The sequence below is a fragment of the Ruditapes philippinarum genome, unplaced genomic scaffold (assembly GCF_026571515.1).
Source record: "Ruditapes philippinarum isolate M1 unplaced genomic scaffold, ASM2657151v2 ctg453_1_1_1_1, whole genome shotgun sequence".
NCBI lineage: Eukaryota > Metazoa > Mollusca > Bivalvia > Venerida > Veneridae > Ruditapes > Ruditapes philippinarum.
In genome coordinates this window covers 76826-148914 of record NW_026862789.1, presented here as the reverse complement: position 1 = coordinate 148914, position 72089 = coordinate 76826, and positions in this window count along the sequence as shown.

Genomic DNA, 72089 nt, shown 5'->3' with positions numbered 1-72089 from the left:
ACATGTATTTGGTGCCTTGTTACGTCGAATAAGGTATATTTTGTAAGGGTGTAATGGTTATTATTTAGCTTAAAAACATATAACCTTAACTTGAATTATTTGAACATCTTGCCGAGATCGTCTTGCTTTATGAGACGCGATGAATCAGATATCAATGTTCTAAGCTTATATAACTGGATTCTTTTTCAACATATAATTCAAGCTTCCTTGGCTTATGGTTATTGATAATCTACTAATGTTATTTGTTACTGTTTCCTTGATTTCATTTTCTTGGAAATTTTATCATTTCCATAATCAATTTGTGATGAGTTTGTTGAATATCATTATTTACTAAAGATATGAACTTTTGAATCACCATCAGAGTTATTATTATTAAAAAAAAGTTTGAAATTCACAGATGACAGTGCCTTTAAAATAAAATACCTGCGTGCAACTGTCAGATATCAAGCTAGTTGAAAAGTTGCTGCAAGTTGTCATTAATTAAATTAAATGTTGTTGCTGAAATGTATATATTTAAATGTTTTAAACAAAACTATATATAGGTTCGCCATTTTATAAGGCACTGTCAGAGTACATGAAAATTAATACAAATTTAAAAGATCCAAATGATTCGTGTGGTATAACAACTTATAGTTTGCATTATTTGCAATTCGTTTTAAGCAAAATGTGAAAAAATGGTAAATATTTCGACGCTTGTAAATAAAATCGCGTTAAGAATCCCTCAAAAATAACCAATTATCAATTAAAATTATGATTATATTTCAAATAAAGCTTTGCATATTTGTTTGTTTGCTTGTTATTTCTTTGTTTCGAGTGTCCAAGATAATCACATCTTTAAACATGTTTACCTCAGTGGGCAATCTTGTGGCGTCATTATAATTGGCGATGGATACCATAGCTGAAACGAAATAAAATAGTAAGAATGACATTGCTCTATGTTGCTTGAGTTTAATTGGTAAATTGACATAATCCAATATTTTATTATATTGCTTATTATATAACAAAAAAGAATTATGTACACATTCCTTATTTGTTTCAATCTTATTTTTTCATCATATACATTTGTATTGGAATTGTGTTTAAAAGTTCCAAGTTTAACATCTCGATACTTTTCACATTGATAATAACACATATCACGTGCTTCTATTGTGATAGTTCTAAAATAGCGAAAACCCAAACACTGCAAAATTAAAATGTTACAGGGTCGGTTTGATTGAGCCTGTTTATATATTTCTTAGCCACTTTTATTGCGCAATCTCGTTATATATTATTTCATACATGATCGTTAGCCTTACGCCAACACACTGTCTGACTTATTTTATTTGGTGATTATTTTGAATTGGTTGTGTGAGAGTCTGATGTATCTCACTGGATTTGTATGACACTTATATAAAAATAAGAAACAATGGCATTTGTCACCATTTTTCATACGTCATTTCCCTCTAAATGTTAAGATTATTTGATCAGGAATAAAATCAATTTTGCAACACATCCAACATATTTGATTGATGCTTGATCAAGAAATATTTGTTATAAAATCAATCAGTAAACAGTTGAATTACCTTCATGTTTTGGCTATCAAAAACAAATACAAAGATATTTGTTTCCGACGTATTGTCCCGAGATCTATATTATCAAAATGTATAAAACATAGAGCAGATAATTTGATAATACAATACAATTGTACAATATGATGTTTTTGAAGTGAAATACTCCATTGAAGTAGTACACACTTTTTCTAAATTAAAAATTTCTGTTTAAGATCACCTTGAATATAATGCAAAATCCTCATATTCTTTGAGAGTATAATTCATTCACGTTAGAGATCTTTAATCTATATATTAAATCACTGATTAAGAAAACGTCTTTTTTGAAAATAACATGTTTTACCAGTCAGGCTTCTGACAAAGAAAAGTCATGCATGCGAGTCATGTTTCAATTACTACTGGAGCTGCAAGAGCAATTTTTTCGTAATGCATAATAGCTTGAGTATCTTTATTAGTATAATTATGTTTTCCTTGAATCATAGTTATTTTATCCATGTGTGTCTTTAAAGGAATAGGAATGGATTGATTGATGTCTGTCTAATATAAATAGTCATCATTTAAAAAGTGGAACCATGACAGTTTTCCTATTGACATCAACCCTATAAGAGAGAAATTCGTGTTTTAAGACACTATTTTTTACTTGAGAAATAAGTTCATGGGCGCCGCCATTTTGGCGTTCTGTCATTCTCGCGAGAATGACGAGACCGAGATTGTGACGTGTAATACCCACTTCCGGTATAGATGTACACGCTGGTACAACTGAAATATATCTTGATGAATAACTTATTAATTTTATTGCGTACATTATATATTATTTATGAAAACATCATATGGAACTGAATTGCTTTAATTAATTAATTGAAGACGCCGCGACATTAATTATTATTTCTCCGATATTCAAGCTTGCTGATGATCCCACCACATGATTTAAGCAATGACTGCTTAATTTTCAAAGATAAACCATAAATTTAATTTGGGTACTATGAGAAACTTCTTCAAATTGACGATATATCCTTTTATTTTGTACTTAATTTTCGCCAGACAAGCTGTCCAAATAGGGTACATCGCCGGTCATGTATCCTTTTTCCAGGTAAAATATCAACTAAATCCAATATATATCTACATACCAAATTCCTTTCCCCGACAGATACGCATTTCTACTACCGTAAATTTAATCCAATAAAACAAAAAATCATAAATCTACTTAATATTTAAAATGATTATTGGTAACTGCAAAAAATGTGTTGCTATTTTATGACGTGCTGTAATTTACTACAGTATAATTTGACAGGTGTGGATTACCTAATTCCCCCTAAGGTCATTCAGTTCATGAAGCGTAAAAAATAGATGTCTATTTCGTCATTAGAATATTTGACAAGGGTGATTAACCAATCAGGGCAACATTGTGCATGATCAAAAGGTCTGTCGGCACAGAGGCATACAAGGAGCAATAAAAATCGTCAGTACACAGTGTGACAGGAGCATTTGGTGCAAGAACAATTAAAATGGACAATGCGCAGTAATAGAGATAAGTAGTAAGAACCAGCAATTGTGTGAATAAATTATGCAAATTAGACTTTTGAGCAGCCAATAAAAATGATTTGCCTGCAGTTAATATTAGGCTACGATTACGATGCGCAGCATCATACGTTGAAAGACATGTTAACAATTTACTTTTCAAAAAAGTTGCTTATATTTTTGAAATGTGTACATCAATTATAACATATGTTCACACCTTTAAATTTGAAAGTCAGAATCAAACCGCAAAAATTTAATTATATGTACTATTAAGAACACGTTTTAGTAGGGTTTTTATAATGGAAGTGGCTAGCGTACGGGCCCGTACGGCTAGCCAAAAGTTTTAGCCGTACGTGAGTCACGTACGACTAGCAAGGACACGCTGTATTGGCTAGCCGTACGGCACTTTTCAAAATTTTATGGAAGTCGAAAATGCATATGTTATTTTATGACTTTAAGCGAGGATTTTAACCAAGAAACAGCATTAAATGTCTTTGGATGTTAACTTTTTAGAGATTAATCGCCTTGATCGCTATATATATCGATCTTTGTCATCGCAAGATGTCGAGAAAAAAAAATAGCCTTTGCTTGCATTTACACCAATTGAAATAGTTTACAAAATTTTGATAATAATCCTTTTTTGTTTCATTACGTTTAATTTTCGACACCTTTTATATGAAAAAAAAAACAACAAACACTGAAAATGATTGTTGTTAGGCTCTTGATAATTGCGACAATTACCGACGGTACTGTATAGAAGTTTGTCCATCAAGGAAAGTTTGCATGTTCCGTGAAAGGCATTCTAAAATTCTATTGTCAGGCCCTGGATAGGTTTTAATCAAGGCTAATTAATTGATTGACTGTGCTTTTATGTTCGATATTTATCTACTGTTTCGAAAATTATATAATTATTTTTGCATTTCACCGTTTTTTTTTCATTTAATGTTCTTTTTATTTATTATTCCACTCCGATCATTTTTTATTCGATCCATGTGCTTAAAATTAACAAAAATGATTTAATAATTCATACAAATAAAACAACAAATGATAAGCATGAAAATCAACAATTTTATAACGTTTGACTTCCATATAATTTTGAAAAGTGCCGTACGGCTAGACAATACGTACAGTGCGTCCTGGCTAGTCGTTCGTGACTCACGTACGGCTAGAACTTTTGGCTAGCCGTACGTTTCTTTATTTTTCATATTTTTTTTTTTTTTATATTGTTACGTATTTTGAACCATAAAAAATCTCCTCTACACCTCCTGCGAAAATTAAATTGTCTGGTTATTAATTAATATTTCCTTACGATTCAACTAGATTTATCATGAATCTAAAGATGTGGGGAAATGACATCACGCGCACCTGTTTTTATACGGCCAATACACAAACATGGCCGCGCTTACTGATTTGTAGAAATCGGTGATTTAGCGATTTAAATTTTGTTATCATTCGTTTAATATTATTATTTGGCGGCAGAAAATTTGCAGACTTATTATTTATAGTATTCTTTTTTCTGAAATCAAGTTTTTATTCTAACCTTGTCTTTCCCTTTAATGACATTGTATATTATGCATATCACGAACTGGCGAAGAAACAAGTTAGTTATGTTGTTGAACAGTATATAAACGAAAGCTGTCCAAAGAAATCGGGGAGTGTCTAGATACTGAAAAATATATAAAAAATACAAGCTGCGACGTTATGGTCAGCTGTGCACTGCATACATTTAGAAGAGCTGAATTAAATTCTAACTGGACAAATGTCCGTTTGTCTGCACCGTTGTCGAAATTAAAGGGGAAGCCTTACGACACAAAAATTACATTACGTTGTAATAGCAGTACTTGTTTTATACTGTGACAAGACAGGTACTCTTCAGTCATTGTCGTTATGTTCCGCGAGTCCGAAAACTTGTGTCTTATTTATAAATATATACAATTTTGCTCGTAATGGTTTATCAAAATGCTTTGGACATTAATTAATAATATCCGGATTAAACGATATATAAACTATTGATAAGCAAATGACCAACGATAAAACATCAAATTCGAGAATTTACGTAGTATATAAGACATTAAAGGCATCAGACCCGTTACCAAATCTAACCAAAATAAAACAGCACATGCATGACCTTAAATTACTATTTACATGTACAATGCGGCTATCTAAGTTTTTGAAACCAAAAATATGTCCGCACAGCACTATTCAAATCATCAAAGAAAAATACAAAACTTTAAAAGATAAATTTCTTCATAAGGAACTTGTTTCCTAGTTTCTTATAGTCAATAAATGGATATATTAAAAAATCATATGTTTTAATACAGTTCCATTTCGGTAAACTACAAACAGTTGCACAGTCCATTTTTGTATACGGAGATAAGAAAACGTTGTCTTTCCATTTGAAGAAAATGTAAATGAAAATGTTTTGCAAGAAAGCCAAAAATTTAAAATTGGTCATGAAGTGTAAAGCTGATGTATGTGAATGTTTTAATGTTGTATTTTTATTGACGACCCGCAGAAAGAGTCGTGTCATTCCGCAGTACCATGTGTCTTATTAAAAAGCATATAAGATTAAGTTGCTTTGCAGCCAAATAAAACTAATATCAAACCTATTTTTCTGCGTCATTCCGAAACAAAACTGATAGGCAGTCCGTCTTGCTTAGTTTTAGTCTAAAGTAGCAAACTTTTGTATTTTTTTTTTATTTGATACCTTTCAATCCATACTGTACATAGGATCGGCACGTTTGAATGATGTACGAAGTTGCTTATCTTTGTGTTAGTTTCTGCAACACGTTTAATGAAGAAAATATACAGGAACCTAACAAAACTTAAAACACGGTTGAAAAAGGGTATGACAAATCTTTATTCCACCAACTAAGCTAACAAATTTTGCAATACATGGAGCACCACGAAAATAAATAAACCAATTGCTTTTATCTTTTGTTTTTCGTTTTACAAAATTGACGTCATATGCATTAAATACAAACATAGCGTTAATGCGCGTTAGCAGAAGTGTTACACTATATGCGCGTCAATGAATTGAATCTTTTTAACTGCAAACCATATACATGTATTTTTGAATATAACGTCTTAAAATATTATATTTGTGTAGATTCATATTTAATTCATTGACCCCATTGAACAAAACAATAGTAAAAGATAATGGCAATTTATTTTCATTCACTTCCTTCAATAAATAAAGTATTATTATACATTATTTCACTATCCCTTATCCATTTGTCTTTTACTGCTGTGAGTTCGAATCCCACCAGGGACTGTGAAGGAAGCTATTTAGACAGCTTAAGAAACGTCGGTGGTTCTACTCATATGCTTGCCATATTACATTTTCTGTGTCTGTGCTACATATAACCGAACAACGGACACAAACAATCAAACACACAATAACCTCCATAAATTTGCAATGTTACCTTCTAGAAAAATTTAAATGTTTAATGTTCTAATAAAAATACAGAATAGTATACAGGTGTATACTTAGTTAATAATGCATTTCGTATAGGCACAAAAAGATGACATTTATTTCATGAGAATATTGATTCGAGTGTTAGTATATAAATGAACAAACGGTCCGTAACTTTAGGATAATTGTGCAACTCATTGTTTTTATTGTTATTGAAATGATGCATCAAAACTTTGTACAAATTAAGTATTGTTGTTTGTACAAATGAAGTATAAATTCTTTTATAGTAATTTTATATGTTTATATGTAATTTATCTTTCAAATCATGACGTTTATAACATTCAATATCTTTAGAACATAATTCACTTCATCCCTCGTTCAAGCGTCGTTATTTCAAGCGTCGTTATTTACTTACATCAGAATTTTGTCATCGGATTTCGACCTTCAGCAACACTAACATTTGGTTGTCAAGCAACTGAATGAATAATCTCCCCTGCTAGCCAAGTATAAAGAGATTGTCGAACCATTTGCCAGTTATGTCATTGATTTGTCAAGTCAAATCCATTTTAGTTAGAAGCAAAAACTGTATAGGAAACCAGATGTTCTGCTTGTCTTAACAAAGCAAAAGCAATAAATTAAGTGAAATTGTAAACAATACTATAAACGACGGTTTCATTGTTGTTTCCTTTTAAATCCAAACGAACGAAAAATAAACAAACTTTTCTACTAAGCACTTAGTATCGATACTAAGGATATACGCGACTTATTAAGCCAATATTGTCATGTTCCATGTTAATATAATTCACCTATTCTCCATGTTGAAAAGAAATATAACAAGATATGTCATTCCTTTGTGATTATTGGCAAGATATTGGAAGGCAAAAACATTCGAAATAAATAAGCTAATCTCACACAACCTAATGAATCATTTGGACAGGGGATGATTGAAAAAATAAATTCTAAATTCTATCAGATAAGCTGTGAATAAGTAGTTTAAACTTCCAAGACCATGATACATTATTTCATTTAACATTTACATGTTAAAAAGTGATAACAAAAACAATATTGCCATTGTTAAGCAAAGATTTTTTGGAACATGTCGTCATAAATTATGTTAAACATAATACGTAAAAAGTTGCTTATTCTGCTTATCAGAAGCATACATATACAGAGTTATCCTGAGACATTTTTATTAAGCCAAACATAGATGAATAATTCGACACCAGCTCTTGGTTTAATATACCATTAGTAATTTTACTTGGAAGCATTGCACAAAATAATATCTACTTATGATGCCATTAACAAATATGAATAATTTAATCTTTACAAATCATCTCCTTTGATTTCTTTATTTCTTTATTCTGACATGACAAGTTTGCTTCCCGATGCAAGAATAATGATGCAGTACATCTTAACTTTTCATTATATTTATTGAATATTACTTAGAAACAGCATCTAAAAACTGACAGAGTTGCATGCTTTATCCGTGTTGTTTAATAAATGTGCGATAAAAATTGATTTTAAAGTGATACTTATGACGACAAACTCATTTGAATATTATCTGTCACCTATGTTTTTGCCTACAGAACAAACATTACACTTTAAGAGTGCATACTTTCCTGAATGAAATCTATGTAACGAATTACTTGTGTACTGAATGAAGTTAAATTAATTCTTTAGAGGAAGTCCTACAATTATGAGATTTTAAGGCAATTAGTTTTTCGTACGAGAAGAATTACTAAGCTAATATAACTTTAATGCTTTTTAACCAGATAAAGAGAAAAACAAACGCTAAAAATACTAATCCATTTAAAATATCCTTGTGAAGTAGAACCGCCGATTCATGTTCAAATTTATCCCTATGACTTTGTTTGAATATATTTGTAACGAACACATGACCTGTGTTTTTCTTTTTTGAAGAACAAAGAGTCTTACAAAATTTTTTATTGGGGTTTTGTGAGACCAAACATAGAACTAAAGGGGAAACAACATTTTCCCTTTTTAAATTTTTTCGGGGTTTTTAATTTAAATCCAAAATTTGGATGAAAAATGATTGTAAAGTATCTGTTTGCTGTAGTTGTTTTGTTAAACCTTTATTAAGTAAATATATGTATATATGCCTATACAACATAACCCTTTTCTGCAATAAAATCAAAACAATCATGTACATGCATACATAATCAAATCGTTTTAAGCGTTCAATAAGCTTTTGTTTTGAGTATGTTGAAACATTAAAAATCAACACAGTAAATTGGATAAAAATGAAAATCATAAAGGTAGCCTATTAAGGTGAATAATTGAACATGTAACAGGCCAGATCCGACACATTTTTTCATGTACAGCAATAGTAAATGAAAGTAATCGTCAAAGTCGCATAACACTGACCGACCAAACATTTTGAAATTCAAGGTATTGCCTGTTAAACGAATCCTAATTACATGTGCATTTATATATGTTATATCTAATATAATAAATAACGTAACATAAATTGAAAGTGAAATAGATATATTTCTTGGCAGCAACGTATTTAGTTTTTGAACCAGACACAAATCCTGGAAAAGAGGAATAGTCGTGTTTGTTCTTCAATTAAACATGTAAGCAATTTATCTCTTACTATAAATGAGTAAAATGTCTAGATTTGTCTTCTTAAGTGAGCTTAATATGTTCCGATTGAACTGAAATACACTCTACTTGTCAGTCTTTTAGACAAAGCAAACCCATCACGGCGGAAAATGAATGTGTATTAGATTTTTATTGTTCTGTTCCCATTCGTAGTTAAATTGTACCAATGGGTTTTATATTCATTTCTGGAATTCTTGTAAATTACATTTAGGTGACAAATTCTAAATTTCGTTTTCAGTTATATCTTATATACAAATATGTATCGGTGTTGACGTACTACATTGATTTTATAATATAACACTGACGATGTCGTATTTACAAAAGTATTTATTGCACATCGCACACTACATCTTTTGTAATGAAAATCAAGAAAGGATATCCTGATGTTTTAAACTGAAATTTGCCATCTGCAAAATAAAATCAAAATGTCTTTTGTGATAAAAAGTACAAATGTTTTATCATAGATGAAAATTTTATTCAGAAGTGCTATTTACAATTATAAAGACGATAAAACTGAAATGAAAATGTTTAAATGTTTTGTTTGTTTGTTTCAAGAAGGAGTATGTCAAAGAAATACCACATAAAAAACAACAAACGTAGAAAGAATTGATGTTTGATATCCTTCTTTGTACAAGGTGCACGCCACTCGTGCAAATACTTTTTTTAAAGCTCACTCGATGAAATCAAATTTCATCTTAAAAAAATACAAACAAATATCCTGTTGGTATTAACAAAAAGGAAAATAAGGTTTGATATATTGTATAATTTTGTCTTTATCACTGCTGGTATTTCAATAATTTCGTCATTCTTAAAACCAAGTTGACCATATATTTATCTTTAATGGAAAATTAAAATATTTACATTTTGAAACAGTAATAAAGGTGAAAGACATTCATGCAATAAATAGAACAAATTGTTGGACTATAATCAATTTCATAGATTACATTTCTTTTTTGACACTTCAACAAACAATTTCAGAAACTTCAATAACTTTACGAGACAGCATAGGAATGTTTCCCGTATATCAAATATATTGAATAAGATAAAACTTGAAATCCCTCGAGCCTCGACTTTTAAATTCTATGACAAGGCATTAAGCTTTTATGTAACATTCTTGAATATATCTAAATCCCGTGAAAGATAATTTAGCAACATATCAGCATATTTCATTTCATTGAGGAACGAAGCATATTCTTGAAAATTTGATGAAATATGACAAATGAATATCGTGAACAACTAAGAGCATTTACATATTAGCTGATTGTTAACGATTTTCCTTAATAAAAATGTCGATTAAGTTGTTGATGATTTGTTTCGGATAACGGATCATGTATCTCGCACTTACCAACAATATCATTGTATAATTATTTCGTTGTTTGTTATAACATCTGATAATAAATACAACGTAAGTATTGTTTATATAACAGACCATTCATTATAGACCAAATCACGACAAAGAGCGTTATTACCTTCCTAAATATTTCGTATGTGTTACTAGATGTACTCGTACATTACCTGTATATTTTTTTTGACTCATTTTTTATTTAGCTTTCAGTAATACGACGATTGTCGCCATTATTCAAATGTCATTATTTATGTTATTTTTTCTATTATTTATCACCATAACCAAGTCAAAACGGAAGAGCTGTTATTCAGTGAATATTGATTTTAAAGCTTCAGTCGTATGCACAAACTACGTTGCTTTGTTTGTAAACACATAAAAAAAGAGCAACTCATTTACGATAACATAACTCTTCAAAATCATGTTTATATGTCTATTAGATCATAATCTAATTAAAGAAAAGGTAAGCTAGAGCTGGAATATGCTTTTGCAACAGTTTAGGACTCGAAATTATGATACCTATTTTTTTGTATTTTGTAAGTGAGCTTTACGTGCTTTTTCAAATAACTCTTAATATCTCAAGGGTAGGACAATCAAACTCATAAATAATAATGGATCGATATCCATTGACTTTGACAATTTATCTGGAGACTGTTCTTACTTTAAAGCATTTGATATTAGGTTGTTAAATGTTATAATAAAAATGATTTTTGTAACTTATTCTCATTCATATATTTTTTTTTATTTATTACCTTTCAGCTGTTCCTTATAATAATGTATGCATCAATATTACTTTTGTTTTCTTTCACAGTTTCAAAAATTCAAATGCGGAAAAAATTGTTTAATATCAAATAAATGTTTATTTTTCGACTTGTCAATATTATTGTGCTGTAAAATCATTCACATCATATATAATAGACATTATCTGTCCATCTTTTATCATCCATGTCGCATAAAGAAAATTATTTTAAAACTTTATAGTTATTTCTTGAACATTTTAGTTTAAGAAATTCCATAACAGTTTAAGATATATTAGTAGTCCCGCACAGTGCATTTCAAAATGTGTTCTATCTCGTAATTTATATACTAATTATAATCCCTTATCGTAAGATAATAATCAATGTTTATATCCATTCTAAACTTTTAACATCCATAATTTAAAGTGTGTAGCTAGTAATATATATAAGATACCAAATCAAATTTATATTGATTGTATAGCATAAAAAGATAGATGAAATTTCTTCAAAACATCCACTAAAATGCACTTATATTTCACTAATCTAAATAAATAATTCTGAAAGTCCGGGTGAGGAGTTGTGCAACATGAAATGTTTTAATGGACATGATGTATATCTTAACTCAGGACAATAATGTACATATGGGGCTGGGAATCAGCGTAAGTCTAGTCCTGGTAGAATATACGATTATCTTCTAATAGAATTTAATTTGAATATATATTACTTCCTCCATTCAAGAAATGTTTTAAATACTGCCCGATTTTTTAATTCATTCACAAGTAATTCAAAAAGACATTTACATGATTGAGAACAATGTTTCATTTCAGTTTGATTTTTAAAATGCAAACTATTATTTTACTTAGTGAAACTTTGTTAACAACTAACTGGGCATAAACAAACAGCCCAAAAACGAATCGCTACTTAAACGAATACGTCTATGTTTTCTTCTTTTCCTGTTATTAATTTACATAAACAAATAAGAAACTGAACACAGTTATTTGTGGGAAAAGGAATGTATATAAAACATGTTTTCGCAATTTTTGAAATAGGCCACGTCGAGCAGTTGATGCGAAACCTTCGAGATGCATATAGCAAAGCTGTGTGTTCTCGATTATTTGATACTCAATTTTGCAACACGTTTCTTTTTTTTGATACACTTCGAAACAATCGAAAAAAGTTAATGACATAATCGAATGGATTTTGGCTACTATGATTGAAGTCGAAAAATAACTGTCTTTATTAGTTATAGATAGATAGATAGATAGATTTCGGCAAAGGAAGCATATACATAGTTGACAATATCACATAGGATAAAATAATGAGCATTATTAAATACTATATCACACACGAGTTAAACTATGACATGCTCACCAAAACCAAGGATAACACAAAAAAGGGCAAAAAAGCTCTTATTTCCATTCTGGTCCTTTGTATTGGCGGCATGACATAGAGAGGCAAACCTAAATATAATCATGTTTAAAAATACTAATAAATCATAAAAATGTATATCACAGTCAAATCTTGAGTTAATGATACTCCTGTTTACAGCTAGGATTTAAAACACATTACTAAAATTGTAATAAGATAAATGGCAGACAATTTAAAATCCTGAGCCGAAATATGTAAAAACATGTTTAAATTTTTTTTAAATACTGTTCATAAGATGACTTTTGATGGCAACCTTAAAACTTTGTAACCTGTTGATCTCCGTTAACTTAACAGGTAAATCATTCCATAATTTAATACCAGAGAAAGCAAAGGATTTAGAACTCTGGCCTTTGACCTTAGGTAGACAATATCCACCCTTTTGACTAAGTCTTGTCCTATAATTATGAATGGAATCTTGTGAAATAAAGTGTTCAGACATGTACTCCGGAGGTAAGCCATTTTTTTTATCTTAAAAACATGACACAACATTATCTGTTCAACTCTTTTGTGGACCGGTAACCAATTAAGGGACTTAAAGTGGGATGGGTCAATGTGGGCTCTGGAGTCCAAGTCAAGTACAAATCTCATTATTTTGTTTTGACAAGTTTGTAACTTATTTTTTAAAGACTGTGACAAGCTATTATACCAAACAGAGCATGCGTAATCATAGTGACACTGAATAAGAGACATAACCAGAAGTTTCTTGGTATGCTGAGTAAGAAACTCTTTCTTGAAAGAGATTTTAACCGAGAGTTGGCCTTCTTAAGAACAGACTCGGCCATGGCGCAAAAAGACAGATTTAGGTCTATAGTAATCCCAAGATACTTGATAGATGAAGTTGATTCAATGGATGTACCAGAACAGGTTTTATGCAGGTTAGATTGTGACCTAAGCTTTTGCCTGGACCCAAATAAAATTGACTCGGTTTTACCCAAGTGCAATGACAACTTATTGTCCACTAACCATTGGCTGACCAATTCCATATCATCTGTCAATGCCTTTTCAACAACAGATAAACTATTACCAGATACAAGGATACCAGAATCATCAGCATACAAAAGCAATTTATTTTTGACCACAGCTGACATATCATTTACATAAATTAAAAAGAGAAGGGGTCCAAGGATTGAGCCCTGAGGAACACCACATGTTATTTTGGAATTGGAAGAATAAGTACCAGTTTTCTCAGTAGGTCCCAATAGGAATCGTTTGCACTAGCTAAACAATTTGTATGCTTAATATAAAATGAATTAAATATCTGTCATTTCCTTCAAAGAAAAGATGAACAATAGATATTTACAGAAAAATCTAACATTATATTTGAAATGACACTATAACATTGTTATCGGTACCTTGTTACGTATATCAGGCTAATATTTAGCTTACAATTATATTACATTACCCTGAATCATTAGATCACCGTGCATGTCATACCGTCTTGAGTTTAAGTTATCGTAAATATATATAGTATCCTTCATCTCTATTTTCTACTAAAGCTACATTAATCAAATTGAATGTTTATGATGCACTAATAAGCGTTTTATCTATCTCATACCAATAAATTAATTTTTAAGACACCGATATATCTGATTAGGTTACACTTGATCGTGTCCCGTCTTGTAAAATTATAACAAAGAAGAAAACATTTATGTAAGATTATAAAACATATCATAATTCAGTAATAGGAAAGTTACCATGATTGGGATCTCTTCATTCAAGAATTTATAGTGACTGAACAGGTAAAAGTCAAAATAGTTTACATTTTGCCATAATGCCTTTCATTTTTTTAGTTTACTTCGCAACGATGAATAAATTGCCGTAGTATTAATCGGAAGTTACGTGTAAGTACAATTATTTCAATTATAAATAACAGTGGGCAGTCTTTATGCAGATTTATATCCTAAACATTTTCCAATATCATATGTTTGTCAATCTACTTTCACAACGGTTAATCTTTTGAAATATGTAGCCAATTCATTTCATCTTGACAAAGAAAAACTAAGAACAATGTCACTTTATCAAAGTAACGCAATAATAATGTATGAACGAAATGACGCTTATTGTTATCAGAGAAAGCTTGCATTTCAGGGATAGCAGTGCCTATATAATAAAAGTTGATGAATCAAAACACATGGTAATAGATGCGTATAACTGTCAAATATCTAGCTAGTTGAAAAGATGCTGCATGTTGTCATTTACCAATGCTGTTGCTGAAGAGTATATGTTTGTAAACAATTTGAAAAAACACCATTTGTGATAAGACAGTTATAGATTAGTAAAAAGTACATGAAAATAATTCATTATTAACTGAAGAGACAAATGTTTCGAAAAATATTTTTTTGAAATTATTAGCAATTTGTTTTTAGCTAAATGTAATTACTGAAAAAAGGTACTGACGCTTTTAACTAAAATTGTGTTAAGAAAAGCAAAAAAAAACTTTTTAATTTAAATTCTTATTATAGTTCTAATTAAGCTCGGCATTTTTGTTTGTTTATTTCTTTGTTTTAAGGGTCCCAGATGATCATATCTTTAACATTTGAACCTCAGTGGAATCATTTTAATCTGTTGACATTTTGTATTAAAAATTTCAATTTTGTTGAGTCAGGGAAGCATAGCTGAAGCAAAATGAAAAAGGAAATACTTTGACAGGCATTGCTGGAATTCAATTGACAAACAAAAGTTAATATCAAATATTTAATTATGCTTATACTATTAACAACATAATAATGATGTACACATTAACCATTTGTTTCAAACTCTTTTTACTTTTCATATACAGTACATTTGTATCAGAATTGAGTTTAAATGTTCCAAAACAACTGAAACATCTCGATACTTACTTCATTATTCAGAGCACTTATCACGTGATTGTAATGTGAAAGTTTTAAGCCATTTATTTATATTGCACAGCCTCGTTATCGTTATACATTATTTCATACCTGATTCTTAGCCTTACGCCAACACCCCGCCTGACTTATATTATTTGGTGATTATACTATAGTGGTAGTGTGTGTCTCTCTGATGTATAATCTTTATTGTATTTATATGACAATGATACAAAATTAAGAAACAATTGCATTCGTCACCATAATTCATTAGCATTTAATTTTTTTTTCGGTACACCAACAAAATATAGGTCTTACGGCGCCAAAACAGAAAAAGATGATTTTGGGTGTTACGAACTTTGCAAACAAAACAACACCAGGGGTTAAAACCACCTCACTTGCTGGAGCTAAGAGATCCATAGACTCCAGTTATTCGAACCCATTAAGTCGCCTCTTATGAACATACGGGAATAAATAGTTTCTACAATTCTGACGCATCAAACCTTAAGGGCAACCAATGGCCACAAGCGGGAATTCATTTGTAATCACATTATTGTAAAAACTCATTTACCCTTATCTTGAATTACTGTTTCGACTATCTGACTGATCAGGAATACAACAATTTTGCAACACACCCAACATTCAAAGAATTTGTCCAGTGCTAACATTAATGGCGTCAACAGTTTTTAGTTACTTAATAAAGAAATATTTGTTATGAGATCAATTAAACATCAGATGATTGCTTCATTATAGTCTGATAAAAGCAAAAACAAAGCAGTATGTTTCCGAGATCGACATTATTAAAATATATAAAAACATACAGCATATAATTTGATGATACAATACAATTATTCAATGTGGTTGTTTTGTTGTAAAATGCCCTTATGATTAAAACAGAATCCATTGACGTAGTACTCACTTAAACTATATTAAATATTTTTTTGTTTGAGATCACATAAAATATAAATGAACATCCTCATATTCTTTGAGAGAAGAGAGACCTTTAATCTCTTTATTAAATCACTAATTAAAAAAACTACTTTTTAGATAATATGTTTGACCAGTCAAGTTTATGAAAAAAATTGCCATGCATGCGAGTCATGTTTCAATTTCTTCTTGAGCTTCAAGAACAAATCTTTAGTAATGCATAAAGCTTAAGTATCTTTAGTAGCTATATTTATCATAAATTAATCATAATTATTTCATACATGTGTGTCTTCAATCACGTGGTGTTAAGCGCATATCAGGAATTTGCAAAGAAACAATTTGGTTATGTTTGTGAACAGAATATATACCAATATTAAACCTATTTGTCTACGTCCTATCTAAAACAAAACTGATACACAGTCCGCCTTGTTTAGCTTTAGTCTCAAGTAGCAGTATTTTGTATATATATTTTTTTCAATTTGGTACATTATAACCTTTTAATCTTAAATACTGTAAAGGAGATCGGCACGTTTGAATGAGGTACGAAGTTGCTTATAGTTGTCTTTAATTCTGCAACACGTTTTATGAAGAAACAAAACAGGAATTTCAAAATTTAAGAAACGGTTAAAAAGGTCTATGACAATTTTTTATTCAACCAACAATGCTAACACTCCTATATTCAAGAGTACCATTTTTTGAAATTGTGTAGAAACTGTCAACAGTTTGCTAATGATATCTCATATTTACGCAGAATTGTGAAATCCTATGACATGAAGAGCACCACGGAGGTAAGTGAACTAATAGTTTTTATCTTTTTTTACAAAATGTGTTGCATGTTTAATCATTTAGATTTATAAACGGCTTTGTTTGAAATGCATTGCTGGAAATAAATTGTATCACATCAACTAAAGCACAGGTGGAGATGTAATAAAGTAATTTGATAAAAACGATGCAACACTATTGATATAACAATTTGAATTGACGTCATATGCGTTACATACAAACATAGCTTTCCTGCGCGTTGGTAGTGGCGCTATACTATAGGCGCATCAATTAATTGACTCTTTGTTAACTGTAAACCATTTAGTTTTGAATAATAAGTCTACGAAAATTATATTCGTGTAGATTCAATGCTTTATTTATTGAACTCGTTTAACAAAACAATATTAAAAGATATTTAAATTTCATTCAATTCTTCAAAAAAGAATTCGTTCATATTAGGAAGCTACCTAGCTAGCTAAAGAGACATCGATGGTTCTACCCAGGTCCTTGCAGTATTACATTTTCTGTGTCGGTGCTACGTCAAACCCAACCACGAGCAAACAAACACACATACAATATCATCCAAAATTTGCACTTTTACATTCTAAAAAATAAAAGTTAAATGTTCTAGTTCAGAATTGTATGCAGGTGTATACTAAGTAAATGATTTATTTCGAATAGGCACAAAAATATTACATTTATTCCAAAATAACTTTGATTTTAGTATGAGCTTACAAATGGTCAGAAATAATAAGATACTTGTGCAATAAATTAGTACTTCGTACCAATAAAATTTAATTTCTATCACTGTTTGAAATAATTTAGGAAATAGAAAGTAATATTTAATTTTGCCTCCTTATTTTCAAAATTAGTTTTTTGACAGTTTATTTCTTTAAGTGATGTATTTCATCTTACAATTCATGATGTATAAAACAATATCTTCGGATCAAAATTTACTTCATTTGTAGTTGACACGTCATAGTTTATTTATATCAGAATTTTGTCATTGGGTTTAAACATAGAGCAACACTAACATCTGTCTTTCAAGGAAATGAATGAACAATATCTCCTTCCAGCCAAGTATTAAAAGATTGTCTAAACATTTGCCAGTCATGTCATTTATCTGTCAAGCCAAATCCGATTTAGTTAGAACCAGGAACTGTATAGGAAAAAAGATGTTCTGCTTGTCTCAACAAAGCAGAAGCAATAAATCAAGTGAAATTGTAAACAATACTATAAAAGACGGTACCATTGTTGTTCCTTTTAACTCTCAATAAACAAAATGATAAAGAAAATTTCTACTAAGCATACTAAGCACTCGGTATCGGTACTAGGGAAATCACTTTTCATGTCAATAGTTTTCAACTTTGAACGATGTTGAAATGATAGAGGGGAAAATATTCAGGTTTTTTTTTTACTGTGAAAATTTGCAAGAACACGAAAAGCGAAAACATTCGAAATACATAGGTCCTTATTCTTACATGACTAGTTGCATGAAAGAGACCATAAGACATTAAATTATTTAAGAGTTACATCTTATTCAATTTTACAAAGAAACAGTATATATAAGCTGACAGAGCGGCATGCCTTAATAAATATGCAATGAATATCAAAATTTAGTAGTGTCGGGGGAAAAAATGACAAAGTGATTACTTATGACAACAAATGCGTTTGACAACAATCTATCACCTACGTCTTTATTTGCCTAAAGAACAAACATTAAAATTTAAGAGTACATTCTGCTCTGAATGTAATCTATGAAATGAATTACTTATGTACTGAATGAAGTTAAATAATATTCGTTAGAGGAAGTCTAACGTTTATAGCATTTTAAACCAATTTGTTGTTCGTACGATACTATATTCTAAGCTAATATAACTTTAATGCTTTTTACTCAGACAAAGAGAAAACAAACGCTTAAAATACTTATTATTTGTTAAAATACACCCTCGTGAAGTAGTACTGTCGACACATTCATGTTCTAGTTTCACTTACATGTCTTTGGTTGAATATATAAACGCAACACGTCTTCGTTTTGTTAAATTTGTAACGAGAACATGACCTGTGTTTTACAATTTTGTTGATCTTAAGATTTTATTAATTGTGTTTTAATTAGTACCTTACTTATTCCTATAAAAAGGACAAGAAATTGTACCTTGTAAATATCGCCTGGTTTGAAAGAACCCAAGCATTTGGAAGATAAATGATTGTAAAGTATATGTTCTTTATTGTAAATAATTATACAAATGTATTTCTATAAAACATAGCCCTTGTCTGTAATCAAAACAAAATAAATCAGTGTAAGCTAAGTTGTCACATTCAAAAAAAGCGCAGTAAAGTGGATACTGTGAATTGGAAATCATTAAGGCATACTTAAACATGTTACAGGCCCGGTCCGATTAAGCCTTTAATACACTTGTTACTATATATAGTAACAAAATTGCCTATGATTTCAACTGATTATGAGTGTCACGTGACCTATTATGAGTTTGCGGCCCGGGGCCGAGAACTAGTTATCAGCCCGCAGAACATGTTCACGTGCACTAACTGAAACAATGACGTCATATTTTACGTCATCAAACAATTAACTGTAAAAGTAAAAGTAGGTTATCAGCACGAATCGCTTTGTTTTTATTATGAGAGTTTAAGCGTATTAAGTACAAACACATTTTTGTTACTATTGAAATTTAAAGAAATAATACAACAAATTCATTCCGAAAAAAATGAAAATAAAACTTGCTTCTAGATTCTACTGCTTTGAACACACAAACAGTAAACATCTCTGCACATAACAGTAGTTCTAAGTGTAGACAAGAATTTCAACGAAAGAACTTCAAAGTATTTGTTGTTGTTGTTTTGTTTTGTTGTTGTTGTTTTTTAAAAATGCTACTATTAGATCTAACAAGTGTATTAAAGACATTAATACACGTCAGAGTAGGGCCGGAAGGTGATAATCGGCCCTGAAATGAATAATGCCCTCGGGCTGAAGCCCTCGGGGCCATTATTCATTTTGCGGGCCGATTATCACCTTCCGGCCCTACTCTGCCGTGTATTAATCTCTTAATAATGAACGGTAGGAAGAAATGAAAGTAGCCGTCTAAGCAACATAATACTGACACACCAAACATTTTTGAATAACAGATATTGCTTGTAAAACGAATTATCTAGTGTAATGACGTATGAAGGCTATTTTAAATTCATTTTAATTTATTAATATTATATCGAAAAGAATAATATATATATATAAATATATATGAAGCATTAATGTAATATTCTAGAATATATCTAAATCCCATGGTAATACTGGAACTATAACATAATATTTCACAACATTTGTTGATATAAGCTGATTGATCAATAGAACGTATTGTTAAGAAATAGAAAATAAAATTTTTTTTTTTTATTATAGTTTCAATCCATTTTACACCCTCGTAAATGTTTGAAAATTAGTCTGAGCAATAAAAATAATTATTTAATAAGCTCTGTACGTGATATCGCAGACAGTTTTACCCTGTAATAAATACTCTATATTAATGATTCTATGTACTGGTGCATATTTTTATCAAGTCAAGCAATATATGTGTTATTCATTTACAAATATCATCTCATTAATACTGTGTTTAATATATAAACATGTGATGTGTTTTGATTGATATTCTAGATTACTTTCGAATTTTGATTATCATATCGTACTGATACACGTGCGACCATTTGTGATTAGTTAATCAACTAACTATTGATTGATTGATATATTTACAGAATAATTTCTGTATTTAAGCAGTGTGTAGAAATAGAAAAAAATTACAGGCCATAATCAAACTACCGGGCAAATTAAAAAAATAAGTTAATATTAATCATTACATGTTAACCCATTACTTCATATACACGCCTTTTAACGCCTTTTTCACCCCCCCCCCTTTTTGTTGTCTCAAATGATGAAAAAATGCCTTATTTAGGCCCCAAACACTTGTTTTTGTTTGAGAAATGTTGTTAAAAAAGTGACCTCTTTTTCGGCGCGGCCCCCCAACCAAAAGATACATCAGGGGGTTGCCAGAAGGGGGATGTGCCCCCTTCTGTTTGGGGGGTTTGAAGGGGGGCGGAGTCCCCCTCATCGCCAAGAAAATTTTGGACTTGTGAGAGGCTGTAAATGACCCCAGATTGATCATAAGGTAACGTGTAACCAACGCTGAAAAGCATTTGACTCTATCTCAATCCATTGAGAAGTTGCAGCACTTTGAAATCAATTTTGATGGAAAAAAATCGAGGCAAAATAGTGATTTTTGGCAATTTTGAGATGTCCCCTCGTTGCCATGGTAACAGACAATTTAAGCCTGAGCATGTTGTTGCAAGGGCAATGGTCCAGTCAACATTTGTGCCAAGTTTGATTAGTGTTGAAGCAGTTTTTATAGTATTATAGCAATTTGAACTTGTAACGGGAGACTTTTCAATGAAAACAGCCATTTTTCACAAAATGCTCATGAAGCAATGGGTTAATATGCAAAATGCATTTTTATTATTTTTAAAGAAATTACAATTATTTTATAATGTCTTTTAAAATTTAGGTATTTGTACAATATGAAAATTAGGCATGATAACTGTATAAAACATTTTGTCTTCTGTGAGGACTGAGACTTTTAAATGAAATTCGGCGAAATCGAGACTCGTGAGCTTTACACAGTCAACTTGGGTGATACATTTTATTAGGATAGCACATTCATATATATTCATGTAGCCATGTATGTTTTTCAATTATACCAGCAGATAGAATAATCAAAAGCATTCTTGCAAACAGTCACATATTTGATCCAAGTTAAATGGTTCTTGTTGTCTAAATTTCTGGACTATATAATAGTGTACGCAATGAATAGTAATATCAATAACGTCAAAATTCTCGTAAAGAATGTATTTTCCCCCTAATGATATCAAATCATCTTTGACTTGAAATAATTTTCCATATTTCTTTACATTTTTAACATAAAATTACGTCCTTGTTTGCAAATTACAAGTACATTACATTATGCTGATTCGTTATTTTATTGTTAACCGCAATCCTGAGTTCATAATAGAGTAACACATTGTTTCACTTTTTATTCAAGATATGACTCTATGTTATAAATGTCAGACTTGGGCACAAACTATAGTAACCCAATCAAAAAGGAGGAAAAATTTGGAAGTGTTATAATAATCTATATCTACATTGTAGTGGTGTATGCGTCTTACAGATAATTTGTATGACATTCCTGTTATAAATGAAATATATTCGTAACTGGAACAAATGAATGTTGAAAAACGGTAAAAATATGCTCCAATTGTTGCTTATAAATATTCAGGTTCTCTTTTGGTGACCACACCAATTGATATCAATTGAATATACCAGATAACTAGATATCAATTTTATTCTAAGTTAAGATTTCTCAGAATTTTGATAAGCTGAGGATGTGCCGAAATATAAAACAATGCATTGACACGTTATTAAATTTGGTGCTTTATTTTATAATTGATGTTGTTTGAGGTTCATCAAAACAGTTCCGTCATTATGACATTAATTCGTAAGCAAAGTTAAAAAATTATTGTTACTTTATATTATGTTATAACTATTTAAAGACTTAATATAATGCTTTACTGTAAGTAAAATAATGCAGAAGTTTAGTGAAAGCTATGAAAGTCATACTTATATTCAAGTTAGAAATACAGTATAAACAAATTGTTTTGGAAGCTCCATTCCCTATACCTGGACAAGTTAATTTGTTTCTGTATTTGAAAAACTACAGTGTTTGTTAATGAAAATATATAGTTAGTTATACTATGTGTACAGATTATCATTTGTAGGGATTCAAAAGTTTGAAAAGAGGCTGTATAGCAACAGAAAGAGTATTTTCAAATAAAGATCAATTTTGTGCATTATATACCTTTAATGTATTAAACAAAAAAACAAATAAAACACGAGATATGATATTATACATGCATTAAAGGATGCATTGGGCACTTTTAAAATTCCATTCGACGTCGGCAATTAGAATAATGTTATGACTATGTATATGCTTATTTCATATCTATGCCATTTTGTCACTTTTTTGTAACATAACCATAACCTTTTTTGCTATGGGATCATAGCATTTTATCACAGTTTCTTTTCTCCCTGAGAATCTCTTGTCCCACTGCTATCCCCCCAAGATTTCCTCTGAAACTTAAACCATTTACCCAACAGCAGATGATCTCACATGTATTTGCTTTTACCCACTATTATACACTGCTTTTACTTTCAAACACGGCGCATACATGTTATAGAGAAGAGCATCTAAGGATTGCTGGTCGCCTGGGTTGAAACTCCGTCAGGGGCTAGTCGTTGTTCCTGTGAACAAGAAACTTCATACTTATTGCTTGATCCTGTTTATTTCCAGGAACGGATCTAAGAGCATTTAAATAAGCTTATTAAAGCTTCCAACACAAAAGAACTCAAATAAATTAATATAAATTCAACTGCAAAGTATTTACAATCATTATGTTAATTTGATAAATGCATTCTCTTTCATTTAGAATCATATTTTGGACAAAGGAATCAAATCCTAAAGGAATTTCATTTTGGGAAAATGATGTTGTGAACTTGATATTACCGGAAGTTGGTCGGACGTTTATTTATTACAACATATTTCAAAATTCTAAATATGTATTTTACTTTAAGTCTGTGTTAATTGATAACTAATATGCATACTATATATCAAGCAAAAAAGAGTTCTTTTTCATTGTGTAATAATATTGTTACTTGTATTAAAATTAACTTTTTTTTAAGAGTACGATTTAATTTCAATTATTGTTTTTAATTCGCTATTGTTCAAATCATTCATTCATTTTAACAAAATTCAGAATTTGAAATGCACGGTGTTACTATTACTGTGCCGTTAATGTTTAATTTACGTCTTGAAAAGGTGTGTAATTTGGCTTTTACATCTCGGTTTATAGAATTTTTAAACAGGTTGTCGTTTTTCAGTCAATTATAATTTCCAAGTAAACTGACATTTTATTTGCTCTTAACCAAAAGAAGAGATATAAAACCTTACAAAGTACTATTTTATTGTGTGTTTTGAACATGAATCTAGCAATTCTATTACTCTCCTTTTTTGTTGCATTTTTTTGACATTAGCTGTTAAATCATTACACGGAAAGGTAAGTTATTACGGAACTATTAAAGTTTGTTTATATCTTAAGATGGAGAGAAACGACAGACTCACTATTATACACAGATTCATCATTTGTTTCAATTTGTTTTGTTTTGTTTTCATTATATTGAGTTGAATTGAGTTTAAATGATCAAGAAAAGTTAAACATCTCTTCATTGTTAAAAGAAGCCTATGTATATCGTGATTGTATTTCTATAGTTCTAAGCCATTTATATTGCGCAGTCTCGTAATATATATTATTTCATACCTGACCGTTAACCTTACGCCAACACACTGTCTGACTTATTTTATTTGGTTATTATTTTAAATTTGTGGTGTATGTGTCTGATGTATATACTTTGTAACAATTGTATAAATAACATTAATCACAATTGTAATAACATCATTTTGAAAAAAAATCATTTCTTCTTATCTTGAATGCGGTTAAGACTGTTTAATCAGAAAAACAAAAATTTGCAACACATTCAACATTCCAAATATAAATGGCGTCAACAGTTGGTATTTTGATACTTGATAAAGAAATACTTGACAACAGTTGAATTAACTGCATTTCCAAGCTTACAAAAACAGACACAAAGCAGTATGTTTTCCACGTATTGTACCATGCAGCAGAAAAATTGATAATACAATACACTTATACAATACGATTGTTTTGCAGTAATCTCATGGTAAAAACAGTATCTAATAAAGTAGTACTCACTTTTTCTTAAATGTTCTAGATCAACTCGAATATAAAGCTTTTGTCGAATTTGAAATGATCAAAGGAACAATATTAAGGTATTTCCTTCGATTGTGTTTTTTTGCAAGACAATTGAAAGACAAAAGCATATGAAATAAATAAGTCAATCATGCATAACCTGATAAATTATTTGCACAGAGGATGATGGAAAAAATGAATTCGGTCATATTGCAGGTAATCGAGAATTAAGAATATCGTCATAGAAAATAAAACACTATTTTATGTACCATTTACACATTGAAATAGTGATACCAAAGATGTCATTATTTATCAAAGATTTTATGGAACATGCCATAAGTTATGTTAGACCTAATACGTAAAAAGTTACAACAATTAGAAAGAGAACCATACATATTCAGATTTATTCAGACACACAAAAATGCGCATGCGAGTGAGTTTTAATGATTTTAATATAAAGCCAAGCATAGTTGAATTATTCAACACATATTCTGCATTTGAAAAATCATCAGCCATTTAAATTAAAAGCGTTGTTATAAAAAGTCATAGCAACTGATGATGCCATTAACAAATGAGAATAATCATATCTTCTTTCAATTGATGCTTTTTATTTCCTTATTCTGAGATCACTAACATTTGCTACCCGTTGCGAGATCATTAGACTGCACATAATTTTGGAGATATTTTTACTAAATATTACGAGGACTAATCATCTAAAAATTGACAGAGCCGCATGTTTTGTACCTCTTGTCTTATAGATGTGAGTTGTAAGTTAAAGTTTGGAAGCAAAGGAAAAAAGACAAAGAGAGAACAATCTCATTTGACAACAATATATCACCTATGCCTTTATCTGCCTACAGAACAAACAATACACTTTAAGAGAACATAACGCCCTTAATGTAATCTACGAAATGAATAATTTGTATACTGAATGGAGTTAAATTATATTCTTCAGAAGAAAACTTACGTTTATTGCATTTTTAATCAATTTGTTGTTCGTACGATAAACTGTTCTGAGCTTATACAACTTAAATGAATTTTTAATCAGACAAAGAAAAACAACACGCTAAAATACCCGTGTTCTTATTTCTCTTACATGTCTTTGGTTGAATTTATAACGAAAACTTGACATGTATTTTACATTCTGTAGATAAAAAAATTATCTTAAGATTATTTTGATTGTGTTTTAATCAGTACGTAAAATGCTTGCAAAAAAAACAAAAACAAGAAATTGCACCTTTTAAATATCTCATTGTTAAAATAAATCCAAACATTTGGAAGATAAATGATTTTAAAGTCTCTGCTTGGTGTATTTCACTTATATAAATTATACATAGAAAGATCACACGAAAAATCGGCACACCGTAGTCGGGAATCGAATCACTGTAACTCTCTTGATTACCGGTCAAGTATACTGTATGTACACATGTATGTATCTATAAAAACAAAGCCATTTTCTGTTATTAAAATGTAAAAAATCATTGTGTACATAATAACATTGTTATTAAGCTTTTAATAAGCTTTTGTTTTGATTATGCTACAACAATCATCGCAATGAAAATCATAAAGGTAGCCTATGAATGCATAGTTGAACAAGTTACAGGCCCGGATCGATTCAGTCTATTATAAATAACCGTAAACGTCAAATAACACTGACAGATCAAACATTTTGAAATTTAAGCTATTGCCTTAAAACGTCTTGCCTAGTGTAATAAAGTATCAATATCAATGTTCTTGTATTTATAAAGTAGCTTATTTTGATTTCATTTATATTATAGAATAAATTATCTCACTTAAATTGATAGTTAAAATCACATTTGATTTGGCAGCAAACTACATATTTAGTTTGGGTTTTTTTGTAACGAGACACAAATCCCTGAAAAGGGGAATTTTTGTGTTTTTCAAAAATTTAACATGAAAGCAATTTATCATTTACTAATAATGAGTAAAATGTATTCGTGAATGGGCTGTGCATTTCCGATTGAAATGAAATAATCCCTACTTGTCCGTCATTAGACAAAGCAATCTCATCACGGAAAATGAATGTGTATGATTTCTATTGTTCTTTTCTCATTTGTAGTAAAGTTATACCAATACTTTTTATATTCGTTTAATAGAATTCATTGTAAATGACATTTAAGTGACTTATTTTTTATTTTCGTTTTTATTAGTTATATCTTATATACGAGTATGAATCAGTGGCACTGGCATATAGACATAGAACAGTTGGCCTATTGGCATAGAAAATTGAATTTATGACGCAACGATGATTGCAAAATATCGACGAGAGATGATGACCATATTTCAGACAGTAGTACTACGAGATACGTCTATTTACTGTCGTATGATTGTGCATCGGACACTGCATCTTTATTAATAAAGATATCTACAATAAAAAAGCCTATTGTGATAAAAGCTTGATATAACAAGTATAAATATTTTCTGAATTTCGATTTTAAGATGTGACGTTCATTGTTCATTAAAACGAAGTTGTTCAATATTCAATTTGAGTGATTCTCAATTTTCTATAAAATTGTCAAAACAAATATATTGAAATTCATATTTTAGTTGATCAAACATATTTGTTTTCATTGGAGTTCTTCTCAAAATGATAATGCTTGATACCATCGTCATTTCATGTATGTCATCGGAAACTAAAGTTTGTTTTAATGTAGTAAGTCTAATGACTTATAGTGAAAAGCTTATATCATTATCAAAATTTCTTTATACATTTATACTTGTTCTTTATTTTGAATTCAAGATTTATTGTATACGAAAATGACATAAATATATAATTTATATAAATTATTAAGTTAATAAATTGTCTGATTCTAGAAATGTATTGGACCCCTTACAACATTTGAACTGGTTGACTTTTTTCTTGAATTTCATATCGAATAATTTACAAGTTACCTTGGAGAAATATGTATGAGAAAAAAAGCATTTGATTTTATTGTACCTGTTGCACTTCTGTAAACGCGTAGTAACAAACTGCATTTCAATTGTTTTCTTCTAGTAAACTTCGATTCATATCAGGCAAACTGTCTGCAATGTTTCATACATACACTTATCAAAAGAATAAGTAAATTTTCCTAAAATGATTGTAGATGTTTTCCGTTAAAAATAGTCAAGAATGCGCAGATTTCAACACTTTTCTTTATTCTCATTCATGGAATAATATATCAATGTGATACAACAATGCGATTCTCTGAAAATAATAAATAAACAAACTAAATACTTATTACAACGCATTTAAATAAAATACAATAAATTTATAATTCTTACAATGATCAATGTTTTATAAATGTTTAATTTTGGATATCATTTAAAACCTGCAAATTATTGATGGCAACCTGTTTTCGCAACTTTTTATTGCTAGTGATGTGGTGTGCTATTTTAGGATAAAAGATGTTGCTCCAATGAAACGAAACGTAATGATTGACTGTAAAGAGAGTAATGAGCTTAATTAATGTAGTTGATAATTGAAGTAAAAACTGCATTACGATCACGCAAACCTTCATAAATTTTGCGTTAACAAAATGAGCATACTATGTTTTTTTTTCTAAGAAAATCATATTGTTTAAAGAATTCAAATAAAGTGAATGAAAAGCACAGTTAATTATAAACTTAAGGAGTAAATTTGATATGACTTTTACACTTTCTTTTTTTATTGACTTATGAAAATCATAAGCATTTTGGAACTTGGGTATTTTATAATGAAAATTGAAATTGAAAATGGCGTAAAACGCGTTGATAGGAGGAGTGGACAGTAGTTTGCATTTGACAGTACCGTCCATGACCAGACTGAATTAAACCGAACTTGCAACATATTCAACTTTGTTTTTGACTTTTTTTAGGGATTCCTATTTGCTCTATTTTACTGTTCATAGAAATATTAAAATAATGAAATACCGATATTATTATCAAACAAAAAAAGATATAGACTGAGTTTTTCCCCAATTGTCAACTCAGTAGTCTTGGAATTAAATGAATTGTGAAATTCAATAAATATTGTGAAATCATTTTGCTTAAACCACACAATAACTATAATTCCTGGTATTTTAGGTGGATCCCATGGTAATCATCATGTCTAGATTCTACAATTTATATGCTAATATAAAATGTATCAAATATTTGGATGTTCTTTTTTACGTAAAGATAATGCATTGACATATTTAACTAAACCATTACATTATTTACAATGACATTCAAATAAAATACATTTTCACGCTGTTTCATCGATGTTATGCACGTTACAAAAGATTCGGGAAAAAAAATATTGTCCTTACGAATGAATAATGAACATATCAATGTTCTTGTATTTATATTATATTACATGATGTCATGTGCTACCAATTCATTTTTGTCACTCGAATTTTCATTATTTTGGTATATGAAAATCACATTTGTTGAATTCCCTACAATATAAAATAAGAATATTGCTATGAATAAGAATATTCTCAATACATAGAACTTGCGTAAATTTCTGATGTATATCATGTGTATATACCTTAATTTAATGGTCTCTCAGCAAGAATGATTCACCTCTTGAAAATAGTGTTAAGGTTTTAGACATTTTTATGTGTCATGTACTAAAATATAATTTTATTTGACTTAGCAAGATATTTTTAATCCTTCAACAGACACTGTTGTTTTTTTCTACGCGTCACAACTTATAGATAACATCTGTGTCAAGTGCATGTCACATTACATGTGCCTCGTTTAAAACAAAATATTATCATGACGATTTTCATGAAATGTGCGTAGACACTGCTTAGCAAATCGTGCTTATCAAAAGAAAACTGAAAAAGATTTAACATATCAATCAATATTTACTAACTAAGATGCTCGTTTGAAACCGTTGCCATCAAAATTACGATATATTTTCATGTACTTGTTCAAAAATATATTGAAAACGAAAGTAATATAATTGAATATGTGATAGAACATCTTATTTAAGAATGCTTACTAATTGCCATCATGATACTCTTCATGGACTCCTTTGTGATCTTGTTTTAATTGAAAATTCAAATGCCAATACAAAATGTATTAAACGTCTGTCATGTTTGCTTTATATAAAGAAAACAACAGGGGGCGATTGCTTAAAAGGTTATAAAAGCACCGTTTTATATAAATACCTTTTATCTGTAAGTGTTATATCCTTGGCTTATATATTAATCAGCAGATTTTGAAAGTGTGTTGACTTAATGAAAGTTGTTAGCCACTTTTCGTGAACGACCGTGTCTTTGTATTCATACTTGAAACGTCCTGCTCGTGAACTTTAAAAACAGTATTCTCAGAATACTGTTTTTTAAAGCTCATCCGATGACATAAAATTTAATCTTAAACACAAACAAAACATCCTTTCATTGACGTATGAAAGAATAATGTGGTGGATTATTGTTTATTTTCTCGACACAAATATTTCTGGACGATATGGCTTGAAAAATGATATAGAGGATATTTGTTTAGTTCAGTGTAAGATCGGAATATATTTCACCGAGTGAGCACCAAAAGGTATATTTCACGAGTGGCGCAGTCACGAATGAAATATGAACTTTTGGTGTCCACAAGGTGAAATATATTTCGATCTTACACTAAACTAAACAAATTTTCTTTTTATTATATGCAAAGAAACGTTTTAAAAAGACATTAAACCTAATACTGAATGAAAAGCGCGCCAAATAATAATACAACGTGACGTCATTTACGACCTCACGTCATTAAGTTGGTACCCAGTACTGTGCACGTTGGTATTTCACTGAAACAACGTAAGGGGCTTAAATTCAGAACAGTAAAATTATCAAAGTGGTAATTTCACTGTTTCAAACAGTGATATTACCAGTTTTATATCACTGATATATTTCTATAAACCACCGAAAAGCATGTAATAAATATATTTAAATTTTCTTTTTATTTTATGCTTGAAAACAAGTTAAAACAAAATTTCCCTGATATTAACTCTCATATTAAAATCTGTTTTCCTCACCGGTAGCCTCTTTTTGTCGAATTTCTCATAAAATACAAGTTAGAAGTTTTTGGCTGAAAAAATAAGTTCGACAATTAACGTTAAATGGCGATAATATTATTCATTTTATTGAAATAATATGAATGATCGTTTCTTTAATAATAAAAACAAACAATTCTAGTAGGGAAAAAGTCAAACTATCCATCCATATTTATGTTGCTTACGGCGAATTTTTATTAACCCTGGCTCTGTGAAATGTAAGCGGCCGCCATTTTTAAAAGTTGTGTATTTCACGGCAGGGATATGATTGTGTTTTATTCAGAGGATATCATTTGGATCTTTTTGTCATATATCTTTTAAGAGGGCAGACAACTTATTTGAAGAATGTTACAGACAATAAATAAGTGTTGAAAGATGTGTAGACATTCAAAAAGAGGCTAGGAAATTGGAACATGGATTTTTTGAAAGGATGCCTTACGAACGCTGGGTTGTTTATTTATTCGCCGGGCTGATGTCTGTCATTGCTTTTCAAGCTATAAGGCAGAAATTGCTCGTAGGATACTTAAATATGCCCAAATGTAATCAAGAGCAGGAATTGCCCGTTGAAGGAATTGTATTTTTCATACTGTAAAAATGAAACAAAAATTTAGGGACGATAGTTTCACTGTAAAATTGTCAAATATAATTTTCACGGATATATCAGTGATCCACTGAAAAGAAAAAAAAATAATATAAGTTTATTATTATTAATATAGCCGCATCAGTATATTAATGTTAATTAATATTTATGTATATTAAAAATTTATACTCAAACGGATTTCAACCAATTTGTCATAGTTCAAGGTTATATAAATGGAATCATTTTATTAACAAAGAAGGTTTTATATGTGTTTTAATCAATCCGCCATTCTCAATAAAAACAAAAACAAATTGAGCATATATTTATATTTAATGGTAAATTCATATATAACAAAAACAACAACAACAACAAACAATTACATTGAATAAAAGTGAAAGACATTTATATGATAAATAGAACATATTGTTGGGCAAAAATCAATTTAAAGACTACATTTCACATTTTAACACTCTACAAACAAATTCAATTCAGAAGCTTCAATAATTTTACCAGACAGCATAGGAATGTTTCCCGTATATCAAATATATTGAATAAGATAAAACTTGAAATCCCTCGAGCCTCGTCTTTCAAATTCTATGACAAGGCATCAAGCATTTATATAACATTTTAGAATGTATCTGAATCTCCAAAAGAATAAATCTATTTTCTTTAGATTGTCTCAAGTAAATGGTGCATTTTACGAAAATTCTTAGACATAATATCAACCAAATCGGCAATCTAAAAAGCGACAGATTGTAGCCTAGGTTCGTCTCGAAGGAAATGCAAGTCTCCATACGATCAGCCGAGATTATTGATAGTCCAACTCGATGCATTCTTCTATAATACGACTACTATTATATAACTGCGTGGTAGATCCAGTATCGGGCAGTACCTGCGATCCAGTCTATAGTATGATACTGATGAGCGAAATGTCTAGATTTATCTTTTAAGTGAGATTGACAAGTTTCCTATCAATTAAAGTATACAATGTCGAATTTAGACACTACAAACGGATCGACTTCCATTTTTTATTCAGTGAAATCTGTCTGAAGCATGTTCAGATTTAAAAATTACGCGATGCTTTGTTATTTATTGTTATAATAAATATCATATTGATAAAAATTGTCTTATTCATCAAATTTTTTTTATCAATGAAATTTCATCTTTTCTATAAATATTCTTATTCATCTAAATTAATATTTTTGTTTGAGATGATCTTTCATGTATGCATCAATATAACCTTATTCTTTGACAGTGTTCAAAGATCAAATGCGGACAACTGTTTAAACGACAAATATTGCAACGGTATTGAACAAAAATTGAAATAATCTTACATACCAATCATCAGATCAATAGGGTAAGAATCGCTAGTCATTTGTTGATGAAAGTCTAAAATTATCTATTATTCAAACATCTCTATGAAGTTTGTAGTGAGAAAATTGTTGGCATTATCGTGGGGTAAAATCATTGTCATATATAATTGACATTCTTTGTCATCCGATGTCGCATAAAGAAAATTATTTTTAATACTTTATGGTTATTTCTGGAACGTTTTACTTCAAGAACTCCCATAGCAATTTCAGATATATAAGTACTGCCAGAGCATTTCAAAATGTGTTCTATTTCAAAATTTATGTACTAATTATAATCCTTTATCACGAGACAAGAATTAATGTTTATATCCATTCTAAACTTATTGAAAGTGTGTACATGTTCCTAGTATATATGATCTCAAATAACAATAATATTGATTGTATAGAATTTGAAAATTACATTACTAAAATATCCAGTTATATACAATAATTCCATTAACTTAAATAAATAATTTTCAAATTTCGGGTAGTAAGAACATGTACAACATAAAATGTTTTTATGGTAATAATATATCTAAACTCAGGACATTAGATACATATGAAACAAGAGCCATGTCAACATGGCCATCCCCCGCCGAATGTGTTTCTCATTGGAAGAATGTATTTGTAGTAGAGCAGATAATTCAATTTTAAGAGGTCTTTTGGTAATGAAAACTGATGGCTGAAGTGATTACAGATTTGAAACCTATATGAATACTGATGGCTGAAAATAACAAAGGGCAATAACTGAAAAAATAATGCAGGGTAGGTTAATATTATTCTTGTGTGCTGCACCCCTCCTCAGTAAAATCTATCCACCTATGAAGTTTCAAGTTGATACCTCAATTACTTTTTGAGATAAGCTCCGGACAAAATAGTATTAAAACAAAGGGCAATAACTCAAATATTTTATAGGGAAGAGTTATCATTCTTGTGCACAGCATTCCTCCTCAATAAGTTCTATCCACTTATGACATTTCATGTTGACATCTCAAACACTTTTGAGTTATTGCTCCACTCAGGTGAAAAATTAAGTATGAAAAATAACAAAGGACAATCACTCAAAAATCATGAAAGGTAGAGTTATCATTCTTGCTCACTGCACACCTCCTGAGTGAGATCTATGCACTTATGAAGTTTCATGTTAATATCTCAAAGGCTTTCGAGTAATGCTCTTGACAAAAATTAATTTTGAAAAATAACAAAGGGCAATAACTCAAAAATAATACAGGGTAGAGTTATCATTCTTGTGCCATGCACTCCTCCTCAATGAGATCCATCCACCTATGAAGTTTCAAGTTGATGCCTCAAATACTTTTTGAGATAAGCTCCGGACAATATAATATGAAAAAGAACAAAGGACAATAACTCAAAAATTATGTAGCAAAGTGTTACCATTCTTGCGCACAGCATTACTCTTCAATAAGATTTATCCGGACAAAGCTCCGGACAAAATAGTATGAAAACAAAGGGCAATAACTCAAATATTTTATAGGGAAGAGTTATCATTCTTGTGCACAGCATTCCTCCTCAATAAGTTCTATCCACTTATGACAGTTCATGTTGACATCCCAAACACTTTTTGAGTTATGGTCCACTCAGGTGAAAAGTTAAGTATGAAAAATAGCAAAGGGCAATTACTCAAAAATTATGAAAGGTAGAGTTATCATTCTTGTGCACTACACACCTCCTGAGTGAGATCTATGCACCTATGAAGTTTCATGTTAATATCTCAAAGGCTTATTGAGTAATGCTCTGGACAAAAATTAATTTTGAAAAATAACAAAAGGCAATAACTCAAAAATGATGAAGGGAAAAGTTATCATTCTTGTGCCATGCACTCCTCCTCAATGAGATCCATCAACCTATGAAGTTTCAAGTTGATACCTCAAAGACTTTTTGAGATAAGCTCCGGACAAAATATTATGAAAAAGAACAAAGGGAATTAACTCAAAAATTATATAGCGAAGAGTTACCATTCTTGCGCACAGCATTCCTCCTCAATAAGATCTATCAACCTATGACATTTCATGTTGACATCTCGAACACTTTTTAAGTTCTGCTCCACTCAGGTGAAAAATTAAGTATGAAAAATAACAAAAGGCAATAACTAAAAATATTATGAAAGGTAGAGTTATCATGCTTGTGCACTTCACACCTCCTGAGTGAGATCTATGCACCTATGAAGTTTCATGTTGATATCTTAAAGGCTTTTTATGCTCCCCGAAAAATTTCGGGGGAGCATATAGTCGGCGCCTTGTCCGTCTGTCCGTCCGTCCGTCTGTCCGTCCGTTGTCTTGTCCGGAGCATAACTTGAAAATCCTTGGAGATAATTTGTTGAAACTTCATACAGTGGTAGAGGGCATCGAGGGGGAGTGCAGTATCAAAGAACCATAACTCTATTTTGCCCGGTTTTTGAATTATCTCCCCTTATAGAAAAATCTTGTCCGGGGCATAACTCTAAAACTATAAGAGATATCAACATGAAACTTTGTAGGTGAATAGATCTCAATGGGTAGATGTGCAGTGCATAAGAACAATAACTCTTTTCATCCTAATTTTGGAGTTATTGCCCTTTGTTAATTTTAATACTTTGAACTTTGTCCGGAACATAACTTGAAATCCCTTGGAGATTTGTTGAAACTTCATACAGTGGTAGAGGGCATCGAGGGGGAGTGCAGTGTCAAAGAACCATAACTCTATTTTGCCCGGTTTTTGAATTATCTCCCCTTATAGAAAAATCTTGTCCGGGGCATAACTCTAAAACTATAAGAGATATCAACATGAAACTTTGTACGTGAATAGATCTCAATGCGTAGATGTGCAGTGCATAAGAACAATAACTCTTTTTGTCCTAATTTTGGAGTTATTGCCCTTTGTTAATTTTAAATCTTTGAACTTGAACTTTGTCTGGAACATAACTTGAAAACCCTTGGAGATAATTTGTTAAAAACTTCATACAGTGGTAGAGGACATCGAGGGGGAGTGCAGTGTCAAAGAACCATAACTCTATTTTGCCTGGTTTTTGAATTATCTCCCCTTATAGAAAAATCTTGTCCGGGGCATAACTCTAAAACTATAAGAGATATCAACATGAAACATTGTAGGTAGATTGATCTCATTGAGTAGAGGTGCAGTGCAAAAGAACCATAACTCTGTTAAGCCTTATTTTTGAATAATCTCCCCTTTTAGAAAAATCCTGTCCAGGACATAGCTGTAAAACTATAAGAGATATCAACATGAAACTTTGTAGGTAGATAAATCTCAATGGGTAAATGTGCAGTGCACAAGAATCATAACTCTACCTTGCCTAATTCTGGAGTTATTGTCCTTTGTTTATTTTCACTTTTTGAATTGTCCAGGACATAACTCGGAAATCATAAGAGATATCATCAAGAAACTTTGTAGGTTGATAGATCACATTGATTAGAAGTGCAGTGCAAAGAACTGTAACTCTGCCTTGCCTAATTTTGGAATTATTGCACTTTGAACTTTTTCCACGGACATAACTCTGAAACTACAAGAGGTGTACTTACCTGTGTCCAAAACCTATTCGGTGAGCATCACCCGGCTCAAACCGGGCTCTTGTTGAGTTATGCTCTGGACAAAAATTAATTTTGAAAAATAACAAAAGGCAATAACTCAAAAATTATGCAGGGTAGAGTTATCATTCTTGTGCACTGCACACCTCCTCAATGAGGTCTATCCACCTATGAAGTTTCAAGTTGATACCTCAAATACTTTTTGAGATATGCTCCGGACAAAAATGTCGGACGGAAGGACTATTTCTATATCCCCCGCCGCCTTTCAGCGGGGGATAACAAAACATAAGGGCTCAAGACCCGACTAAAATATAAGATTGTCTTCCGATAAACTGAATTTGAAATATATAGTTCCTTCATTTCGAAATGTTTTAAGAACTGCCCACTTATTATTTTACGTAATTCAAGAAGTCATTAACAAGATTGGGAACTAGGTAACATGTCAGTGTAGTTTCTTAAATGGAAAACTACTGTTTTACTTAGGGAAGCATGGATAACAAAACTTTAATATCTGGGCATCAACAAAGATCCTTAAAACAAATCTATAGTTACACGAATACGTTTGTTTGTTTATCTGTTATTTATTTATTTACAGAAAAGAATAAGAAACTGAACAAAATTATTTGTGAAAACAATGTCTATTAAAGATATTTTTTTACAATTTCTGACATAGGCCAAGTTGATCAATTGATGTGCAATCTTCGAAATGCTTATAGCTCAAAACTGTGTGTTCTCGATTATTTAATACTAATTTTACCCAACGTTTTTAGAGTTTCTTTTTACTAAACTCCTGCAAAGAAACCCAAGAAGAAAGAAAGTTAATGACATAATAGAATGGATATTCTGACATTTTGTTTGAAATTGCATAATAAATGCCATAATTAGTTTTCTCAGTAGGCTCCCATGGGCATTTGTCTGCCCTAGCTTAACAATTTATATGCTAAATAAAAAATGATTTAAATGAGTGTCATCTTTCCTTCAAAGTGAACAGATGGAGAAAAAATTGTTAAAATAACAAAAGTCAGATTAAAAAAACAAAACTCAATAACATGTAATTGGTGCCTTTTAGCGTCGTATAAGGTATATTTTGTAAGGGTGTAAAGGTTATTATTAAGCTTAAAACATACTAACTTGACTTAAATTTTTTGAACATCTTGCCGAGACTTTATAAGACGCAATGAATTAGATAATGTTATAACTGGATTCTTTTTCAACATATAATTCAAAATTTCTTGGCTCATGGTTATTGAACATCTAATAATGTTATTTGTTCCTGTTTCTTTGATTTAATTTTTATCATTTCAATAATCAATTTGTGATGAGTTTGTTGAATTTCATTATTTACTAAAGATATGAACTTTTGAATCACCATCATTATTATTATTATTGTTATAAAAAGTTTGAATTACACGGATGACAGTGCCTTTTAAATAAAATACCTGCGTGCAACTGTCAGATATCAAGCTAGTTAAAAAGTTGCTGCAAGTTGTCATTTACTTAATTGAATGCTGTTGCTGATATGTGTATGTTTTAGGTTCGCCATTTTTATAAGACACTGTCAGAGTACATGAAAATTCATGCAGATTAAAAGATCCAAAATGATTCGTGTGGTTTAACAACTTATAGTTTGCATTATTTGCAATTCGTTTTAAGCAAAATGTCAAAAAATGGTAAATATTTCGACGTTTGTAAATAAAATCGCGTTAAAAATCTAACAAAACAAAACAATTATCAATTAAAATTATGATTATATTTCCAATAAAGCTTTGCATATTTGTTTGTTTGCTTGTTTGTTTATTTCTTTGTTTCGAGTGTCCTAGAAAATCACATAATTAAACATGTTTACCTCAATGGCACTATTTGAAATGGCTGGCATCACGTATTGAAATTACATGCAATCTTGTAGCGTCATTATAATTGGCGATGGATAGCATAGCTGAAACGAAACAAAAATACTTAGAATGACATTGTTGTTGCTTGAGTTTATTTGGCAAATTGACATAATCAAATATTTTATTATATTGCTTATAATAAATACAAAAAGTATCATGTACACATGCCTTATTTGTTTCAATCTTATTTTTTCATCATATACATTTGTATTGGAATTGAGTTTAAAATGTTCCCAGTTTAACATCTCGATACTTTTCACATTGATAATAACACCTATCACGTGATTGTGTCGTGATAGTTCTAAAATAGCGAAGAGCAGAATCCTTAAAGAAAGCTCAACACTGCAAAATTGAAAATGTTGCAGGCTCGGTTTGATTGAGTCTGTTAGCCACTTATATTGCGCAATCTCGTTATATAGTATTTCATTCCTGATCGTTAGCGTTACGCCAACACACTGTCTGACTTATTTTATTTGGTGATTATTTTAAATTGGTGGTGTATGTGTCTGATGTATATACTTCATTGTATTTGTATGATACTGATATAAGAATAAGAAACAATGGCATTTGTCTATTTTATTCATTAGTAATTACATCATTGCTCTTGAATAATATTTAGATTATTTGATCAAGAATAAAACAATTTTGCAACACATCCAACAAAAGAAGTATTTGTCTCGTGCCAAACATTAATGGCGTCAACATTATTTTCATGCCTGATAAAGAAATATTTGTTAAAAAATCAATCAGTAAACAGTTGAATTACCTTCATGTTTTGGCTACCAAAAACCAATACAAAGATATTTGTTTCCGACGTATTGTCCCGAGATCGAAATTATCAAAATATATAAAACATAGAGCAGATAATTTGATAATACAATATAATTATACAATATGATGTTTTTGGAGTGAAATACTCCATTGAAGTAGTACACAAATTTTCTTGAATATAAAGCAAACTCCTCATATTCTTTTAGAGTATAATTCATTCACGTTAGAGATCTTTAATCTATATATTAAATCACTGATTAAGAAAAAGTCTCTTTCTTGTAAATAACATGTTTTACCAGTCAGGCTTATTACAAAAATAGTCATGCATGCGAGTCATGTTTCAATTGCTACTGGAGCTTCAAGAGCAATTCTTTCGTAACACATAGTAGCTAGAGTATGTTTGGTAGTATATTTTTGTATATTGTTGTCCCTGAATCATAGTTATTTTATACATGTGTATCTTTAATCACATGTTATGTTGCGTATATCACGAACTGGCAAAGAAACAATTGAATAGTATATATACGAGAGCTGTGGATTGTCTAGATTCTGAAAGATATAACATAACAAGCGAGGATTTAGGTACGCGTAAAATGGCTGCGACGTTATGGTTTGCTGTACACTGCATACATTTGGAAGAACTAAATAAAACGCTACCTGGACGAATGTCTGTTTAGATCTGCGCCGTTGTTAAAATAACAGGGGAAGCGTTACGCCACAAAAATTACATTACGCCCGTAATAGTAGTACTCGTTTTATACTGTGACAAAACAGGTACGATAAAACATAAGATTCGAGAATAAACGTAGTATATAAGACATTAAAGGCATTAGACCCGTTACCCAAACTAATCAAAATAAAACATCGCATGTGTGACCTTGCATTACTATATAAAAGGCGGCTATCTAAGTTTTTGACCCCACAGCACTATTCAAATCATCTCAAAAGAGAAATACAAAACTTCAAACGATAAATTTGCTCATAAGGAACTTGTTTTCTGTTATTTTAAAGTAAACACATTGATATATTGAAAAAATCAGATGTTTTATGACTGTGCACTGCAACAGGTGTTACACCGGTGTGTTTTGTCCAATGCAAAAAAGTTGCCCTTCGGTAAACTACAAGCAGTTGCACAGTCTAATTTTTGTATACGGTGATAAGAAAACATTGTCTTTCTATTTGAAGAAAATGCAACGGGAATTGTTTTGCAACAAAGCCAATTTAAAATTAGTCATTAAGTGTAAAGCTGATATAAGTCATGTCATTTAACAGTAGCATGCGTCTTTTCAAAATCATATAGGACACGGCTGCTTGGCAGCCAGATAATACCAATATTAAACCTATTTCTCTGCGTCATTCCTAAAACATCCGCCGTTATATTTTTAGTCAAGTAGTAGTAGCAAGCATTATTTTGTATACTTTTTTCAATTAAGTACCCTTCAACCCTTTAATCAACCCTTTAATCTTAAACACTGTACATGGGATAGGCACGTTTGAGTGAAGTAAGAAGTTGCTTATATTTGTGTTAGTTTCTGCAACACGATTAAAGAAAAAAAGGAACTTTAAATATTTTAAAACACGGTTTAAAGTGTGTATGACACATCTTTTTCAACCAACTAGGCTAACACATCTATATCCAATATATGCCTCTTTTAAAATTGAGTAAAAACTGCGTACAGTTTGCTGATTATGTCTCATATTTACGCACAGTTGTGCAATACATGTACTATGACCGAAGAGCAACACGAACGTTAATGAACGAATCAATAGTTTTTATCTTATTTTTTTCAAAATTGACGTCATATGTGTTACATACAAACATAGCGGTAATGTAGTAGTGTACCACTATAGGCGCGTCAATAAATTGACTTTGTTAACTGTAAACCATATATTTTTTAATATTTTTGAATAATAAGTCTAAGAATATTAAATGTGTGTAGATACAATACTTAATTCATTGATCTCTTTAAACAAAACACTATTAAATGATAATTTAATTTCATTCAACTCTTTTAATAAATAAAGTATTATAATACGCTCATTTATTATTATTTACTCCAAAATTATCTTGGAATGAGGCACATGAAAAATTAGGTTGTCAAGCTCAAAGAGCACCTAATGCTTTTATCCATTTTTAGAAACCATTTGGTTATTTTCCAATTAAGGATTTGTTCAAGATTTTTGATACTTGTATCAAATCAATGTCATGTTACGGTTCCCAAGTATGGGGATATCGAAATAGTTCCAAAATGGAATCTATACATAATAAATTTTGAAGAAAACTTTTATATGTACGTCCATGCATGTATGGTGTTAGGAGAATGTGGAATCTTATCTTATGGAATGCATCAAAACTTTGTACAAATTAAGTATTGTTGTTTGTACAAATAAAGTATAATTTATATCACCGTTTGAAATAATTTTGGAAATAAACAATAATTCTGCCCCCTTATCTTTCCAAATTAGCTTCTTGACAGTTTATTTGTTTAAGTGATGTATTTTATCTTTCAAAGTTTTTCCATCGGATTTAAACATTTTTTCCATCGGATTTAAACATTCAGCAACACTAACTGTAAACATTTGTCTATCAAGGAAATGAATGAATAATATCCCCTGCTAGCCAAGTATAAAAAGATTGTCGAACCATTTGCCAGTTATGTCATTGATCTGTCAAGTCCAATCCAATTTAGTTAGAAACAAAAACTGTATAGGAAACCAGATGTTCTGCTTGTCTTAACAAAGCAATAGCACTAAATTAAGTGAAATTGTAAACAATACTATAAACGACGGTTTCATTGTTGTTTCCTTTTAAATCCAAATGAACGGAAAATAAACAAACTTTTCTGCTAAGCATTTAGTATCGATACTAAGGAAAAACGCGCTTTTTTAAGCCAATATTATCATTTTTCATGTTAAATATTATTCACCTTTTGTCCATGTTGAAATGAAATATAACAAGATTTTTCCTCTGTAATTCTTTTGTGATTATTTGCAAGATAATGGAAGGGTAAAAACATTCGAAATAAATAAGGTAATCTCACACAACCTCATGAATTGTTAAGCAAAGACTTTATGGAACATGTCGTCACAAATAATGTTAAACATAATACGTAAAAAGTTACTTATTCTGCTAATCAGAAGCATACATATACAGATTTATCCAGAAACATTTTAATTAAAATAGAGAAAAACAGAATCCCTAAAGAAATTCCAACACAACAAAATTGAAAATGTTGCAGGCTCGGTTTGATTGAGCCTGTTCATGGACGGTACTGATAACTGCAATTTACCGTCCACGACCCCTAGCACCGGCTTAAGCAAGTCAAACATAGATGAATAATTCGACGCACGTTCTTGGTTTAATATACGATTAGTAATTTTACTTGGAAGCATTGCACAAAATAATATCTACTTATGATGCCATTAACAAAAAAAGAACAATTTAAATCTTTACAAATTCATCTCCTTTGATTCATTCATTTCTTTATTCTGACATGACAAGTTTGCTTCCCGTTGCAAGAATAATGATGGAGAACATAAGACTTGCATTATATTTAAGTTACTTCTTATTAAATATTACCAAAAAACAGCATCTTAAAACTGACAGAGCTGCATGCTTTATCTGTGTTGTTTAATAAATGTGTGATAAAATTTGGTATTTCCGAAAAAAAAGATAAAGTGATACTTATGACAACAAACTCATTTGAATATTATCTGTCACCTAGATTTTTGCCTACAGAACAAATATTACACTTAAGAGTGCATACTGCTTTGAAACGAATTACTTGTGTACTGAATGAAGTTAAATTAATTCTTTAGAGGAAGTCCTACAATTATGAGATTTTAAAGTAATTTGTTTTTCGTACGAGGACACTTTCTAAGCTAATATAACTTTAATGCTTTTTAATCAGACAAAGAGAAATACAATCGCTAAAAATACTAATTCATTAAAAAACATCCTTGTGAAGTATTACCGCCGATTCATGTTAAAACTTTTCTCTATGGCTTTGTTTGAATTCATGACCCAATACCTCTTCGTATTGTTAAATTTGTAACGAACACATGACCAATGATTTCATTTTGTAGATACAAAGTTGTCTTAAATATATTTTATTGTGGTTTGCTGAGCGCCTAACATATGCAACTATAAGCAGAGAACAACACATTGTACCGTTTAAATATATCGTGGTTTAAATAAATCCAAACATTTGGAAGATAAATGATTGTAAAGTATCTGTTTGCTGTAGCTGTTTTGTTAAATCTTTCTTAAACCTTTAACTTAAAGTCAATATATATTTATATATGCCTATACAACATAGCCCTTTCCTGCAATAAAACAAAACAAATCATTGTACATGAATACATAATCAAATCTTTTGAAGCGTTTAATAAGCTTTTGTTTAAATGTATGTTGAAACATTAAAAATCAACAAAGTAAACTGGATAAAAATGGAAATCATAAAAGTAGCCTATCAAGGCATAAATGAACATGTAACAGGCCGGGTCCGATTCAGCCTTTCATTTACAGCAATAGTAAATGAAAGTAATCGTCAAAGTTGCATAACACTGACCGACCAAACATTTTCAAATTCAAGGTATTGTCTGTAAAACGAATTACCTAATTACATTTGCATTCATAATTGTTATATCTAATATAATAAATAATGTCACATTAATTGGAAGTGAAATAAATACATTTCTTAGCAGCAACGTATTTAGTTTTTGAACCAGACACAAATCCTGGAAAAGGGGAATATTCGTGTTTGTTCAGATATTAAACATGTAAGCAATTTATCTCTTACTATAAATGAGTAAAACTGTCTAGATTTGTCTTCTTAAGTGAGCTTAATATGTTCCGATTGAACTGAAATACACCCTACTTGTCAGTCTTTTAGACAAAGCAAACCCATCACGGCTGAAAATGTATGTGTATTAGATTTTTATTGTCTTTTCCCTTTCGTAGTTAAATTGTACCAATAGGTTTTATATTCATTTCTGGTATTCTTTGTAAATTACATTTAGGTGACTAATTCTGAATTTCTGTTTTAGTTATATCTTATATACAAGTATGTATCGGTGTTGATGTAGTACATTGACTTTATAATATAAAACTGACTGCATGTACATATTATCGACATCAGTAATTCGAGATATGATTTTTTACTGTCGTATTTACAAATGAATTTATTGTACATCGCACACTACATCTTTGGTAATGAAAGTCAAGAAAGGATATCCTGATTTGTTTAAACGGAAATTTGCCAGCTGCAAAATAAAATCAAAATGTATTTTGTGATAAAAAAGTATTAGATGGAAATGTCATTCAGAAGTGTTATTTACCATTATATTGACGATAAAACAAGTTGCTATGTAATTTGAAATGAAAATGTTTAAATGTTTGATTTGTTTCTTTCTTTCTAAAACATATGAAACGGACAGATATATTACAATATTCAAAATGTTCTGTTGTTCTGTTTAAATTGTGTCAAAAAGTCTTTTGTATGTGTGATAATTTAAAATTATGTTTTTAATAAATAGTGGTTGCTTGCTTACTTTATTTTCAAGGAGTATGTCAAAGAAATACCACATAAAAAACAACAAACGCAGAAATAATTAATGTTTGATATCCTCCTTTGTGCAAGGTGCACGCGCAAATACTTTTTAAACCTCACTCGATGAAATCAAATTTCATCTAACAAAAAAAAATATCCTGTTGGTATTAACAAAAAAGGAAAATAAGGTTTGATATGTTGTATAATTTTGCCTTTATCACTGCTGGCATTTCAATAATTTTGTTATTCTAAAAACAAAGTTGACCATATATTTATCTTTAATGGAAAATTTATAAATTAAAAGATTTACATTTTTAAAAAAGAATAAAGCTGAAAGACATTCAGAAAAATAGAACAAATTGTTTTACTATAATCAGTTTAATAGATTACATTTCTTTTTTGACACTCCAACAAACAATTTCAAAAACTTCAATAACTTACCAGACAGCGTAAAAATCTTTCAGTATACCAAAAACATTGAATAAGATAATTCTTGAAATCCCTCGGTTCTCGTCTTTTAAATTCTATGACAAGGCATTAAGCTTTTATGTACCATTCAAAATATATCTAAAGCCCCTGGAAGATAATTTAGCAACATATCAGCACATTTCATTTTATTGAGGAACGAAGCATATTATTATTGGTTTGATGAAAAATGACAAAATGAATATCGTGAACAACTAAAAGCATTTACATATTATCTGATTGTTAACAATTTTCCTTGATAAAAATGCCGATAAAGTTGTTGGTGATCTTTTTCGGATAACGGATCATGTATCTCGCACTTGCCAACAATATCTTTTTATAATTATTTCGTTGTTTGTTGTTACATCTGATAATAAATACAACGTAAGTATTGTAAAACTTTATATAAATAGACCGATTCGCTTTAAATATCGTTATTTCTCTCCTAGATATTCCGTATGTGTTACTACATGAACATACCTGTATATCGCTTTTTACTCATTCGTTATTTAGCTTTCAGTTATACGACGATAGTCGCCATTATTCAAATGTCACAATTTATGTTATTTTTTTCTATTTTTTATCATCATACCCAGGTCAAAACGGAATAGCTGTTATTCAGTGAACATTGATTCGAAAGCTTCAGTCGTATGCGCAAACTACGTTTTTTTTTGTTTGTAAACAAATCAAAAAGTTGCAGCTCATTTATGATAACATAATGCTTCAAAATCATGTTTTTATGTCTATAAGATCATAATCTAATTAAATGGTAGGTCAGCTAGAGCCTGAATATGCTTTTCGCAACAGTTTAGGACTCGAAATTATGATACCTATTTTTTGTTTTTTGTAAGTGAGCTTTACGTGTTTTTTATATCTCAAGGTTAGGACAATCAAACTCATAAATAATAATGGATCGATCTCCATTGACTTTGTCAATTTATCTGAAGACTGTTCTTGCTTAAAAGCATTTAATATTAGGTTGTTAAATGTTATGTTATAAATATCATTTTTGTAACTAACTCATTCTCATTCATCTATTTTTTATTAATTACATTTCATCTGTTCCTTATATAATGTATGTATGCATCAATATTTTTTTCTTTCACAGTTTCCAAAATACTAATGCGGAAAAAATTGTTTAATATCAAATAAATGTTTATTTTTCGACCTGTCAATATTATTGTGGGGTAAAATCATTCACATCATATATAAATGACATTATCTGTCCATCTTTTATCATCCATGTCGCATAAAGAAAATTATTTTAAAACTTTATAGTTATTTCTGGAACGTTTTACTTTAAGAATTCCCATAACAGTTTAAGATATATAAGTAGTCCCGATGCATTTCAAAATGTGTTCTATTTCGTAATTTATGTACTAATTATAATCCTTTATCGCAAGATAATAATCAATGTTTATATTAATTCTAAACTTTTAACATCCATCATGTTACGTGTGTAGCTAGTATATATGATATTAAATCACATTTATATTGATTGTTAAGCATAAGAAGATAGATGAAATTACTTCAAAACATCCACTTAAATGCGCTTATTTCACTAATCTAAATAAATAATTCTGAATTTTCGGGTGAGAACATGTACAACATGAAATGTTTTAATGATAATGATGTATATCTTAACTTAGAAAAATAATGTACATATGAGGCTGGGAATCAGCTCAAGTCTAAGAAAGCATATCATAATCCAATAATAGGAAAGTTACAATGATTGGGATCTCTTCATTCAAGAATTTATAATGACTGAACAGGTCAAAGTCAAAATTGTTTACATTTTGCCATAATGCCTTTCAATTTTATAGTTTATTTCGCAACGATGAATAACTTCCGTAGTATTCATCATTAATATTATTTCAATTATAAATAAGAGTGGGCAGTCTTTAGGCAGATTTATATCCTAAGCATTTTACAATATCAGCTGTTTGTCAATCACCATTACAACGGACAATCTTTTGAAATATGTAGCCAATTCAGCTCATCTGTACAATGTAAAAATTAGCACGTCACTTTAGCAAAAGCGAAAATAATGTATGAATGAAATGGCGCTTATTATTATTATATAGAAGAAAGTTTGCATTTCAGGGATAGCAGTGCCTTTATAATAAAAGTTGGTGAATCAAAACACATGGTAATACATGCGTATCACTGTAAAATATCTAGCTAGGTGAAAAGATAATGCAAGATGTAATTTACCAATACTGTTTGTTGCTGAAAAGTATACATGTGTAAATAATTTGAAACTAAACACCAATTGTGATAAGACACTTATAGATTACATGAAAATAAATTCATTATAAATTGAAAAGAGACAAATGAACGTGTGGTTTCAAAAGTTATTTGAAATTATTAGCAATTTGTTTTAGCTTAATGTAAAAAAAATGAAAAGATACAGATGTTTTTATCTAAAATTGTGTTATCGCAAAAAAACAAAAAAATCTTTTCAATTTAAATTCTGATTATATTTCTTATTAAGCTTTACATTTTTTGTTTTTTTTTTTCTTTGTTTTAAGCGTCCCAGATAATCATTTTTTAACCTTTGAACCTCAGTGGAACCTTTTTTAACCGGTTGACATAACGCATTGAAAATTACAATTTCGTTGAGTCAGGGAAGCAAAAACAAAATTAAAAAATACTTTGAATGGCATTGCTGGAATTCGATTGACAATCAAATATATAATTATGTTAATAATATAAACAAAATAATAATGATGTACACATTCGCCAATTGTTGAATCTCTTTTTTCTTTTCATCTACATTTGTATCAGAATTGAGTTTAAATAATCCAAGATAAATGTAACATTTCGATACTTACTTCATATCACGTGATTGTATTGTGATAGTTCTTTGCCATTTATATTGCGCAATCTCGCTTTATATTATTTCATACCTGATCCAACACACTGTCTGATTTATTTCATTTAGTAATTATACTAAATCGGTGGTGTGTGTCTCTCTGATATATAATCTTTATTGTACTTTTATGATACAGTCACCATCATTCATTAGCATTTAATGTATTTCATTTGTTTTTTCTGCAAACCAACACAATCTAGGTCATTCGGCGCCAAAACAGAAAAGATGATTTTTGGATTTTTGGCAACAACAAAAGGGAATTCAAGAGGGAATTCATTTGTAAAACATCATTTCTCCTTATCTTGAATTACTGTTTAGATTGTGTGATCAGGAATACAACAATTTTGCAACACATCCAACATTCAAATTATTTGCCCAGTACTTAACATTAATGGCGTCAACCGAAGTTTGATAAAGAAATATTTGTTATGAAATCAATCAGTAAACATCAGAATGTTCTGTTTTAGATCACATCAAATGCAAAGCAAAATCCCCATATTCTTTGAGAGAAGAACTCAATCACTTAAGAGACCTTTAATAAAAATTTATATTATTAAATCACTGATTCAGAAAACTCATTTTGTTAATAACATATTTGACCATTCAAGAATATGACAAAAATTGTCATGCATGCGAGTCATATTTCAATTACCTCTAGAGCTTCAAGAGTAATTCTTAAGTAATGCATACTAGCTAAAGTATCTTTAGTAGCTATATTTTTGTCCCTGAATCATAGTTATTTCATCAATTTGTGTTTTAAATCACGTCGTATTCACTCAATTGAGTTCAATTTTTGATACTATACAGTACACACGTATAGAGATTTTGTACTCTATGGTGTGCACATTATACATTTAATACAACCCTGATGAAGGCATAACACGCCGAAAGTACTTGGGTATTTATACTTTAGCACTGTATGAACGTTTTTTTCTCTCGCAATTTATTGTTTTTTTATATATGTTCTTGTATCTTTCTTGGGATCTAGTGTTTTTGAAATACATTTTATAGATGCAAACCTTTATACGAGAATTGTCCAAAGAAATCGGTAATAGTCAAGATTGTAAAAGATATAAGCAGCATTATAATAACAATATTAAACCTATTTACAAATTTATTTGCGTCCTTCCTAAAACAAAACTGATACGCAGTCCGCCTTGCTTAGGTTAAAATAGTTAAATAGATTAATTAGATAATTAAATTTCATTCATCTGTTCAATAAATAATAAAAGTATTTTATCCACATTCATTTACTATCCTTTATCTACTTGTCTTTCACTGCTGTGGGCTCGAATCCCACTAGGTACTATGATTTCTTTCGTATTAGGCTAGCTAGATAAAGAAACGTCGGTGTTTCTACTCAGGTGCTCGCAATATAACATTGCTTATTGTCGCAAACAAACTAGCATACAATGTCCACCACCAATTTGCAATGTTCCATTGTTAAGAAAGGTTTTAAATGTTCTTATACAGAATAGTATACAGGTGTATACTTAGCTTATAATTTATTTCGAATAGGCACAAAAAAGATTACTTTCTTTCCAAAATTATATTGATTTTAGTATGATCTTATAAATGAACAAATGGTCAGAAATGTTAAGATACTTGTGCAACTTCTTTTTATTGTTACTGATGTGTCAAACATGTACATTCTAATTATTGTTGTTTGTACCAATAAAGTATAATTTCTATCACTGTTTGAAATAATTTAGGAAGTAGAAAATAATATCTAACTTTGCCTCCTTATTTTCAAAATTAGTTTTTTGACAGTTTATTTGTTTAATGATGTATTTCATCTTCCATTACATGATGTTTATTATACATTATCTTCGGATCAACATTTATTTCATTCGTAGTTGACACGTCATAGTTTATTTATGTCAGAATTTTTTTCTTTGGGTTTTAAACTAGAGCACAAAAATCTGTTTTCCTTTCAAAAATGAATGAAAATATCTCACCCAAGTTTTAAAAAAGATTGTCTAAAACAGCCATTTCATGTTTTTATCTGTCACCCAATTTTCCCGATTTGTTAGAACCAGGAATTTAGGAAAAAAGGTGTTTTGCTGTCTCAACAAACAGAAGAAAAACAAGTAAAAGGTAAAAAAATACTAAAAGCGGTACCATGTTTTTCCCTTTTAAAACTTAAATAAAAAAATGTAAAAAAATTGTCTATAAGCATAGTACGAACTCGGGAAATCATTTTTCATGTCTAAAGTATTCATTTGCAAGTTTTTGGAAAAAGGAAAAATTAAAATAACCTTTTGTCGATGTTGAAATGATAGAAGAGAACAAATTAAGGTTTTTTATAGCAATCATTTGCAAGGGTATACTAGATTTGGGTAGTGAGGGAAAAAATGAAAAATAAAAAGTTTTATAAAAAATGCTTTTACAAAAAAATCTATCACCTGGGGTCTTTATTTCCCAAAAAGAAAAAACTTAAATTTTTAGAGTACTCTGCTCTAAATTAATCTATGAATGAAACTTTGTCTGAATGAAGTTTAATTTTTCGTTAGGGGAAAATCAACTTATGGCATTTTAAAAACCAAGTTGTTCGACGATACTATATTTAAGCTAATTTAAAAATTTTAAAGTTTTTACTTTAACAAAGAGAAAAAAAAAAGCTCAAAAAACTAATTATTTTTAAAAACCCCTCGTATTTTGTACTTGGTTCTTTCTATTTTCCTTACATGTTTTGGTTAAAATATTAAAAGCAACACGTTTTCGTGTTTAAAATTTGTAACGAAAAATACTATGTTTTCATTTGTAGATGTTAAATTTTATTAATTGTGTTTTAATTTTTTCCCAAAAAAAAGGAGCAAAAAATTACCTTGTAAAAATCGCCCGGTTTTTAAAAAACCCCAAAATTTGGGGGGGAAAAATTTTTGTAAAAATATTGTTCTTTATTTTTAAAAAAATTTTACAAAGTATTTTTATAAAATATAGCCCTTGTTGTAATCAAAACAAAATAAAACAGCGTAAGCTTTTGTCACATTAAAAAAAAGCCAGAAATGGAACAGGAATTTGGAAAATCATTTTAGAAAGCATAAGGGATACTTAACATTTTAAAGGGCCCCGGGCCCATTAAGCCCCATTTAATGAACGGTAGGAGGAAAAAGAAAGTAGCCGTCTAGCAACTAAAAAGGGAAGGGGCCAACATTTTTTTAAAAAACAATATTCTTTTAAAAATTTTTTATGTAATAGTTGTGGCTTTTTAAATTATTTTATTTTTTGATATAAAAATTTTTTTTAAACGAATAATCATTAAAACTAAAATTTTAGTAAAGTAAACAATTTGGTTTTTCAGCAACTTACTATTTATTTTTAACGAGACACAAAACCTGAAAAAAGGGGGTTTCGTATTTGTTCTGCAATTAAAATGTAAAAAATTTATTTTTTGAAAACGGGAAAATTTTTGTTATTAAAATGAACTTAATATGTTCCCCTTGGCTTAAACCCCTCTTCCCGTAGTGTTCTAGACAAAGCAAAACTATCACGGAAAAAAAATTTGTATTTGATTATATTGTTCTTTTCCCCTTTGTGTTAAATTTACAAATTTTATTTTATTTCTGGAATTTTTTGTAAGACATTTAGGGGTTTCTCTTAATTTCGATTTTTTTATATTTATTACAAGTATGTTTAAATGTGTTACTTTTGAATTTTAGACATAAAATTATAAATTAAAAATAATGCATGAAAATTTTGGAAGAAATATGACTTAATTTTTAGACACAATAATTTTTGACCCCTAAATTCTTTCTTTCTCGAACCCCGGGTCTCTGGATTGCCGGTCCAGTATGCTCACCACTTCACCACAGCGGTCATTTTTAACTTTATTGTAACGTCAGCACTTTTATTCTATGCAGTTTCGATCGTATTTTTAATTTTTTCTTTTTTAAAATCTTTTTGGCAAAAACCTTTTTTTATAAGGCCCCCTACCGCTAATATGAATATATATGAAAGAAAAAATATGAGCGGGAAATTTAACAAAAAAAATCGCACGTATTTTTGTATAAATTTTTCCCCCATGATTTTTCATATTATAAATTTTTTCAAAAGCGATTAAAAACAACAATTTTTTTTTTGAGCCAAAAAACTCCAAAGCGATAATATTCTATGTTTTCCCACACCTTAGCATTTAATCAAAAAATTATGGCCATTTCTTTTCGTTTAAACGTGGATTATTTAAGAAAAAAATTAAAAATCGGGAAAAGTTTATCAATTTTGCTGGCTGAATTGATATAAATTGTTATTCTTTGTATTTATCGTCAATCCACGGGAAAAAGTCTTTTCTATTAAAATCTATATGCTAATTTCAATGATTAAAGTCTTTTATGCTTGTTTATTGCCAAAAAGGGGGGGTGTTCGTAAAGGGAAAAAAACCCCTATCATTGAATATGGTCAATAACTTTTGATTTTTTTAAAAAGTCAAAAGTTACTTGAAGGGGGATCTGAATACTAAAAAAAAAAGCAGGCAGTTTGAATTTTATTTTGGGTTTTTAATTTTTTTTGGGTTGATTTTCCAACATCCTTTAAAGTTTCTGCTGGGGTTTGCGAAAATTACAGCAAAATATAAAAACAATTTAGCGGGATTTTTTTACTTTTAACTTCAATTCGTCAATTTTTACAAAAAAACGGTTATCATTTTTAAAACTTAAATTGATTTAAATGAAATTTTTTTGTATTTAAAAATCCCCATAAAAAAAAACTAAATTTTTAAAAAAATTATAACAATTCAAAGCTAAATTTTTCATGTGTCTTTGCAATATAAAAAAAAAGGGTAAAAAAATATTTAAAAATTTTCTATTTTTCTTTTAAGCTTCCTTTTTTTTCTGGAAAGGCTGTTACAAAGATGAAAAAGACATAACCATTTTAAATCTTAATTTTATGTTTCAGATTATGAAAAAATACAAAATATATTTTTTTCCAAAAATTTTATAAACATCCTTCAAAAATTTTTTAACCCATAAAATTTTAAAAAAAGGGTTTTTAGTAAAAATAAAATTAAATTATTAGGTAATATTTGGTCTCTCTTTTGTCTCCTCTTATAGTCAAAAACAGAAATAAGCATTAAGTAAATTCTAGTATATCTAAATCCCATGGGGAAAACTGGAACAAAATAATATTTCCCAAACATTTTTTTATATAACTGATTATCAAGTAGTTTTTTAAGAAATAGAAATAAAAAAGTTTTTTTTTTTTATATTTAAACCATTTTTCACCCCCGGAAAGTTTTGAAAAAATTTGTTTTTGACAATGAATTAATTTTTTTATTAACTCGTAAAAATATTGCAGACAGTTTTTTCGCTAATAAAAATCTTTATTAATATTCTTTACGGGCATATTTTTTAAGTCAACAATAATGTGTTTTTAATTTACAAATATATCTCATTAATACTATGTTTAAATTAAAATTGCTTTTGTACTTTGAATTTCATAGTATAACACATCGACCCAATTTTTTATTGTAAAAAAATAACTGTTTATTGATTTTTAAATTTACAGAATTATTTTTTTTCATTTAAACAGGGAGAAAAGAACCTTTTTTGGGGCCAAATCAAACTACCGGGCAAATTTAAAAAAAAATTAAATAAACTTTTTTCATTATATTTAAACTGCATATAATTTTTTTTTTTAAAAAAAACTACAATTATTTTTATCAGTTTTTTAAAATTTTGTATTTTACCAATTTTGAAAAAAACGGCCTTTAAAACTTTGTCTTTTTGGGACTGACCTTTTAAATGAAATTCGGTAAATCGAGATCTTTTAAATTTTCACGTCAACTTTTGGTGAAACATTTTTTTTTATATAGCACATTCAGGGATTTATTAACCGTGTATATTTTTCTATTATACCAGAAGACAGAATAATCAAAAACATACTCACAAACAGTCAAAGATTTGATACAAGTTAAATGGTTCTTGTTGTTTAAATTTCTTCACTACATAATACATAGTGTACGCAATAAATATATATATTATTATAATAAAAATTACGTCACGATTCTCAAAAAGAATGTATTGTCCCCTTTATGATATCATATTATCTTTGATTTGAAAAAAATGTTCCATATTTCTTTATATTTTTAACATTTTATTACTTTCTTGTTTGCAAATTACAAGAAAATTACAACATCCCCATTCGTTAGTCTAATGTTTACCGCAATCATGAGTTCATACCAGAGTAACACGCTGGGCCACTTTTTATTCCAGATATGACTCTAGGTTATAAATGACAAAATATTACATTACTCCCTGGACAATTGCTATAATTACCTGTATCTGACTGTGAATGCGTCTTACATATAATTTGTATGACATTCCTGTTGTAAATGTAATATATTATATATCGAATTTAAGTTCATGGCTTGAAGGTTGAAAAAACGATAAAAATATGACCCAGTTGTTGCTAATAAATATTCAGATTATGTTTTGATGACCACATCAATTGTAAACACAGTCACGCGTGCTGGTGTTTCATTGTAAAATGTTTTAGCGCCTGTATGTAAGAAAATGGTATCATTTGAAGTAGACTGGATAACTATATACTAATGTTATTGTATGCTACTCAAGTAAAGTCTTCTCAGAGTTTTAATTAGCTGAGGATGTGCCGAAATATAACACAGTGCACTTGGTCGTACAAATTATTCAATGTGTTGTGTTTTATGTAAAAAAAAGTTCCGTTGTTGTCTGATGTTAAGTCAAGCAGTTCCGTCATTACGACATAAACCCGTAAGCAAAGATAAAATGTTACTTTATTATATGTTATACCTATTTAAAAACTTGATATAATAATGAACTGTAAGTAAAATACTTATACGCAGAAAATTAGTGAAAGCAATTAATTCATATTAATATTTGAATTTGAATTTGAAATACAGAATACAGAAATTGTTTTGGAAGCTGCACTCCCTATTATTGGACAAGTTAATTTGTTTCTGTGTTTGAATAACTAAATTATTTGTTTATGAAAATATAAAGTTATACTATGCGTAAAAATGATCGTGTGTATTGATTCAAAGGCTTGAAAAGAGGCTTTTTAGCAACTGACAGTATTCTCAAATAAAGATCAATTGTGTGCATTATATACCTTTAAGGTACTAAACGAAAAACAAATATATTACGAGTCATAATATTATACATGCATTGTATGATGAATGGAACTTTTAAAGTACCATTTGACGTCGTCAATAAGAATTATTGTATTATGGCTACGCTTACTTCATATCTATGCCATTTTAGTCACTTTTGTGTTGCATAACCATAACCTTTTATGCTATGGGATCATACAGTTTTATCACAGTTTTGTTTGTGTAAATGCGCCCTGAAAATATCTTGTCGTCCCACGGCCACATCCCCAAGAATTCTACTGAAACTCAAAACTTTTAACCTTTCACCACTTGTCAACAGCAGATGTCACCACATGTATCTGTGACAAATTCATTCATAAAAGTAGTTCGCGAGGGTCTGTAACTAAAAGTATAAATGTAAGCAATTTCATCCTAAGGAAGTCGTCTTCTGAAATAACAACGTTTTTCGACTGACCGTTGTTCGATTTCTTAGGAGTGTATAGGCTTTAGAATTGTATACAATCTCTTACCCTCGCTTATCTTTCATGTCATTTAAAAATACATTTTAGCACTTCATTTTCATAGTCACTCAGAAATTGCTACGTGTCTATGCACGTCAGACCGTTGTTGCAAAAATATGAACGATCTAAGTTTTGTCCAAGTTCATTTGTGCGCCGTATTGTTTTGTACCGCTAAACACTTTATCAATAATTGCATTCATTGTTGTAGAAAGAATGAAAGTAACATGTATTTTGTTTTTAAATATGCCTTTGTTTTACTTATGGACTCAAAATGCTTAAGAATTGAAGCGTGTTAAAATAAAACGAAACTGAAAGAAATTACTTTCAGATTGACTTTCAGATTGTCCCGTGCCTAAATTCGTCAATGTTTCAAAGGAAAACAAATCCGGAAAAGGACATTTTCTGTTTGAATAAATGAATCAGACAATACAAACTGAAAGAGGCTGTCAGTAATTAAGTTTCTTAGTAACATAACGCCAACTGTGGAGAGAGATATATCATGTGGGGAACGTTATAACTGTACCTTGTAAATATTATATCGGGTCAATCAAGCTTGGTAAAAAAAACATAATTATTTAATTAATGCTCCAGAGAGGCTGCTTTTTCTTTTACTAAAGAATACTACATGTACACACTTTACACATTAAAAAAACACTTCCGGCCGCACGGTATACTTCACATTACTACACCCTTTTACCCACCATTATACACTGCTTTTACTTTAAAAACACGGCGCATACATGTTATAAACAACAGCATCTAAGGATTAGATGGTTGAAACGCCATCCGGGACGAGTCTGTTGTGCCTGTGAACAAGAAACTTCATACTTATTGCTTAAGCCTGGTTAATTCCAGGAACGAATTTGAGAGCGTTTTAAAAAGCTTATTAAAGCTTCCAACACATTAAAGCTCAAATAAATTAGTATAAATTTAACTGCGATATACATGTACAATCATTATGTTAATTTGATAAATGCATTCTCTCTCATTCAGAATCAAATTTTGGAAAAAGGAATCAAAGCTGAAAGGAATTTCATTTTGGGGAAAGGATGTCGTGAACTTGATATTACCGGAAGATGGTCGGACGTTTGTTTATTAAAACATATTTTAAAATTCTAAAAATGTATTTTACTTTAACTCTATGTTAATTCATAACCAATATGCATACTACATACCCAGCAAAAAGAGTTCTTTTTCATTTTGTAATTGCTAGTTGTATTAAAATTAACTTTTCAACAGTACGATTCAATTATTGTTTTTACTTCGTTATTATTCAAATCAGAATTACTTGTTTTCATTCATTGTAACAAAATTCAGAATTTGAAGTGCACGTGTGCCGTTAATGTTTAATTAACGTCTTCACAATGTGTGTAATTTGGCGTTTACTTCTCGGTTAATAGAATGTTTGAAACAGGTTCTCGTTTTTCAGTCAATTATAATCTCCATGTAAACTGACATTTATTTGCTCTTAACCAAAAGAAAAGATATAAAAACTTACAAAGTACTCTTTTATTGGTGTTGTTTTCAACGTGAATATAGCAATTCTATTACTCTCCTTTTTGTTACCATTTTTTTGGACATTAGGTGTTAAATCATTACACGGAAAGGTAAGTCATTACGGAACTATTAAAATTTGTAGATCTTTATTATATTTTAAGATGGAGAGAAACGACAGACTCACTATTATGCACATATTCATTATTTGTTTCATTTTTTTTTCATCATATTGAAATTGAGTTTAAATGTTCATGACAAGTTATCTCTTCATTGTTAAAAAACACCTGTGTATACCGTGATTGTATTTCTATAGTTCTAAGCCATTTATATTGCGCAACCTCATTATATATATTATTTCATACCTAATCGTTAACCTTATGCCAACACACTGTCCGACTTATTTGTTTGGTGATTACTCTAAATTGGTGGTGTATGTGTCTGATTTATATACTTTGTTGTATTTGTATAAATTGCATTAGTCACAATTGTTCAATAGTAATGGCATCATTTTGAAAAAAAAATCATTTCTTCTTACTATATTGAATACGGTTAAGACTGTTTAATCAGAAATACAACAATTTGCAACATATTCAACATTCCAAGTATTTCTTATGTGCCAAATATAAATGGCGTCAACAGTTGGTATTTTGATGCTTGATAAAGAAGTACTCACTGCATTTTCTAAGCTTACAAAAACAGATACAAAGCAGTATGTTTGTCACGTATTGTACCATGCAGCAGAAAATTTGATAATACAATACAATTATACAATATGATTATTTTGTAGTGAAATACCCTCATGGTAAAAACAGTATCTAATAAAGTTGTACTCACTTTTTCTTAAATGTAATAATATTTAAGATCAACTCGAATAATAAAGCTTTTGTCGAATTTGAAATGATCAAAGGAACAATATTAAGATATTTCCTTCGATTGTGTTTTTTTGCAAGACTATGAAAGGCAAAAGCATTCGCAATAAATATGTCAATCATGCACAACCTGATCAATTATTTGCACAGAAGATGATGGAAAAAATAAATTTGGTCATATTACAGGTAATCGAGAAGTAAGAATATTTTCATAGACATAATATATTATTTTTTGTACCATTTACATATAGTCAAAGATGTCATTATTTAGCAAAATTTTATGGAACATGCCATAAGTTATGTTAGACCTAATACGTGAAAAATTACAAATATTAGAAAGAGAACCATACATGTTCAGATTTATTCAGACACACAAACATGCACATGGGAGTGTTTTATAAAGCCGGACATAGATGAATAATTCATAACATATTCTGCACTTGAAAAATCATCAGCTATTTAAGTTGGAAGAACTGTTGTTTTTTTTTAAAGTGATAGCTACTGATAATGCCATTAACAACTGAGAATAATTATATCTTCTTTCAATTTATGTTTTTAATTTTCTTATTCTGAGATCACTAGAATTTGCAAGCCGTTACAAGACCAATTGAGGAGATCATTAGACTGCACATAATTTTGGAATTATTTTTTACTAAATATTACGAGGAAACAGCATCTAAAATTGACAGAGCCGCATGCTTTGTCTCTCTTGTTTTATAGATGTGAGATGTAAGTTAAAATTTGGAAAAAAAGACAAAGTGAGAACAAACTCATTTGACAACAATATATCACCTGCGCCTTTATCTGCCTAAAAACAAACATTACACTTTTAGAGTACATAACGCCCTGAATGTAATCTACGAAATGAATTATTTGTGTACTGAATGAAGTTTAATTATATTCTTCAGAAGTAATCTTACGTTTATTGCATTTTAAATCAATTTGTTGTTCGTACGATAAACTGTTCTGAGCTTATACAACTTAAATGAATTTTTAATCAGACAAAGAAAAACATCACGCTCAAGTACTTATTCGTTAAAGTACAACCTTGTAGAGTTGTACCGCCGACACACTCAAATGTTCAAATTTCTCTTACATACCGTTGGTTAAATTTGTAACGAAAACTTGACATGAATTTTACATTTTGTAGATAAAAAGTTATCTTAAGATTACTTTAATTGTGTTTTAATCAGTACGTAAAATGCTTGCAAATAACAGAAACAAGAAATTGTAACTTTTAGATATCTCATTGTTGAAATAAATGCAAACATTTGGACGATAAATGATTTAAAGTCTCAGCTTTGTGTATTTAACTTATATATTATACATATAAAGATCGCACGAAAAATCAGCACACCGTAGTCGAGACTCGAACCACTGGTCTCTGGATTGCCGGTCTAGTATACTGTATGTACAAATGTATGTATCTATAAAGACAAAGACATTTTCTGTAATAAAAATAAAACAATCATTGTGTACATAATAACATTGTTTTTAAGCTTTTGTTTTGATTATGTTAAAAAAATCAACGCAGTAAAATTAATAAAATGAAAATCATAAAGGTTGCCTTTTAGGGCATAGTTGAACGAGTTACAGGTCCGGATCGATTCAGTCTATCATAAATAACCGTCTATGTCAAATAACACTGACAGATCAAACATTTTGAAATTAAAGCTATGGTCTTAAAACGTCTTGCCAATTGTAATGAAGTATATAGCTTATTTTGCTTTTATTTGAATTAATTAATATTATAAAATAAATAATATCTCTTAAATTGATAGTTAAAATCACATTTGATTTGATAGCAAACTACGTATTTAGTTGTTTTTTGTAACTAAAGACAAATCCCGGAAAAAAGTAATTTTGAGTTTTTCAACAATTAAACATGTAAGCAATTTATCATATACTAATGATGAGTAAAATGTATTCTTAAATGAGCTTAGTATGTTCCGATTGAACTGAAATACACCCTACTTGTCCGTCTTTTATACAAAGCAACCTCATCACGGAAAATAAATGTGTATTTGATTTCTATTGTTCTTTTCCCGTTCGTAGTAATGCTTGGTAGTTTTGTCTAAACGACAATTAGTAGCGTCTTTCCGTGGACGACTCTGTCTTTACGATCTTTGTATTCATACTTTAAACGTACTGCTGAATGATAATTTGCCGTTTAGTTCAGTATCTATTACATATATGAGAGCAGATACCTAAATGTTATGTTATATACTGAACTTTCTCTATCTGTGTTATGAATACAATTACATGTGCGCAAAGATTAAATTTCTATTTTTGAAACTCTATAAACAATTTCAGAAGCTTCAATAATTTTACCAGACAGCATAGGAATATTTTCAGTATACCAAAGGTATTGAATAAGATAAAACTTGAAATCCCTCAAGCCTCGTCTTTCAAATTCTATGCAAAGGCATTAAGCATTTATGTTACATTCTAGAATATATATCTAAATCCCATGAAAGATGGTTTAGCAAAATATCAGCACATTTCAGTTCATTGAAGAACGAAACATATTCTTAAAACTTTGATGAAATATAGCCATTTTCTGTGTCGTTTTGTCTGAACTCAGGCTAAATTTGCCTATTCAGATATTAAAATTATGTGATGTTTTGTTAGTAAATGTTATAATAAATATCATATTGGTAAAATATTCTCATTCATCTTATTTATGTTTGATAGATTAAATTTCATCTATTCCTTAAATATTCTTATTCATCTAAATTAATGTTATATTTCTTAAACAAAATTTCATGTATGTATGAATATAAACTTTTTCTTTCACAGTGTTCAAAATTAAAATGCGGACACAGGTTAAAACGACATATATTGCAACGGTATTTGAACAGAATAAGAAAAATCCTAAATATCTATCAATAGATCAGAACGTCTGAAGTCGCTTATCAATTGTTTATAATGAAAGTCTTTTTTATCTATTATTTTGTTTGCAGTGAAAACATGACTGATGAGAAAAAATGGTAAAATATGAAACAAGTAATAGAAAGAGCACCGAAACACGAGGCTATCCGATTTGTACGAGGGGGCGTAGCCCCCGAGTATGAATCAGATTGCCGAGTGTTTTGGTGTTCTTTCTCTTTTGTATCATAGTCAAACATAAAAACACGTTCCCTGTTGTCACAATATGAAACCCCGGGAAAAGTAACCAATGAACGAGCAACTGAATATGATATTTTTGTCGCTTTCCCTTTCTCATCCGCCACAATAAGTAAACCCCACCAAAAATGAGCAAATCAATGGGTATGCTCTGGAGTGCGGGTAACTAATACCTGCACTCCAGTTAATTCACTGTGCATGTATATGAATACGATTTAACTCACATTTTCCACAGAAAGGTCCCCAAACTATGATACAATTGTTTATTTTTCACTTTGTTGGTATTGACTCGGGGGAATATCATTGGCATCATATATAAATAACATTATCAGACCATCATTTTCCACCCGGTGTCGCATAAAAAATATTTTTAAACTTTATGGTTATTTCTGCAAGTATTCTCATAACAATTTAAGATATGTCAGTAGTCCTTGTTCTATCTCGAAATTTATGTACAAATTATACTTCTTTATTGCAAGTCCATAATCAATGTTTATATCCATACTTAATCACATTGATATAGATTGTATAAAATAAGAAGATAAATGTAATTACTACAAAATATCTACTTATATGCAATAATTTCACTTATTTAAATATTTTTTTCTCAAATGTCGGAAAGAACATGTAAAAACTTAGATGTTAATGGTAATGATATCTTTATAAACTCAGGACATTATATACATATAAAGCAAAACATAAAGGCTCAAGGCTAGCCCGAGTAAAATATACTATTATCTTCTAGTAGACTTTATTTGGGGTATATAGTTCCTCCATTTAAGAAATATTTCCCACTTTTCCAATTCACATAACTCAAGCAGATATTAACATGATTTGGAACTATATTATATTTTAGTTTGATTTGTAAAAATACGGTATTTTGTTTAACTTAGGGAATCATGCTTAAACAGAAATTTAATATCTGGACAGCAACAAATATCTTAACACGAATCGAAACTTAAAGGTATTTCAACAAACATCATAAAAACGAATCCTTACACGAATGAAGGTCTGTTGTTATTTTTCTTTTTACATTATTAATTTACAGAAACGAATAAGAAACAATTTGTGGAAACGGTATGTCTATAAAACATGTTTTCATAATTTCTAAAATAGGCTAAGTTGATCAAGTGATGTGCAACCTTGGAGGTGCTCAAAATTGTGTGTTCGCCGTTTGTGTTTCGCCTACTTTATAGTTCGGATTTCCCGAGAAAGTTATTTTGTGTCATTCAGTCAAACCGGTTTTTACAGATAGGCATTAGAAGAATATATAAATAATGTTATCCTTGAATTTAAACAAATTGTTGATTTTTTGTTAGAAAAAAATGTTTGAAGTAATTTTTAACAAATTAACTTGAAATAATAGAGTCACTCTTTAATGGGCTAGATTGTTTTGCCAATTTACCTCACGGCTATTTGGACAACGACATGTGTGTTCTCAAAATCGTGAAAATTTCCTACTCAGTTTTGGATTTCCCAGGGTTAGAATAAGAAATCGCATCGCTTTCAAACCTATGAAAGCTAGCCGATGATTAGCTGAGTGAAAGGTCAACAAAAATGACTTCGTATTTGATCACGGTGAGATTTAAAAGCTCAGGTTTATTTAGAGCTGATTTTAATCAGATTGGGTTAATATTTAGCTTCAAAACCTACTATAACTTGGATCATTTGAATATCTTGCATGCGGGACTGTCTTGAGTTCAAAACATCATTTATATTTGTAATCATGTGGTCACAAAACAAAAAGGACTTCTGCTTTTATGAGACGTAATATATATCAAGATTTATGCTGAAATAGCTGGAATTGTTTTTTTTCAACATATTAATCAAGTTTTCCTCTGAGTCATAGTAAGTAATAATACAATGATGATTCATTGTTCCTTCTATTTGTTTCTGTTATTTTGATTTTTATTGATCGTTTTATAATGTCCATAAATCTTTTTTCGTTGAGAGTTTGTTGAATTTCATTATCTACTAAAGATATGAATTTTTGAATCACCATCACTTAATTTGCCATACATGATTCCATAGATAAAATATAATATTCTAATACGCATTTTAATTATATCTATCTCATACAAAACATTACATTAATTTTTCAGTTCACCAATATATCTGATAAGAACATACTTGATCTCCCTTTCATAATTCATAACAATGCAGAAAACGTTTATGTAACATCCTAAAAAATATGATAATCCAATAATAGAAAAGTTAAAATGATTTTGAATATTCTGTCGAGCAACACTAGCATCTGTCCGTCAACGAAATGAATGAATAACATCCCCCACAAGCCGAGTATTAAAAGATTGTCTAATCATTTACCAGTTATGTAATTTATCTGTCAAGTTATATCCGATTTAGTAAAAACCAGGAACTGAATAGGAAAACAGATGTTCTGCTTGTCTCCACAAAGCAGAAGCAATAAATCAAGTGAAATTGTAAACAAAAATCTGGAAACAAAGTGATCCCTCGGAAACATTAATCACAACAAAATTAAAAGAGAATTGCAGACTCGGTTTGATTGAGTCTGTACATGAGGGATAATGAATATGTGCAACATCCCTCACGCCCCCTGGCACCGGCTTGAGCGGTACTTAATTCTCAACACTTAATAGTGCTGGCATCAATGATCCCGAAGGACCAGAAAAAAATACTATAAACGACAGCATTGGATTAGACATTATTTTGGAGTTACGTTTTTTTTAATTATTACGTAGCAACAGCATCTAAAAACTGACAGAGACATGGCATGCTTTATCCCTCATGTTTAATGAATGTGCGAAGAAAATTAAAATTTGGTAGTTCTTTTCCTACAGAACACTCAATACACTTTAAGAGTATATATTGCCCTGAATGTATTCTATGAAATGAATTACTTGTGTACTGAATGAAGTTAAATTATATTCTTGAGAGCAAATCTTACAGATATGGAATTTTAAAGAAATTTGTAGTACGTACGAACACACTTTCTGAGCTAATATAATTAATGCTTTTTAATTAGACAAACGCTCAAAATACTATTTTTTTTAAAAATACACATATGTAAAAAATACCACCGACACATTCTTTTCCAAATTTTTCATACATGCTTTTAATTGAAAATTATAACCGCAAAACGTCTATTTTTTTGTTAAATTTGTAAAGAACACATAACTTGTGTATCTTATTGTAAAGATAAATAGTTGTCTTAAGATTATTTTAATTGTGTTTTGATCAGTACCTGATATATGCTTACAAAAGATACACGAAATTGTACATTTCAAATATATTCTCGTTAAAATAAATCAATTTGGAAGAAAAATGATTGTTAAGTATCAGTTTGTTGTAGCTGTTAAAACTGTATTTTTTTAAATATAAATCTTCAAAACATAGCCCTTTTCTGTAAAAAGCAACAATCATTGATTATCTAATAAAATTGTCTTTAATCTTTCAATTAGATTTTAAGGATGTTGAACCATTAAACTATCAACAGTGTACATTGGATAAATTGGAAATCATAAAAGTACCCTAACGATACATACTGGAACATATTATAGGCCCTATCACGCACGGTAGTGGTAAATGAAAGTAACAGTCTTTATCACATAGCATTGATGACCAAACATTTTAAATTTAAGGTGTTGTCTGAAAAACGATTTGCCTAGTGTAATAAAGTACATTTTGTATATAGGCTATTTTAATTTCATTTGCATTTATAAATATTAAATATAATACAATAAATAACATCACTTAAATTGATAATAAAAAAATCACATTTGTTGGAGCGACTCACGTATTTTGTTTTTGAACGAGACACAAATCCTGGAAAAAGGGAATATTCGTGTTTGTTCAGCAATTAAATATGATGAAGAAGAATTAACTCTCATGTACAAGCATTCATGATATAAACAATTACATGTATACATAATTACATAGCAAGATGAGGTGACTGCAAGTATTTCTTTTCTTTCATTATTAATGGCTACCATTGATCATATATTTAATTTACAAGTTATTTACTTTTTGAGAGATTCTACATTCAAATGTTTAATATTAAGAAATAGTTTGTGTATGTATTAGACTTGCAATCTCGGGAGATACATTGTCAGCATCTATTACATAGTATACTTTAAAAAATGAATGAAAATTATCTTCCATTCTGGTCTTTGTAGTACATTTACAAATCTAAGATATATATTGTTTTGATTTATTGCAATAGTAATATGGCACACAATATTGAAAGTATACAAACAAAACAAATGTTACTTTTAAACTATACACTAAAACGCATATAATGCTTCAAACTTGATACAAGTAAGACCAGTGTATGATTTGAAACTTTCAAATTTATAGCCTTTATGGTCATCGTGTTACTTAACCTATTATACATATAATACACAAAGAATTGCAATGTATCAATAATACATCTATGTACAATTACATGACAACTAATGTTCGTGAATAACACATATAGAAGTACAATACAATGTATCAATAAACTTCTATGTACGTTTGCATGGGGCTAGATATTCGCATAAAACATATATATAGAACTTTAAATTAAACATTTATGTACCTTTACACGAGAATTTAATTTTTTGTAACTGTTTTCTTATATGGAAGGCATGGTATATAAACATGGCTAAATTTATAACATCATGTACATAATCGCTTGTAATCAACTGAACAAATTTAAACATGCGAGGAAACCTCCAGTAATATTTCTTCAAAAATCTTGTTCGGAGTTCGGATACAATTTCGATGAGACTGTCTTTGTACAAAATTCTAAATTTCGAGGCAACAATCCACTTTTTCTAAATACCATTACTTTTGTCTTATCAACATTAGCTGTAATCTTCCATCTATCACAATATTCAGATAAGATGTCCAAGGCATGTTGTAAACCTTCAGCCGTTTTAGTGAAAATAGTCATATCGTCCGCATACAGTAATAAACATATCTTAAAAATACCAGTATCTATGCCCTCGACTCCTTTAGCAAAAAACACATCTTCAAGATCATTCAGATACATGCTAAATAAAACTAAAAATATATGTACGCAATTTATCTTTAAATGTACTATGAATGAGTATAATGTCTAGATTTGTCTTCTTAAGAGAGCTTAATATGTTCCGATTGAACTGAAATACACTCTACTTGAAATACACTCTACTTGTCAGTCTTTTGGACAAAGCAAACTCATCATGGAAAATGAATGTGTATTTGATTTCGTATTGTACTTTTTCATTCGTAGTAAAGTTATACCAATAGGTTTTATATTCATTTCATGAAATTCATTGTAAATGATATTTAAGTGACTAATAAAATACTTGATTTCTTTTTTTAATAATTATATCGGTGTTACTTTGGACTATTGACGTATTAGACTATAGACGTAAACCATTGAATTTACACAAACTTATTTCTTGCAAAATATCGTCGAAAGATGATGACTATATTTCAGACAGCAGTTTTTCGAGATATGTCTATTTATTGTCCTATTATCTTGGTATTGGGCATCGGACTGCATCTTTGATAATGAAGATCTAGGTAGGATCTCCGGGGTGGGGGAATAGAATTTTTCCACCAGCTAGATAAAATCAAAATGTCTATTGTGATAAAATCTTAAGAAAAAAATATTTAAACAAAGATCGAATTTTTATTCAGAATTTTATTTGCCACCACTATATTAACGATAACATAAGTCTCTGTGTAATCTGAAATGAACAAAAAGAAAACAAAACAAGATAAAAAAGTTTTTTTTTAATATTTATTGAAAACTATTATTTATTCCCTTTACGATTAACCTAATTTACTAAGCCCTTCTAAATATAATAAATTTACGATTTTCTCATGTTTTGACAAGCTTAGCCTTTGCACTATAATCAAAATGTATGCCGTGTTCTTGATGTTAAACGCATAACTCATTGAAGAATGCAAATTATAGAACTGGATATGTTTTATCATATTTTGCTGAAGATTGCATAATAACTGTCATACTTGTTATTCACCGTCTATTCCTACGGGAAACGTCTTGTCTAGATTAACCATCTATATGCTAATATCAATGCATTAAAAGTCTGTCATGTTTGTTTTATTGCTAAAATACGGGCGGTGATTGTTAACGAGAAAACTAAACCATATCATTAAATATGGCTCAATAACCTTTTAATTGTTTACTTAAACAGTTAAACGTCGAATAGAATATACTTGAAGCGGCGATACTTGAAAGCCAAGTGAACGCATATAATTGGAAATCACATCACTGGATTACAAGGGAACGTAGATACTCGGAAATCACATTTACAGTTTTATTTAGTTACTATCTAGTTTGTTTTCGAGAAAAATGGATATTCCAACATTTCCTTCACCCTTTAGCTTCTGTTGTGGTTTCCCGATTAACAACAAAAAAGATATCAATTTAGCTGGCAATCATTATATTATACTAAGAATGTTTCTTTAATTCTAACAAACATGTAACAGACGGTTTTCAATGTTGATTAAGTGAAGTAATGTGAATGTATGTCATTAATGGTTTTGCGCATAACACATGTGTAATACTTGTACATTCATTTGTCAAGTATAAAAAAACATTGATAGTGAAGTAATGATAAAATATAACTTATATGTTTTGCTTTCAATGTTTATCAAGTTGTTTTTCTGGAATGGTCTGTCTACCGAGATGATAAATCATTTGAAAGAGAAACATAGCCATTTTTAATTCATAACGGTTTTATGTATAGGATATATTAAGATTCAAAATAATGTTTTCTTTCAAAGATTGTATTTATACCATTTCTTACAATAGATACAACATTGAAGTAACACCAATAACATTTTTAGACAATAAAGGAATGCTTTCAGTAAACTAATTATCTGATTAGGTAATATTTGATCTCCCTTGTGTCTCCGTCTTATAGATCTATAACAAAAAATGAAGCATTTATGTAACATTCTAGAATATATCTAAATTCCATGGTAATAATGGAGGATGATTTAGGTCTATAACAAAATATTTCATATTTGTTTATATAAGCTGATTCATCAATAGAACTTATTGTTAAGAAATAGATAATATATGTTTATTTTTTATTATAGTTTCAATCCATTTTACACCTCGGAAAATTTTAAAAATTCGTCTGAGCATTGACAGAATTTCTTTTATAACTCTGTATGTGATATTGCAGACAGTTTTATCCCCGAAATAAAACTCAAGAATTTTATGTAAGGGTGCATATTTTAATACTTTCATGAGATAAACGTAAATATCTTGTTTATATCTACATTTGTTGTGTTTTGATTGATATTTTAGATTACTTTAAATTCGTACTTTGAATATTATATCACATACTGATTCACAAGTGACCATGTGTGATTAAATAGTCAATTAATGATTGATTGGTAAATTGATATATTTATTTATTTAAGCAGTGTGTAGAAATAGAAACGTTTTATAAATCAAACTACCGAACAAATTAAAAAGAAGTTGATATAAATCATTACATGAAAACAAACTATGTATTAATTTTAAGGAAACCACAGATAGTTACTAACATTTTTTTTAAATTCAGTAATTTGTACCAAATTGAATATGAAAATGAAGCATGCTATCTGTATAAAACATTTTGTCTCCTGCGAGGACTGAACCTTTTAAATGAAATTCGTTGAACTCGCGACTCGTCAGCTTAACATAATAATCTTTGGTGACTCATTTTATCAGGCTAGCACATTCAGGTACTAATCACCATGTATGTAATTCTAGTATAACAAAGGCCAGAATAATACTTTTCACAAGCAACAATAGATTTGATCCAAGTTAAATCTTTCTTGTTTAAAGTGACATCATGTTTCTTTTTCAATGTCAAGTTGGGCTGAATTGACTATATATTCCAAACGATTGCTTGTTATAATGGTGATCAACAATTCATCCAAGAAAAATGATTAGGATAAAATATAAACGACTGCCAACTTGTCTTATAAATAAAACATTACAGTTATATCTACCGAAATTTAATTTGGTCATAAAAGTTTTATATCCTGTATGCGAAGTTAATTATAAAACTGAAAAGAATTAAGTAAAATGTAAATGCATACCCTTGGATGGGCAAAATGTCACTTTCAATATTTGGGCTACATATTAATGTATCGTGTTTGAAATGAATACGTTAACATTCCCAAATGGAAAGTAGTGTTCCCTTTAATTAATTATGATAGCAAGTTATCTTGTGCTATGAAATAATGTGCCATTTCTTTACATTTATAACATTTTTCCTTCTTTGCAAATTAATATACATGTGCTGATTCGTTATTCTAATGTTCACCACAATCCTAAGTACATACCAAAGTAACACATTGTTCGACTTTATATTCCAGATATGATGCTAGGTTATGAATGTCAGAATATTACATAAATCCCTGGACAATTGCTATAGTAATCTGTATCTGGTGGTAAATGCGTCTAACACATAATTTGTAGGACATTCTTGTAACAAATATAGTATATTCTATATTCCATTTACGTTTCTAACTTGAATGTTGTAGAACAATATACATATCTCCATTACATTCTAATGAATATTTAGATTCTCTTTTGGTGACCATACTTATTGTTAACAAATTCTTACCTGCTGGTGCTTCATTTAAAAATTAATTCAGCACTACAATAATTGTGCGTGTATACTTCTGTCATCCAAAACAATGTCTCGTAAGACAGGGGAAATTGAGCTATTAGTGATGTTTAGATAATGATGTTTTATGACAGTTTCTATCGCGGTACCTTTCGTGTCATTGAAAAGTATATATTTAAACACCTTATTTCTATATAGTTTGCTTCGCTCAGAAATGGTCACGTTTCTTTGCAGTCATTTCACAAAATTAAAAATCTGAACTTTGTTTAAAGTTCATTCGTGCGTTGTATTATTGTACCGCTACAACACTACATTATTTATTTCATTTATTGTTGTATGTACACAATTTGAATATGTTCATTTTACTTTTGTGCTCCAAATTCTGATAATGTAGAAAATAATTAAAGATAATACGAAACTAAAATTGAAGTTTTTCAAAGTGTACTAAAAAGTGCCAAAGTGCCTACATTTGTCAATGATTCAAAGGTAAATTATTCCCGGAAAAGGACATTTGCTGTTTAAATAAAACAATCAAACAATAAAAACTGATATAAACTGTCAGTATCTGAAGTTTCTTAGTAAAAAGGCCAACTTTTGCGAGACATCGGTCATGTGCGGGACGATATAACTGTACCTTGTAAATATCATACCTAACAAATCAAGCTCATAACGGTGTTATCCATTCTAGTCATTTCTAACTGTTCACACCAAAAACAAAGGCAAATCTCTTTTTGTTAAAGATATACTATGCTCAAATTTGATTTTTTAAAATATTAATAATTGCTACACAATCTCTTTGTATGTATAAAATAAACATGTTTGGACTTCATTTAAGGTTGATATAATAAGTTTTAAACTCTACACACAATAAATGGTCACCATATGAATATATAGTGTCATTAAAAAAACTGGCAGTTTTTTTAAGAAAAGACCAACTTTACTTGACCCGTAATAGGGAATGCAGCTTCCCACACACAGTTTATCCATTATTTTATTCAAATTAAGCATATTCAGTAAGAATTTCATGGATTTCAATACATTTCTAAGATAAAAATATTTTACTAAAAGATGAGCATAGTATATCTTTAAAATGATAATTTACACATGTCAGTCTTCTGTCATATGTTGTACGGTGAATATTATGAATGGGACAATAAATGTTAAAATGCTACATGTTGGTGATTAAAGATTTTCAAATTTAATACCATGTCATTATGAGTTATACAAATATTTCAAATTGTTCTAGAATATGTATGTGTTTATTTATACCATGAATAGGACAAAGCCTAAAAATATGAGCGTTATGAAAGGATTTATAAAACAGTAAACGATAATTACCTTAATCCTCCGACGGCTGCTTATGTTTTACTCAAAATTACTACATGTACACACAAATATACATTACATAATACGGCGCACAATATACCTCACATTACTACACCCTTTTACTAACTACATAGTTACACTGATTTTACTTTCAAAATACGGCGCATACATGTTATAAACTATAATAGGTCTCAACCCGGTACGGAATTAGACCCAAACCGTTGTAGTCTAGAAAGTAGTTCTTTAAAATTTTGAAGTGGCCCAATTTAAGTCATCTCTAGTTAGATTGGTCATAATAAAAGTGTATATATTGCATGTGTGTAGTTTTTGTGTGTTATATGATGACTTTAAAAGTTGTTTTTTGTGTATTCTCCAGGAACTCATTTGTTGGCGGAAGGATTAAAGATGTACCACACACCAGCAGTCAGGAGTTTTTAAAGAGGTGAATTTAAACTGTGTTATAACAGAATGAAGATTTCTGAAAAAAGTAGATGGCTAACCTATTATATTTTGGGTCTCATTTGACTTGGATAGTGTTGATGTTTAAAGTTGAAGACAGTATATAATTCATCAAGAACAGTGGAATCCAGAATGATGCCTCAAATGTGACTGATTTACTATAGAACGAAGAATACGAAAATTCACCAGGCCCACGCCAATATCTAAGGATTGCTGGCCGCGTGGGTTAAAACCCCGTATGGGCAAGCCGTTGTTTCCATGTGCAAGAAATTTTACACTTATTACAAAGTACTGGTTGCTTCGATGAACGGATTCGAAAGTGTTTTAATAAACAGTTTCAAAGACAATAAACCTTTAAATAAATAAGTTTAAATAAGTATAAACATAATAAACTACGATATACAAGGTTAATTTGATAAATCAGCTTTAAATACATTTTCCCTCCGGAAATCATACATTTAGAATCCAAGTTTGGGAAAAGTAATAAAAATTGGAAAGAATTCCATTTGGGGGGAAAAGGATGTCTTTTAACAAAAACCTCCTGGAAGTTGATTTGGCATTTGTTTATTAAACATATTTACA